At 46.1% G+C, this 71,864-nt stretch overlaps 1 protein-coding gene across 4 annotated transcripts; it reads right to left on the reverse strand.

Moving 5' to 3' along the window:
• Positions 1-10,709: 10,709 nt before the first annotated feature.
• Positions 10,710-59,022, reverse strand: PDGFB (platelet derived growth factor subunit B). 4 transcript variants are annotated; one of them, XM_079994605.1, is made up of 8 exons: positions 58,999-59,022; positions 53,970-54,023; positions 27,124-27,220; positions 20,110-20,199; positions 18,548-18,753; positions 16,006-16,141; positions 15,693-15,864; positions 10,710-13,989 (listed from the first exon to the last, which is right to left on the reverse strand). In XM_079994605.1, the coding sequence occupies exons 2-7, from the start codon at positions 53,970-53,972 to the stop codon at positions 15,725-15,727; spliced, it is 672 nt and encodes a 223-aa protein (XP_079850731.1). In that variant the 5' UTR covers positions 53,973-54,023; positions 58,999-59,022; the 3' UTR covers positions 10,710-13,989; positions 15,693-15,724. The 4 variants fall into 4 exon arrangements, with proteins under 4 accessions (XP_079850731.1, XP_079850730.1, XP_079850729.1 ...); XM_079994604.1 differs by lacking the exon at positions 58,999-59,022 and adding an exon at positions 42,776-43,802 and having other exon boundaries at positions 15,693-15,825; positions 53,970-54,077; XM_079994603.1 differs by lacking the exon at positions 58,999-59,022 and adding an exon at positions 42,776-43,802 and having other exon boundaries at positions 15,693-15,861; positions 53,970-54,077.
• Positions 59,023-71,864: the final 12,842 nt, after the last annotated feature.

Consider the following 71,864-nt stretch of genomic DNA (forward strand, 5'->3'; position numbering starts at 1 on the left):
TGTGACACCATTAAAATAGGGGGAGGGGAAGAGAGACAGCTGGAAGCCTTTGCAGTCTGAACTTGGGTGCAGATGGGGCAGAGAAGGGAGAGCTTTTAGCTGGAGTTAGCAAAACCCAAACTATCCTTGGGGTGTAGATACTCAATTTTGGAATCCAAGGCAGCATTAGTGGTTGTTTATTTGGTCCCAAAGCACACTGCTTGTATACTTGTAAATAAACAAATATGGCAAATTCCAGAGGGATGCCAACCGTGTAAGTCTGTTGCATGAAATATTAACTGATACATTATTGCATAAACTTTTATGGAGTCCACTGCATCAGAAGCCTTGAAGCTTGAAGTAACATGAGAAACAGCTCTGAGGTTCTCAGGCATTCACATTCTCGGTCAGGCCCTGGATTCCATATAGTGTTTGAACAGATGGACTACGCTGGATGGAATTTACTCTACTGTATCGTATTGACAGTATTGGATGGAATGTTGTCTGGCCAAAGTAGCATGTCTAATCTAATGTATGGAAAGATGTGTGGATTCATTTAGCACAATGTCTTGAGGATGGCTGGTGCTGAATTGGAAGGTGCAAAGTTGTAAAAAGCTTTTTATACATAGCATTGCCCAAGTGAGAGTTTGATTCACCCTTTTGAAACTGAACATTAGCCAGGTGTAGAAATAAGAAAACATATGCAGTCGTGTTTATAGTGAATGTCGCAAAAGCATTTAAATAAATACATAGGAAGCTATGCTATATGGTTCAACTAGTTCAGTGCTGTCTACGCTGCTGCTCTTCAAATGGTAGATTGCGGCTCACTACTATTGGGTTGCAGACGGACCTAACACAAGTCAAAATGGCAACCCTTCCACCATTTAAGTATGTTTTAAGATTTAAGAAGTACCGTAAGTCTTCTAATTATTATTATTGTTATTTCATTATTTACCGTCAAACCTCGGTCCCCAAACGCCTCTGTTTTGGAATGTTTCGGCTCCCAAATGCCAAAAACCCGGAAATAAATGCTCTGGTTTTTGAACGTTTTTTCAGAAGCCGAAAATCCAATGCGGCTTCCGCTTGAGTACAAGAAACTCCTGCAGCCAATCAGAAGTTGCGCCTCGGTTGTCAAACATTTTGGAAGTGGAACGGGCTTCTGGAACAGATTACGTTCGACAACTGAGGTTTGACTGTATATGCTACCCATCTGACTGGGCTGCCCCAGCCACTCTGAGTGGCTTCTAACAATATATATGTATGCGTGTGCGTATGTATGGGTTATAGGTGGGTGGGTTTCCCTGGGTGGGAAAAAGTTTGAAGATCACTCATCTTCACTGATGGCAGCAGCTCTCCAGGGTTTCAGACAGGAGTCTTTTTCAGAGGTTAGGCTCCATTGTGCATCAGTGTCAGGAGAGACAATGGACCAGAAGCTCAGAAAGTCTGCTTTTTGTCACCTTTTGTGCTCCACTAGTGACTTCCTCCACGGTCTTTGGGGCCGGATGTGCTCTGCTCCACCTCCCTTCCTCCTCCTACATCAGTCTGTTTGTCTGACCACATGGGCGGGCGGGTTCCTAGCCACTCTGAGCCAGAATGGAGAGGCGTGATTTTTGCATCCCCTTGACCCTGCGTTTTTGTTGGGGGCCAACCTAGCCAACCCCTAGGTACACCCGTGGTCTTTTTGCCTGGAGATGGAAGGAATGAAAGCTGTGACCTTTTGCATGCGCAGCCATCTTTCCCTAAGCGGACTAGTTTTTTCTGCTGTAAGCCCAGAAGTGTTGATTAGGAACAGGCTAGGCTCCAATGTCCCCTCTGCTTATTGTGTCCCCATCCAATCCATGGCTTTACATCAGTCCAGCTGAGTTCAATGGCGTTTACTCCCACGAGTATGCATAGGACTGCAGCCTTAAATGAGAATGTAAGAAGAGCCTTCTGGATCAGGCCAGTGGCCCATCTAGTCCAGCATCCTGTTCTCACAGTGGCCAACCAGATGCCTATGGGAAGCCCGCAAGCAGGATCCAAGCACTAGAGCTCTCTCTCTCTCTGCAGTTTCCACAACTGGTTTCCACAAGCATTACTGCTTTCAACCATGGAGGCAGAGCTTAACCATTGTGTCTTCTAGCCATTGATAGCCTTTCCCCCCATGATTTGTTTTATCCTCTTTTAAAGCCATCCACATGCCACACTATCCACAACAGATAGCACTGAGAGAATAATTTTGTTGTTTAATTAAACTGGTTATAAACTTTTGCATGCTTTCCCAAGCTAAAGTGTTCCTCAGCCTTTGCATGAGACGTACAGTGCACAGAATCTACTCACGCAGATTTATGTGTGACATTATTCTCAATGTGACTGTTTCTGTTTATTGCATTTGTTATTTCCAAAAACCAAGTAAACATAATGCTAAAGAAATGCATAAAAGTCTCTACATAAGGAATCCCAGCAGAATGGTGTGACTTAAAGGAGGCGATTTGGCAAAGCCAGAGGAAGAATCTACAGAAAGGTTTTTCACATGTGTTTGTTTGCTTGTGGTGCTACCAGGGTAAATTGGCCACATCCCAGTTTTTTGGAGCAGCCTGGTCAAACATTGGTGTCATTCTGAATTGTCTTTTTTTTAATGCAGCTGCAGCTGTAAAAATGGATTAGGAATACTCCTGCATAGTCCAAATTTCAGCACTGGGTGCTGCAGATGCTTCTGCCAGTCAGGGTGGAGTTGCAAGGGTGGAATTAGCAGGCTGGGCGGGATATCAGGCATGGTTTGCAACAGCTCAAAGTGACTGGTGAATTTTCCCTAGGAAGGTCTGCATCTTTCCACTCACCTCCAGAAGCCTTGAGTCTGTTTGCCTTTCGTTCTGACAAGCATTCCCAAAACCACAGCAGGCACTTGAAATTAAATAGCTGACTGTCAAAGCCATAAACCTTTGTGCTGCCAGCTACCTGCTTTTAATTGCTTCCAAACTGTTTGTTTAACTGTCTTGAGTTCTTTTCCAGCGGGATGTTTACAGGAGGGCAGGCTGCTCCCTCTAGGGTTGCCAGACACCCACATATGGCCTGCTCCAGGTTACCTAGAGCCCAGCATAAGCTTTGTCTTGGACCTTCAGAGCCCAGAATTAAATCACTGTACAGTGCCATGTAGGGACGTGGGTGGTGTTGTGGTCTAAACCACTGAGCCTAGGACTTGCCGATCAGAAGGTTGGCGGTTCGAATCCCCGCGACGGGGTGAGCTCCCATTGCTCAGTCCCTGCTCCTGCCAACCTAGCAGTTCGAAAGCACCAAAGCACAAGTAGATAAATAGGTACTGCTCCTGCAGGAAGGTAAACGGTGTTTCCATGCACTGCTCTGGTTTCGCCAGAAGCGGCTTAGTCATGCTGGCCACGTGACCCGGAAAAACTGTCTGTGGACAAACGCCGGCTCCCTCGGCCAGTAAAGTGAGATGAGCGCCACAACCCCAGAGTTGTTCATGACTGGACCTAACGAACAGGGGTCCCTTTACCTTCAGAGTTGAGAAGGACCACAAGGGTCTTCTAGTCTAGCCCCTAGCAATGCAGGAATCTTTTGCCCAATGTGGGGCTCATACCCTGTCTCTATTCCTTGGGAGGAGAACAGTACCCTTGCGAGGAGATGGAAAGGGCTGTTCCGCTGCCGCCACTGCAGCTCCTCCTGCACCTCTGCACCTTGCCTCTCTCCTCCTCTTCTCAGGCCAACAGGAAGAGGCGGGAGAAGGAGCTGCATCAGTGCGGTGGTCAGGTCAGATCGCACCTGCACACCTCGGGCTCATGTGCAGCACCTGTAATGTTGGCGGCAGCACATGCATGGCCAGATGCTATATTTTGGCTGTCTGCATTGCCAGTGCCCAGGTCCACCTGAACTGTACAGGTAGAGTAGGCAGCTGCCTTTGGTGGAAAAATTAAAGGGACACACTGTCCTGCCAGCCAGGAAGTCATACTTGAGTCCCTGATGTTGAACTGCTTCTAGTATGCTCAGCTCAGCTCTGCACAAAAACCAAACTTGTGAGAGCTTGGAGACCTGGATTTTGAACCTCCCTGGTCCTCGTCTGATGTTCTCTGACCACTGCACCCGGGGTTCCCAAGCTGTGGTCCGCAGACCCCCATCACTCCATGAGATTCATTCAGATAGTCTGTGGTATGCCCGCAGTAAATATTCAGATTGTATTTTTAATTAAGACTACTTAATGATTTTCCTGCCCATTGGAGCCACTGTAATGTGCTGTGCTTGATGCCAGATTTTTTAAAATTTGTATTTATATTGCTTCTTTTAGTTCTTCTATTGCATTTCACAGAATTCAAATTAGGATACAGTAAAATGCAATAGAAGAACTAAAAGAAGCAATATAAATACAAATTTTAAAATATCTGGCATCAAGCACAGCACATTACAGTGGCTCCAATGGGCAGGAAAATCATTAAGCAGTCTGCCCGGAACCTCCACAATTTTCAAGTGGTCCATGAAGAAAGAGGTTTCGGAACTGCTGCATTATAATAGTTTTTTGGGGGGGAGAGTGATAGGGAGAGGAAGCACAGGTGATTAGCTCCCTTTCCCCCAACTGTGCATGCGATGCTTTAAAAGTCCCCCCTCCCACCCCAGCCCCTGTTTTGCAGTGGTCCAAGGGGTGTCCTGATCCATTCCTAGCACAGAGCTCTGCTGCTCTCTCAGCTCGACCCCAAGACGCGATTTAAAAACCAGGACATATTTGCAGCTGTTCACTCCTTATCCTCACACAACCCACAGGCAAAATTGATTGCTTTCTTGAGCACTGCCCCTAATCTTCCCATGACTAAGTGGACATAGCTTATGGCCTTAGCGTTTCCCTTCTTTTAAAGAACTGTCTATGGTCATCAGCAATCTTCAGATTTCACATTTCAGGGTAGAAACTAATCCATCCTCTAGACTAGAATGTGGAGTGGGGTGAAACCCACTCACTCAGTGAAAAGTGAAGCTCCGGCAGCTGGCCTGTACTTTATTGCCAAACAGCTGGCAAACTACTTTAACACATCTAGGGTAGCATAGCAGCTGAGCTATGAACCCTAGAGCCCTTGTTCAAATCTCACCTCTGCCTTGAATTGATCTACGTTGAATTGACCTACGTTGAAGGGTTGTTTGATTCCAGATAGATAGATAGATAGATAGATATGGATAGTATTTTTATATTGTGAACCGCCCTGAGATCTTTTGATGAAGAGCAGTATATAAATCTAATAAACAGAAGAATAATAACAGAATAATAAAGTGTGTGTGTAGGCCTCTTTCCCACTCAAAGACCTTCAAAAGTGCCCTATGAAGTAAAAGATGACCACAACATTAAAACATGAAATATAAATTAACACCACACAAAGCAGCCACAGCAGAAGAGAACAGATGGTGCCCTCGTTCCATGTACAAAAGCCAGCCGACCTGGGAGCTGAATATTTCTTCAATACAGGCAATGAGATTGTGTCCTCCACTGCATTTTAGGGCAGCAGACTTAGCTTTGGGTCACAGGGCATGGCAGGCCTTGTGGCACACAGCTCTGTCCTCCAACAACTCACTGCTACTCCCAGCGTTCTTCACCAGAGTTGACTGCCGCACTCTTGCCCAGCAAGAGGGTCAGTAGCCACCCTAGTGCTGCAGAGGTGAGAAATTCTGCATGTGCTGAAATTCCAAAATCTCCTACTCAACTGTTCAGGCACCTGAGCTCTCTCCTCCATTACATCTGGTCACCCAAAGAGATACATTATGCTTTGCTCCGCAGTGAGTTTGGGTTATTTTCCTGGTTGCAAATAAGACAGTGGTGGGCCATTAGCATTGGTAAAGTCCATTGCCTTCACCTGTTTGCTTCTGAGAGACTCTCAAAGACAGGATGGTTAAGGAGAACAATGCAATGCAGCTCCAGACAATATTTCAAGCTCACTGACAAAGCACTTCATTCAGGTGTATATTCATTATGATTTTAAACAGTTATTCCTGGTGTTCTGTGGGTTATTTTGCCAAGGGTGACTTTAGCAACTGGGCTCCTCCCTACCAGGAATGCATGAAAGGTCAGGATATTAAATTCCTTTGATATGAGGGGCAGAAGCAAAAATAGCAGCGATTGTGGCCTGATGATCCCATTAGCTCCAAAGGCTACTGACAGATTTCATCAGTGTTCTCTCCGCCACAGTGACTGTTGATATGACTGATTGGGAAAACAAAATATTGGTAGACTTTGCAGAATGGAAAACCCAGCCCTGGGTATTCCCTTGCTAGCTAGCTGGAATTAAGCTGTAATAAGAATAACAAGGCAGGTGTGTGTATTTGTGCTTCTTCCACATGCTGAAAGTGCTTCTAACATTCACCCTCCCTCCCCAATAATCTTTACAACAACCCTCTAAAATATGCCCAATGAAGATAATGGTTGCCTAAGGCAGGGAACCTGGTTTTGTTGTTGTTGAGGTTTTCATTCCATCAGCCGTGATCTGTTGGGAGGCCACATGGGCAGACAAAGCTCTCGCACACTGCAGGGCTGTCCAGCTCCAACGGCCCGAGACCCTCCCATTCCTCCTCTGGATCTACCCATCCATCCCATGACATCTCCACAGGACTCATGGCAGCTAGGAGACATGTTCTATGGAAGACAGGACACTGCGCAAGAATAGCACACTCATCTTTAACAATTGTTTATGACAAGATTGTTTTACAAAATGTGGATTTACGCAATGATCTATGTCACCCATGCACCATTTCCTAGAACTCTCTTACTGGGCATTTGAATTGCTCGTAGATGCACAGAGTTACATAGTTGTTGTTGTTTTTAATTTAACTTCAATTTTAGTTCGATCGGTATACACATCTTTTAAAAAGAAAGAAACAAAAATACACAACAGATCCCACAGCAGCTCTTGGTATTTTGCCAGGTGTGGGAAAAACTTTGGCCCTCAAAATGTTTCTGAACCACAGTTCCCATCAGCCCCAGCAACATCTGAAGAGCCAAACATTCCCTAGATGGTGGCAGGTGAATGAACTACTTGTAAATTATGCTTAATGTTACTGGGGTTTGGCAGGGGAACTGTGAGCGCAACCAGTGCCATTTTTCTAGAAAAGGAGGTGCCAGAACTCACCGTGAACACCTCCCTCGTTCTCTTAGAATCGTGCCCACCTGAGAGATGCCAGAACTGAGTTCTGGTGAGTTCCAGCTGGGGGGAAAAAACCCTGGGTGCAACTTACATTTATTTTGTCATTAATAATGTTTCTATGTGGAATTTTTATTGCATTTCTATATCTGATTTTTATTTGTACTGTTTTCTCTTTTTTAATGTTTAAGAGTACATTTGGTTTTCCTGTTAATTATGCTGATTTATACATGGTTCATTATTGTCTCAGATTCTTATTTGGAAAGTTTTAGTTTGATATTCTGTAATCTTCTCTTTGCTTATTGGAAATGCAAAGGGGTATAGAAATGATTTAAATTGCATTACAATAAATGGATAGTTGGTCCTTTTATAGGGAGAAAAGGAGATTCCGGCAACTACTGGTTAAATAGGCAAGTTGCAGAAGACATTGTTTATACCCATCCATGCCCTAACTGCATTGTGGCATTGGCTGGCATGCAGGTGCCAGTGTGTGCAACCACTTCCCTTACTCATAGGAAGGAAAACAATGTGCCCTTCTGAACTCTGAGCTGCAGCTGTCTAGACAATGACTAAGGGAGGAATACGTTCGCTTTTGCAAAGCTTTGAAGGGTGTAAAGAGCGAAGGGGGAGAGGAATTTTCGGAACGGTACGAAGTGCATTAAAATTAAGGGCAAGATGAAAATGTTGTCCTCTGGGAATGCTAGACTGAGATCTGAGATGAGAAAGAATTTGCCAGCAGTGACATTTTGATTAGACTGAGAAATCCCCATGACTTATTCACAGTGCGTTCCAGGTAATCTTGTGGTTCCTTGCAAATTTATCAGGGGTTCCTAGATTAAATGTTTAGGGACAGGAGACAAATTCCCCTAAAATACAATATGCACATCAGTGACTGGTGCTCCTCTTTGACACACAGTTGATGTGTTTTAGGGCAGACACAGTTTGTGAAGGCTTGTAGTGAAGCTCCTAGCGGCAGTGCTGTTTGAAAAACTATGATTTGCATTAGATTAGGAAGGGTTCCCAACTCCCACTTGTTTAATAATAACAGCAGCATGGCTTTCCTCACATATTAGGCTGTTGAAATGAAGAAAACTAACCAGGTGTAGACTTCTGTGAGATAGACCTGTGGGCTCAGTTCGCTTCTACAACTGAAAACATATTCCTAGGCTCAGACTAAACTTGATGGTTATGTTCTTTCTACCTCTGCTGTTGAAGGCAGTGTGTTTCTGAATAACAGTTGCTAGAAATTGTAAGAGAGGAGAGTCCTGTTGCGCTCATGATCATAGAATTATAGAGTTGGAGGGGACCATAAGAGTCATCAAGTCCAACCCCCTTCAATATAGAAATCTTTTGCCCAGCGTGGGGCTTGAAGCCACAGCTGAGATGCTTTACCAATTGAGCTTCCCACAGGCATGTTTGGCCACTGTGAGCACTGGATGCTTGGACCATATGGGCCACTGGCCTGATCCAGCAGGCTCTTCTTATGCTTTATGATTGTGCTCAGAGGCATCTTGTTCTTTTTCATTCCATATCTGTAATTTGCCATTTGCACCTGCCTCTGGTTTGTTAGGGACGCAGGTGGCGCTGTGGGTTAAAGCCTCAGCGCCTAGGACTTGCCGATCGAAAGGTCGGCGTTTCGAATCCCTGCGGCGGGGTGCACTCCCGCTGCTCGGTCCCAGCGCCTGCCAACCTAGCAGTTCAAAAGCACCTCCGGGTGCAAGTAGATAAATAGGGACCGCTTACCAGCGGGAAGGTAAACAGCATTTCCGTGTGCGGCTCTGGCTCGCCAGAGCAGCGATGTCACGCTGGCCACGTGACCCGGAAGTGTCTCCGGACAGCGCTGGCCCCTGGCCTCTTAAGTGAGATGGGCGCACAACCCCAGAGTCTGTCAAGACTGGCCCGTACTGGAAGGGGTACCTTTACCTTTACCTTACCTGGTTTGTTGGGTCTTGAGGTTCTAATAAAGAAATTGAATTGGACCTGAGAAGTCTGCCCACCTGTGATTTAAGTCTTAATCAGCAGCTTTCGCCTTGTTCCCGGGACTGTGAATTGCAGTTCTGAGGATTTCACCTTCCTCCACCAAAGTTATTTATAGACAAAAGGTTTGCAGAGCCACTGGTCTAGATTGCTGTAAGCCTAGGAATAACCATGGTTTGCTGGCTCTCATCATCCTTGTGAGCAGTGGTTGGTACAAAGTGAGGATATTTTACTCTGGAGTAATGAAGACTATACATTCCCTGAGAGGGAGCCGCATTAGTCTATTACAACAAAAACTAAAAGACTACAGGACTGTTTGAAAAACTATAAATGTATGATCTCAATTTATGTTAGGGTAAATACCTTGGATAATAAAGCAGTTTGCTGCCTACAGTAAGCACAATCTCAGTGCCACATCCATAAAACAGAACAATTATCCTACTTCCTAGAGACACTGCAATTTTAACAGTGACTGCAAAGCACATAAAGGTCCAGTTCATGGGTAACTCCAAACCAAACCATGGCTAAGTGTGAATGTGCAAGCTTTAGGGTACTCACAGAAAATATTGTGGCCACTTCACTTCTCCCCAGTCATCCTGCCACTGCGCTATTTGGAACTAAGTAATGGTTTGCCTTAGCATTAGGTTTATCTGCTTCAAACAAACCACAAGCGGTTAGGCAAGAACAAACCACATGCTGCAGCAGTGGTTTGTTCTTAGCTTACTTCTTTTGGTTTGTCTGGGGGAGACCATTCATGAGCCCAGGTATGGATGTAACATGAAACTCAACCATAGTCTAGCTCTGGGTAGGGTGGCAATAGGACAAGCACAGGGGAACGAAGATAAGTGGCTGTGATCTTTATTGTGAGTACTCACACTTAGCCATGGTTTGGCTTGTTGTGAACTGAGCTTCTACATGCTTCGAAACCACTATTAACACTATGTAGTCCTTACAAAGTAGGAAGATCATTGTTATTACTTCCGTTTTATGGACGTGGCACTGAGAGTGTGCGTTTAACAACAGAGTTTGAGATTTACCTTTCCTGTCTACTAATAACAAGGCTGAGATGCTGCCCGCTGGGCTGTACCAGTTTTAACAAGATGCCAGGCCCTGAACACTCAAGAGCAAATTGCCATTCCACCCACCACGATAGGATGTTGTTGCCTTTGCTCATGAAACCTTTGGGGCACACAGCAAACAGTGAGTCATCCCAGTTACAAGCGGAGTGACTCATCTTGTCTGAGCAAAGCTTGTCTACATTAAGCTGTGCGATGTACCTGTTTTAAATAGGGCAATGCTTAAGTTCTCATAATGCATCTAGAATTTGAGTTTTATATAACATTACTAGCCATAACCATGTCTTACATGAGATCACTAACCATATCTGTCTGGTACAATATTATCTGGCATTTCTGCTCTCGGAATGTTGTTGGGCAATCCCTGCATTTTGAACATGTGATTACTTTGGGGGAATGGGTGAGAATAAATACAGGCAAATTTATTACGTCTGGATTTATGACCTCTAAAAAGTGTTTCTTTCTTCCAGGTTGTAGAGTCGGCCTTTTGGAAACTCCTCTCCCCAGCCCTGTCAAATTCCCGCCACCCTGCTTTTAGCTGCTTTAAAACAAGAAACACAAAACCGCAGAATTTTTGAATTTAAGGTTTTTTTAAAACAACTTTAAATACAGTACTGAGTATAAATTAATTTTTACATAAAATGGGTGTGGAGAGAGAGACCGTGCCCTCCTTACAAATGAAAAAGATGCAGGAAAACAAATGGTCTTTTAAAGACAACGAGAAGTAAGATTGAATAGCAAGAAGTGTTCTTTAATGTCAGAGAGCAAGCTTTGGGTATAAGGCAGGTAGGCAGGCAGGAAATCTGTGTTGTTTCCATCAGCCTTAAAAATAATAATCCTGCTACTGGCCTCCTCCATGAAACTATATTGAGAGACCACAGCCGTTACTGTAAGCTTACTTCTTTTATTCGCCAGTAGTGCCTGACCATACTGCCAACTGATCGTTTGCCAGTTTTGCAAGGTTTGATCGGCCCATAGTCTTGGTTTGCAAGGAGAAAAGTTGGCCTACCCAATACAACAAATCAGGGAGGAGAAAACCCATGGCCCTCCAGATGGCTTTGGGCTACAGCTCCTATGTTCCCTAACCATTGGCCATGTTGGCTGAACTGGTGGGAACTGGAGTGCCAAACATCGCCTGGAAGGTGGCATAGTGTTTCCCATTCCAGCATCAGGCAGTACAGGAACCTGCCTCTAGCACCTGAATCCAAGTACTCCATACAAATGCAATTCAAGGGGGAAACAGTCCCCCACCCCCTTGGACCCTTTGGATAACAGGATCTGAGGTATGGGGGCAATTGTGTGAGCCACAAGTTTTCTCTCTTCCTCCCCCCACCTCCTACAACTGAAGAGAGTGGAAGTACCAGACCCAGTTTGTCCCATGAGTTTGCAGTCAGTGTGCCCACCTTCCTACCAGCCTCCTGGTTTGTAGCCATTTCCTCTTGTTCCGTACAAATGAATGGAGCAAAACAGCTTAAGCCAGCCTTGCAGGAAAAGGAGGAAAACCTGGATTTTCAATCCAACCTGGTCATCAGGCAAATGTTGCGCTTCACATGCTTCCTATAAAAGTGACTCCAGGGACAGGTTATTCCTTCTCTTTCCTTGCGCCAAACATTTGCACAGATACATCTTTTAGGTAGAGTTGTGTGATGTGCCTGTCTCTTTCTAACAAACGCACATGACTGCCATGCTTCAACTCTTCATCTAGTCTACCAGAGACATGGCAGGAAATCTTTCCAAGCATTAAGGTCTATCCAAGGTGCCTTTTGCTGGGCTTAAACCAGCACAAAGACCAGAGAAATGGCAGAGGCAGAGAGCAGGGGAGAAGGAGGGACTTACCTTGCAAAATTTTATTCAAACTCTATCCCAGCCTTTGCCAACCTGATGCCCTCCAGACGGGGCTGATGGGAGTTATAGTCCAACACATCTGGAGGGCACCAGGTTGGCAAAGGCAGCTCTACCCATTTCTCCACTCATTATGTGTGTTTTTGGCCTTCTTCTTTTGCAACAGAGACTGAAAGAGGTAGGTGGAAAGTATAAGTTATGAAGTCTTGTCTGTGCAATCCTTCTTTACTCTTTCCTCCAACACTTTAAAAGATAAACAGGTGAGTGATCCTTTCTCTGACTTGGGTAAAGGGAATGTCTTTCCTTCTTATTTTACCTTCCCACAGGCCCCTGCAATCGTTCCTGAAGATAGGCCACTCTCTCTCTCACACAAAACCTTCAGCGGTTATTATTCTTTGGTGATCTGGAATGGCTTGTGAACCTTTAAAGAGATAACCGTTCCCAGCTTTGAAGAGACAAAATATAGGACAGCTGAGAAAAACAGAGAAGATTAAAAATAGCCAGTGGTTAAAGAGGGCCAGTTATCTCTATTCAGCTTCTTTGCCTCCCCCAGATACATCGGATGCTACTGACTGGCTCCTTGTCCAGGGACTCTGGTTGGACAGCACTGGAAACCGAGGGTGAGGTGCAAAGCACCACTTGGCACACAGGCGCAACTACGCAACGAATCGTGCGATCTTTTATGGCTGTTGCAAGGCTTGGCACAGCTCCGTTTCCATCCGATCAGATGATGTTCACCTGAGGTTATTAAGACAAGTTAGCATCTGCATATTCGTTGCTGTATCATATAGGAGGGATGGTAATAACAGTGCCTTGGAAATAAAGTCGCCCACAAGGGACCTGTGATATGGGCTGGGCTGGTGGTAATCACAGAGTCATACCAATGATCTGCGCAACCCGTTGCTGTTTGACCCCTGATGAGCAGCAGCTCTCCAAAATACCAAGCAAAGGTCTCTTTCTCGGTCTACACTGCTACTTGAGATCGTTTAAACAGAGGTGGCATTGATTGTCATTCGAAGAACATGCTCTAATACGGTTATTATGATTAACCTACCCACCCCATCCTATTAAAATATAAAGCCTCTGAAATGGGGACTGCAGGTTGGGTTGGGGCTCCAGTTTATCCAGTGGTGGTAATCCTCACTTTACTGAATGCAAAGCCATTAAGAAAACCTCATAGCGAGTTATTAAAAAAAGGGGGGGTTTCAAATTCCAGCTGCAATAGGAGAGTAGCAACAGGATAAGTCAAGCCCTCCATAATCATGTGCAAAGAAGGCTTCTTTAACCCAAGCAGCTCCCTGGATGGGTGTGGGGAGGACCAGCAGTCCCCTATAGTACAGCTGCTCCGTTCCTGTTCACTGTCCCCACCCCCAGCTGGCAGCAGAAAGTGTCGTTGGACAAATGAATTTTGCTTTCATTGTTTCCATTCCCAGAGCATGGCATGTTTTAGTGGTTTTAAAAAATAAAACATATATATATATATATATACACACACACACACACATACACACACACATTAAAGATATCTAGTCAGACATCACGATAGAAGTCCTTAGTGCATTTGCTGTCACTGGTTGCCACTCTGACTGCCTTGACTTGCATCTGTTGCGCTGTAAGCTGCCTGAGCCCAGCTAACAGTCTGGGTGGGAGCAAGGAGGAAGAAAGAGGGTGGTGGGTGGGAAATCAAGCGTCCTCCTTCAAAAGGAGATCGGGGCCACAAGTCTTTGCCCGTTTCCAGTGCTTTTGCTCCAGCAGGCAGTATATTGTCCATCCAAATGGCTGTGTTTTCTTTCTTCCGTTTATTTCCCACCCCGGTTTCTTCCTTTCGGGACAATGCTGAAATGCAATTAGGTGAGAAGTCGAAGGGCAAACTTTGGTGGGAGAACGTCCAGCGAGCAAGGGATCAGGAAGCACCATTGGCCGTCCAAAAGCAGCATTGAGGCGGATGGACGGAGAGAAACTCTGAGGACCCCATGGGGGCAATACAGCAAATATATTAAATAATAAACCTGGAAGAAAAGCAAACAGAAAAAGTAGGCTTAAGAGTCCATCATGTGCTCAGTTCATCCTAGTTATTCTTTATGATGATGTGCTATGCCCTGCCTACAAGAAGGTTCATAGCTGACAGGCTGCTACTCTATACAAACGTACTTATCATCCAGTTTGCTTACTTTAAAAGGTAAAGGTAAAGGTACCCCTGCCCGTACGGGCCAGTCTTGACAGACTCTGGGGTTGTGCGCCCATCTCACTTAAGAGGCCAGGGGCCAGCGCTGTCCGGAGACACTTCCGGGTCACGTGGCCAGCGTGACATCGCTGCTCTGGCGAGCCAGAGCCGCACACGGAAACGCCGTTTACTTTTGCTTACTTTAATCTCAGTCTAAAGTTTTGGTTTCTATAGAATTGGGGGTTTTTTGCTTTTTGTGGGGGGAAACAGTGTGGTGGTAGGAAGAGTAGCTAGGGGCGGTGGATGGAGTGCCATAGAATCATATAACTGTAGAGTTGGAATGGACCCAAGGGCCATATCTAGTCCCACCCCTGCAATGCAGTAACCTCAGTTAAAGCATCCATAACAGATGGCCACCCAACCTCTGCTTAAAAACCTCCAAGGAAGGAGAGTCCACAACCTCCCTAGGGAGACTGTTCTAGGCACAAATGGGCATGCTCTTATTACGCTCTATTTAATCTCGGAAAAGCCATTTTTGCTACACTTAAAGCCATTTTTCTGTTCAGTCTTTCTCAACCTGGTGTCCTCCAGATAATTTGCACAACAACTCTCTCATCAGTCTCAGTCGGCATGGCCAATGGAAACACCTGGAGGGCAGTCGATTCAGGAAGTGGTCTATCCCATCTCAAGAAGCAAGCTGCCAGCCTGACAGACCAGTCTGTTTGTTCCTTGCCTTTGATTAGGTCTTCCCAATCAGCAGAACTATGCGTCTGCTACACCTATTACGCCTTCCTTCCTGGACAGGTGACAGAGCACTAAGCCTAATCAAAGCTGTGCACAGTCACAGTGCTCCTTGATAAGACAAATCCCAGTGGAGGAAATATTTATTCCTTGTCTCTTCCTCTCATTCTTTGGCTTCCTAACATGAATGGCAAAATAAGTTTGATTTCCATGTGACTCACAATGGAACAACGTTTTTAATGATTCTGAGCTACATGGGCTTGATGAGCCCAACCGTCTCCAACTGCTTGACAACGTTTGTTGTAAGAGGCAGATTTGCAAAGCTACTTGGGCACCTTCCATTGGTAAACATGCTGCCTGCTGGATAGTCTCACACTGAGACTACCACACTGTGCGCCTGATTGAAACTTACGCAGCAAAGTGGGTGGGTGAGTAAGCAGCGACAGGCATAGAAGCTGCAAGGAGGAAACTTCCAATGGGTACATTAGCTGAAGTAAGCTTCCTCATGAGTAAACATTGTAGAAGGAGCTTTGCTACGGGACACGCAGGAAGTTGCCTTATACTAAGTCAGACCATTGACTCAGTTGTCAACACTGTCTATTGGCTCTTCAGGATCTTTGGCCTACAAAGATGCGCTCTGTTGCTGTGCCACGGCCTCCCCTTGTGACAGAGCACAACTAATTTCTGTGTGAAACTGTCATTTTAATTCTGCTTCCAGCCGATTGCCTGTGCAAAAGCACAAGTGGTGTTCTTGCGATAGAGGTTCCTGTGCATTCACAACATGGCAGCTGTGTTTGTCGCAGTTACCTGACATTTGCACTTTTGCCCGCCGGCATCTTCTATGCTGGGAAGATTTCTTTCAGGGCCTTCTTATCGTGCACATGCTTGAACTTCCGATGCTTCCTCTTTTGTGGTGGCAACCGGTGCGCTCGTGCCCTTGCTGGAAGAGAAGCCCGAGTGCTCAGTGGCGGCCCACCTGCTAGGAAAGGAAGGCGCATGAAATACACACTGGCAGGCAGCAGCTCATGGAGATTGCTAATCAAATTCTTCTCTTCCCAAACGCCTTCCCTGACGTTACTTGTGACTCTTCCCCACCCATCCAACCCTCTGCAATGCTCACCTCTATGCTCTCGTGAGTTTGGCCGGCTGAACACTCTGGGTGATACTGCTTCACATCGACATTCCAGGTGGTCTTCCAAGGCCACAATGGCTTTATTAAAGACTGGTTTCTTTCGGACAATTTCAATCTTATTTACCTATTGGAAGAGATTAAAAACAACACAAATCTGTCATGTGTGTATATATAAAATATTAACTTCAGATCAACCAGCACCATTGATGTTATATATTTATATACATTTTGAAGCCCTTTGCAGCTTATGTGAAATACGGATACGGCAAAGTTCTTAATAAGTACCAAAATCACTTTCTTGGGCCTTCAGGATCATTTTTCTGAAACCAACCCAGTAATCATGAAAGTGCAATGTGAGATGCACCATGATCTAGGAATTGTCAAGCTTGCCATGTCGGATCCTATAATCGGGATAAGTTGGGTCCACAGGAATGGAAGAGACGGAGAGTGCATTCAGTCCAACCTCTTTGAAACAACGGTCACCCATCTGTGCCTGCCCACCTGCCACATTGTGTTTCACAAGTGCAGAGCAGGTGCGTTGCAAAATGATATCTGCACAGCGAATAGGTCCATGTCACTCCAGATAGCTGTAGCATTGCTGCTGCTTGCTAGGAGCAGAATGGGGCAGGGCAACAGCAGTGTGCACAAGTGCAGCGGCATTTACAGCTGCAGCCGGCAACAGGATACTTCCCTGCCCTCGCTGCCCCTCTGCAGCGCTTCATCACAGTCCTGGTGCATGGCAGCACCACTGCAGACAGGAAGGTGGCACAGTGGTGGTAATCGTACTTTTTTTTCTAGAAAAATAGGTGCCGGTACTCACCATGAAAGTAAGTGCCAAACTTTTAAACAACAACAACAAAAGAGGTGCCGGTACTGCATGCCCTTGAGTGCCCCCTAAAAAACACCCAAGCACTGGTGGCACTCAATTCATGTGCCACAACTGATTATAGGACCAGGGGGTCAAAGTAATAACTGCTGCTTACATCTGGAAGAGATGGTAACTCTGCTGAAGGCAATTGGAAGTTACCACTGAGCATAGAGCTGTTTCCTGCCTGAAGGCTTCACCACGACCATTTTTTCTCTTAATGCACCGCTCTGCACACGTCAGGACCCATGCTTCTGGCTAGACAAACATTTCCAATCAAACAATGCAGGCACCTCTATTTTCAGAGGAAGCATTTCCAGGTCACATTTTCTTGGCTGCCCTTTGACCTCTTGTTTGCTTTTTTTTCCACGAAAACAACTCCCTCTGCTGCTTTCTTCTCCCTCCCCGCGGCCCCATTTTATTCTCTCTATTCAGTGTGACTTTCTAGAGAAAGGAATTTCCTGGCAAATGTATGGTGTAATATCTTCCGACCCCCGTGCCTTCTTACTATGGAAGACCCCTGGAATCCTCCCTCATGCATAGGTCAACCAAGGGGATCTGCATTGTATTTTTAAATGATTTTTAAAGTCATTTGTCTGGGAGGAAGTGCAGAGATCACTTATCGGCTGGGTATTTAGCAGGATCAGAATGAGAGGTCAGCTGGCAGGTATCCGCTTACAGCACATCCAGACAAGAGAATGAGGAGGAGCTGCTGGCTTAATGGAGTATTTGCTGGAAGAGCAAGTGCACTGGCATGGTAAAGAAGAACAGGTCAGCATCTTCAGATCTCCCGGTACTACCCTTAAAGGGTAAAGGTAAAGGGACCCCTGACCATTAGGTCCAGTCGTGACCGACTCTGGGGTTGCGGCGCTCATCTCGCTTTACTGGCCGAGGGAGCAGGCGTACAGATTCCGGGTCATGTGGCCAGCATGACTAAGCCACTTTTGGCGAACCAGAGCAGTGCACGGAAACACTGTTTACCTTCCCGCCAGAGCGGTACCTATTTATCTACTTGCACTTTGACGTGCTTTTGAACTGCTAGGTGGGCAGGAGCAGGGGCCAAGCAATGGAAGCTCACCCCATCACAGGGATTCGAACCGCTGACCTTCTGATTGGCAAGTCCTAGGCTCTGTGGTTTAACCAACAGTGCCACCCATGTCCCAGTGCTACCCTTAGCTGTGAGTTTTAAGGTTTTTTTCAATAGTCCTGTTAAGTCATTCCCCCTCACGTGTATCAAATGCTTAAAAACAAAGGCATGCACTGCAATTCTACGTGTGCTGCTTACTTGGTAGGTAAGTTCCACTTACTAACTCACAAAGTAAGTTCCATTGTGTCAAATGGTACCTTCTCCCTAGTAAGTGTGCTCTAAGGTGGCAGCCTTAAAATCTACACTTCTGCCTTGATATAAAGGCCGCAGGAAGGAGCCTTTTGCATTATTACAAAGATGCATCATGTTACACATTTTCCCGTCTTCATGGGATGAAAAGTTCCAGGGCCAGTGCTACTGGATTTAGTTTCCTTTAGCACTGGAGACTCACTTTGGTAAGAAATATGCAAGAAGCGCATAATGAAAGTACAAAGACAACACTTTCAGCAGGCTGTTGCTTCCCCATATAAACTTCACCCCCCCCCCGCCTCCCAAAGCTGGCCTTTGTCTTTGTCTACCTGGATGTGGCGCTCACGGACCCGCGTGGCGCGGCACTGCATGTTTCGGGTATTGCAGCAGCCTGTGCACCGCTGCACTTCCACGCATGGCGGCCACACCAGGAAGTTGGCGTTGGTGGGATCCACCATGGTCCGGGAGATTTCAAAGACTTCTGTCCGTGTCTTGCACTCTGCAATTACTGCTGGCTCCACAGGTTCTCCTCCAACTGGAAAGATCCAATAAGAAAAGCTATTGGCTTAATCGACAAGGACTATATTCTTCCCTATTCCATTCAACTGCCTGTCCAGTTTTAATGGGTATCTCATATTACCCACATCATCATCTGCGGAATCAAGAGCACTGTTGCACTGACATATTGGCCTTGTATGAGATGGCAGGGCTATAGACAGGCGAAAGTACAAACTCATGTTTATGGAGAAAGGTGTGGGGAAACGGGGGGTAATTTCTCACACATCCTTAGAAGCTACTAGGAGCCTTGGAAAGTCTCTTGCAATTGTCAAAGAGTGGAGGTTATTTCAGGCAACACAGAACTGCGTCGTTCTTCAAGCCCCTGATATTTGCCCCTCTGCACTGAACACCTGGATAGCTCAGTTGGTTAGAGCATGGTGCTAATAACACCAAGGTTGCAAGTTCAATCCCCATATGGGACAGCTGCATATTCCTGCATTGCAGGGGGTTAGACTAGATGATCCTCGGGGCCCTTTCCAACTTTACAATTCTATGAAAACTCCTTAAAAACACAATCACCAGTACCCTGTTTCTGTTTCATTCCAACTGCAGAACTTCAGGTTTTCCCATTGCAGAATCTGAGTGTTGAGCTTTCTTTTAAGGAATTAGAATCTCAGGGGTTGTATCCAACTTAGCTGCACTCAGAGCAGACACATTGAAATTACTAGACCTAAGTTCATAATGCCCATTATTTATTATATTTCTTTCCTGCACTGCCTCCCAAAGCAGTTCAGAGCAACAAACAATGTGTCTTCTCTGAGTGTGATGAATGCTGGATACCACCCCATATCTCTCAGCTAAATTCCCAAGGTCAGAGAAACAGGGTGGTAGTCAACTAAAGTTTTACTCAGAGTAGACACATGGAAATGAATGGACCTAACCCGGCCATGTCCATCAATTTCAATGGGTCTACTCTGAGTAAAGCTTTGTTGGCCCTCACCCACAACTTTAGGAGTTGACCTCAAGCATGTAGCCTTACGTCTCTGGAAATGCAACACCAAATGAATACTATCCCGTGTAAAAGGTATCTGTTTTATCTAACCACATTTGTAACCCTGTCCTTCTTCACAACAACCTTGTGAAGTAGGTGAGGCAGAAACAGACTGAGAAGGGACTGGGACTCAAAACTTTTCCAGCTCCTAGTGCAACATAATCTACTACACCAAGCTGGCTTTGATGGGATGGCACCTAAAGTTATAAGAAAGCTCACAAAGCTGTCATATTACCTGAAGAGAAAGACACAGTGATACACATTTGGTTCATGGTCTCTACAGTGCCAGCCTTGTGCTTCAATTCCCTCACATAGATTAGATATGTCATGCCTGCAACTTACCTAGACTTCGTCTCCCTCGGAGAAAAGAAACAGGATTTTGACCAGGATGTATTCTGTTAGTATTCAGGTATGAAGTGGAGTTATCTTCTTCTGCAAAAGAGAACACGCACACATAAACTGTAATTGACAGTAATGCAGTGGAAAGGTTACATTATCAAAGTATGTACATGGAGATAAACATAATTTAAAAGGAGGAGACAGGAGAGACGCTAGTTCAGGTAAATTACTACTGTGTCTCCTTAGGGTAATCATTAGGAAGGTCAATGAGGGTTAATTGCAATGAGTGTAGTTCTGGGAGTGTGTAAGATAGTTCATACGCTTTCCAGTAAAACCTCCATAAACTGCAGCCTCTCTCCCAACCAAAAGATTGCAGGGGGTTGGGCTGGATCATCATCATAGTGCCTTCCAACTCTACAATTCTGTGATTCTGTTATTCTATTAGGAATCCACATTTTGTACCAGATGCCAACTTTCACAAAATTGGGATTGTGGCAAATAAACAGCTTTAAGCGTATGCATATCTCAGCAGCATACCCTTGAATGGTTGAAATGGAAAATGCTACTCATTTCATGTGAACATGGTGTAATTCACAGAGCAGCAGTGAGCAAGCCCCGAGCCACTTCCATGGAATTAAGTAACAAGCAGTGTGCCAAAGATGTTAACTTTAAAATATATTTCTCTACATTCCAGGAAACATGTTTTTAAAATATTTGGAGATGTTATCGGCTAGCAGAATTTTAATGTTACACCATATCTACCTCCTAAATTACTAAGATTTTTTTCCTCCAGCATTCCAAAATACCTTGCATGTTACTTGTTTTGTAAATCGTTCTACAGCAATTCCCCCAGTCTTTCTCTGCCTGGGAGAAAAGACTTTTGCGCAAAATGGAAAGTGGAGAGTAGCTGGAGAGCAACCTGCAGACTGAATCGCAACAAAGACCAGTCAAAGATTGCAGCCTCTAAATAAGGGAGCACCTATTGTGCCATCCGAAAGAGCAACACAGAAACTTCAACAAACCTGTACATATAGTGGAAAAACCATATTCCGCACCTACTGTACAGGTGCAGCCGGGACTATGCAAAGTATAGCACAACCCAGAATTGGGTTGACTGGCAGCAACTCTCAAACTCTTAGGCACTGGTGCAGATCTTTTACATCATCTGTTATTTTATTCTTTTGAGTGGAGGGGCTAGGGACTGAACCTGGGATCCTTTGCATGCTAAGCATGTGCTCCACAAATGAGGTATGCAGTTTCTCCCATCTCAATGGCTCACAGGGTAAGAAAACCATATGTTAGTTTTTTTTATCAAAAAAATATTCACAAAATATAGAACTGAAGAATAAAAGAAAAAAATGAAAGAAACAGAAGAATAAAAGGGGGGGGGAGGATAGATACATTACATCCATCCATAATTCTATTCCATCAATTTCCTGTCCGTCCTTCCATGACTCCCTAAAGTTTCCCATTCCTGCTGCATATTTTTCCTAACTATTTAAACATTCAAATTCTTCTCATTATAAACTATAACTGCTGAGTTTACTCCAGACTGACTAAAGTTCTAACATTTTCACAATGTTTTTAAGGTAGTCTACAAATGGCTTCCATTCCTCTTTAAAACTTTTCTCTTCCTGCTCTCTAATTTTGGTGGTTAAGCTTGCTAATTCTGGATATTCCATTCATTTCATCTGCTACTCCTTCTTTGTAGGTACTAATCTCTTTGTGCGTATAGGATTCTCATTGCTGTAGTGGTATACATGAATAAACTTACTAGTTTACTTGGTACCTCGGACCTCATTATTCCTAACACAAGCATATGCTAAATTTTAGGCACTGAGGGTAGCCTGCAAGAGATGGAAAGGCCTGCCAGCTTTCAATTCAGTTCCCTATGAGCACACCCATGTGTTTTCCCATAGGAAATGCTGGATAGAGCAATTCCCGTCACACCTCCTAGACTTTCCCTGGAGCTACCAGTCCCCCTAGAGTCTAAAACAATGGCAATTTTTGATGATAGATCCTGCTCAGCTGCAGGTCTTTCCTTGTTTGAACTACTCACTTTGTAAGGGGAAGCAGGACAGGTGCCAATATTATGGGATTCATGTGGATTGTGAGGCTCAGGGAACTGATGGCCTGTGTTTGTCTATGGAACACAGAATGAAAACAAGCTTTCCACACACACACACCACCAGCAGACATCTTTATGGCCAAATGAACCACAGCCACAAATTTTCTACATGGTATTCAACATCACTATCCCAGGGGATGGCGTGAAGGGGCGTGAGATTAACCACCTTGCGGAAGCTAAGCAGGTCAGGGTCTGGTGAGTGCTTGAATGAGAAACCTCCTGGGAACTACATGCATACGGCTTTGGGTTATGTGACGTAAGAAAGGCAGGGGATATAAATAAAACAAATATTTCTCTCCCTCTTTCGCAACACTAGAACTTGAGGACAGCCAATGAAATTAAATGTTGGGAGATGCAGGCAGACAAAAGAAAGTACTTTCACACAGCACATCCTTAAACTATGGAACTCGCTCCCACAAGAAATTTGGATGACTTTAAAAGAGGGTTATAGGGACGCGGGTGGCGCTGTGGGTTAAACCACAGAGCCTAGGACTTGCCGGTCAGAAGGACGGCGGTTCGAATCCCCGCGACAGGGTGAGCTCCCGTTGCTCAGTCCCTGCTCCTGCCAACCTAGCAGTTTGAAAGCACATCGAAGTGCAAGTAGATAAATAGGTACCACTCTGGCGGGAAGGTAAACGGCGTTTCCGTGCGCTGCTCTGGTTCACCAGAAGCGGCTTAGTCATGCAGGCCACATGACCCGGAAGCTGTACGCCGGCTCCCTTGGCCAATAAAGCGAGATGAGTGCCGCAACCCCAGAGTCGGCCACAAATGGACCTAATGGTCAGGGGTCCCTTTAAAAGAGGGTTGGACAAATGCATGAAGGAGACAAATGCATAGGTTCTACTGCACTGTCAGAGGCAGTGCGAATCACAAGTGGGGCAAGTGCTGATGTGCTTTCGGGCTTCCCACAGGCAACACCCCACGTACCAAGGGAATGTGAAAGATTAGTCACTGGAACAAAACTGTATCTCTTATTCATGTGTTAGGGCCTGCTAGGCTCTTCCTTGACCCTCTTTCATCCCCCGTTCTCTGGAATTTTATCAGGCTAGGGTGGGGGTTGCATTTGCGCAAAGGTTAAGCAGACAAGGAAAAAATAGCCGCGCTGTTGACTTGAAACAAATCTTCTATTGAAAAACAGAGTTCTCCCCTCGACCCCACCCCCTTTTCCCCCAAGGGTACCCTTCGCCTCAGTATATGGGCAGTGCAGCTACTACTGACGGGGAGAGCACACCCAGCCTTGGAAAAGCCAGTGCTGCTAATTTTGGAAGCCATGCTATTGTACGGCTTTGTGGAATCCAAGGGGGGAGGGGGAGAGACTAGCCGCTTTTCTCTAAGGGAAACAATAGCAGAGCACAGCTGGTGCCCTCCCTCTGCCTTTCCCTCCTCCACTCTCGGGCATTTTTGAAAGGGAGCGGGAATGCTTTTGAGAGCGCGCCAGTGGTCCGACTGGCATAGGAAACAAAAGCAGGAAATTCTGTTCCCCCGTAGATAGTGTCTCGGCAAAGATTACAAAGCTACAAACAGTCAAACACAAGAGAGAAGGCCGGGGGCTGGGAGGGGGGCAGGTGGCGGGCAGGGAGGACAGGCGGGAGCAAAAAGGCTATAGTAGAATGGAATTCACTCTGAAGAAAACGTTTATAAATACATTCCAGGGCCAACCCGGTGGCCATGACGTGTGCTCACATTCCTGCACGTGCCAAAAACCTCCTCGGTCCAGCCGCTGCTGGGTGACCTCAGTCATGTGGGCAGGTATCCCCAGAGCCCCACCACAAAGCCAGAAAAAAATCCATTATCCAGGCACCATGATAAAGCAGCAAATCTGCTCCCCTCCAGCTGCTTTATGTTGCTCATTTCTTCCTTTCCACAGGGGAGAAAAGAGCAGGATTCTATAAATGAGACAGGGCAGCTCTAACTGCACTATGAATCATGGAAGGCTATAGGTTTTTCTAGTACAGAAACTGATGCAGTTCCCAGACTCCTGGAGACCTTTGCCCTAATCTAAAAGAAACACAGTGTGGGGTTTGTTTCTGTGTGTGTTGTTGTTTTTAAGTGCTAATAATAATTCTGGAGGGAAAGGAGAAATCTTGTTAAAAATAAAACAGAGCTATTCCTTAGCTAGCTGAGCCTTGAGGGCATTTCTTAATGTTCCTTTGCACCTCCTGTATCCACTTCACGCCTGCCACACCCTTGCAGTCACATCCCAGCTTGCGTGTGAGTCCAGGTTTAAACTACGGTAGCCTTAAATGCATTTTGACCTAAGAGCGGTGCCTACTTATGCAGAATTGAAAGTAATCATAATGCATGTGGAGCTATACTAACCACGTCTACTCAGACTTAACAGAATTCAATGGGACTTGCTCCCAGATAAGTGAGGTTAAGACAACAAACTTATTCAGAAGTGAATGCCTCCGAGTTCAGTAGGGCTCTCCCCTCCACATAAGAGTGCTTAGAACTGCAGCCTTCTCTGCCTGTATGCAAGATAGCACTTCATTAATCCTAGCAGTTACCTTTTGTAGAAGCCCAGCTTTATAATTCACAGATTACTGATTAGAAAAGTGAGGCAGGTCACATCCGCACCATGCATATAAAACACATGGCTTCCCCCAAAGAATCATGGGAACTGTAGTTTGTTGGGGTGCTGGGAATTGCAGCTGTGCGAGGGGTACACTACAGTTCCCAGGGTTCTTTGAGGGAAGCCACTTGCTTTAAATGTGTGGTATGGATATGATCATGATCAGGAGCAGTTGCTGGAAACTGAAGGAGTGGGTGAGGGCTCTTGCACTTGGCTCTTGTTTGTGGGCTTCCCACAGGTTGGCCACTGTGAGAACAGGTTGCTAGACTAGATGGGTCAGTGACCTGATCCAGTAGGCTCTTCTTACGTTCTGCTAAATACTTGGGTTTCCTAAGGCCCTTCTAGCAAGTCCACAGCTGAGGCTAATTTTAAATTTAAGGTTTCTTGGCTCACAGCTCATGCTCTTGGCCGCTCTCCTACAGCAGCTATGAAGGCATGGAAGAGGAAGAGACAGGCAATGAAAAGAAAGAAAAAAGAAAGAGAGAGAGAGAGAGAGAGAGAGAGAGAGAGCATGCCGGGTGGAGGTGGCATCTGTGTGGCATTTGTTCAAAGGAGCCATATAGCAACAGCTATATTTGTTAAGTCTGCATGAGCCATATTTTATTCAATAGGTTACATGTTAAGCTGTGTTTCAAAATGTTTATCTCTAAGAGAGGTATGTTTTATTACACTTGCCGCCCTATTAAACGTTTCCTTCATCTAGATTTGCCTTTGGCAATTCCTAGTGAATACCGTTGAGCTAAAGTTTCTCAGAAAACAGAAGGAGGGGGGAGGAAGAGAAGAGTTCAGCAGCTAGGAGCCAGGACTCCTCTGCTGTTACATGCCACAATATTTCCATGTATACAGTCATCATGCAAAGTAAGTTCCCAGAGGATTTTTCTTTCTTTCTTTCCTTTTTTATTTTTTGCAACTGTGCTAATCCTTTAGCAAAGGGCAGCTTCAAACATTACATAATTTACAGGTATGCTGCATTGGCACCATACATATGTGAGAGCTTCATGCATTTTTACTGCCAAGCGCACATGTGGGAGGGAGCTGTGATGGGTCCCCACTCCCCACCTCTCATACACTGGGAGTACCTTGGGCAGGTAGCCATCTCACATGAGGTACATGAGGTATAATGGGCTGAAAAGGGCATATATCCCATAGCGCCCTAGGTCCGGTTCCACCTCCTGCTCAGACTTGTCTGCCAGCAGTGGAGCTGTCTCCTCTTCTGCTTTCCATATAGATTGTGCTGTAACTAGCATAATCTCCCTAGAGTTCCCAGGCTTCTTGCAGGACTTCCAGCTGGTAGAATTACATTCCTGCCACTATGGCAAGGGGGCTGCAGCTCATCCTCACTTGTGGCTCTGGACTGGAGGAATGCATGGCTCTATGAAAGGGCCACACATGTATTCCTGTTTGATTTCTTTAACCACTTGAGATGATGGACAAGCAGGATGAGGAAGCAGTGTCTGGATCAGTTGCATGGAAGGTAAGACTATGATCCCAGACATTTATTTGCCCATAAACTCAACCTTTCCAATTTTTGGCCCATGAACCCAACCTTAGGGGAAGGGCCAGTGGTAGAGAACATGCCTTGCATGCAGAAGCTCCCAAATTCAATCCCCAGCAACTCCAAATAGGAGATCCTCCTATTATATAATATATTATATTATATGTGGAGCTAATAAATGCATATGCATGCCACAAGTTATCTTATCAACCTTCTGTGAGATTTCACTGAGCCCAAACAGAAACAAAACGACCTGAGTCATAAGCCAGCTTCCTATGTCCCCCATTTTTGTTGTTTCCATCATGCACATTACCTAGGAGATCCACTGGGCATAGACCAGATGCCCAGGGCAGAGATGTTAGCAGGGTACATGACTGTCCTGTGGATAAGTTGCCACACCCTCATTTTGTGAGCTGTGTGGAAAGGGATTCAGCAACCCAGATGGAGTTAGCAGTCTTAAATTAAGGTAGTGTAAATGACCTACAGACACACTGGGGAAAAAATGTGAGCAGGAATTGGGAAGATGCATGGGATAGTCTTGTCCTCCCGTTCACCAACACATTTTGCAGTCTATTCACCCTCACACATTTGGTGGGAATGGAAGGGGCTCGGACTGTGGCCACAACAGATGTGAGCAGGATGGCTTGATCTGAATGCCCTTATTTGTACACAAAACAATATTCTACAACACAACGTATTTCTTATCTGGAGTGAGTGCCCGCAGTGGCACCTTGTTGGGTGATATATACATTTGTTCTTGTCTTACTGTTGTTTTTGACTGGGGTTTAAGGAAGAGAAGCATTCAGTGTTGAGGAGATTTACCTACGGAGTCTATCCGAAGGGCCTGCTGAAGGTCTCTGATGGAGCGCAATGAGCTGTCACTCAGCAATTCATATATCTCTTCAGGGATGGGGTCTCCCTGCCAAACAATAAAGAGAAAGAGAGAGAATAACTGTTAGGGTACTATAGGTGCCATGTGCTAGTTTTGTACCAGCTACTTCACATGTATCACAGAGAGAGGGATGACAAGACAAAATGTGCACAAGATTGTTCTAAACGGTGGAATCAGAAACCTCAGAGGGTCCAGCATCCATGAAAAAAATCCCTCTCTTTCTACAGTGTGATACTTGATGACTTGTACAATCACATGCCAGTGAATTCTGAGCAGTCTGTTAACAGGCAAATCATCTGGAAAAGCTTTTTGCAGTGCCATCCTATGCATGTACATGAAAGTCCAATTGTGTTCAGGGGAGCTTACTCTCTTGTAAGTAAGATCCATTTTCCAGCCTTAATGTACACCTTTTCTAGTGTCTTTCAAAGGAAAAACCTTATTACGCCCCACTTGCTATCAAGTTAACTGTCTGAAGATGTTCTCCAGGTGCTTTTTTTCAACCCTTGCTGATTTTATAGTGTTGACCCAGTATATGGAGGCTATGAGAACTGTTAAAACTTAAAGCGCAGAAACGGATGTTGACTTTTCTTTGACAGCTTGATTTCTTCTTTTTGCTTCAAACAAACCATGAGTTTATAAACAAGGTTTGCTCTTGGTTTGCCACTCATTGTTTGCCTGGGAGGAACAAAACACATGCCCAGGTTTGTAACACCAAATGAAACCATAGCTCAATGTAGCACGGGAGGAGTGCGGTCGCCATAGTCTTTGACCTTGAAACTTGCATTTTGTTTGTTCATGCGAAGCCATAGTTTGGTTTAGCATTACATATGAACTGGGCGATTATTCTCACATGCAACAGCCTATGAGAGTTTCTACATATTGGATCTGCATATAGAACAGATATGTTCTGTAGAACAAATGTTATGTGTGGGGCAGACACCAATCAGCATATGGGTCACATTCACAACTTGAGATAATTCACATAGCACAAAACGGAAATCCCCATGAGGCCAACATGAGATATGCTAATTTTGTACTTTGTGTATTCAGTAACTTTGCAGCAGGCATTAGGCAAGAAGGAGATTAAGCAGGGGATGGACACGGGCAATTGATCTAGGTTTTCAAGGAGAGATTACCTACATTGATCCAATATTCAGTTACAATTGCGCCAAGTGTTTGCCAAGATGTTGTTACACACACATACACACACAAAAATCTCCAGGGCAGACTTTTGGAATCCATGAGTTGAAACACAAGTAAAGTTATGATGAATGGGGGGCAATTCAGCCCCTTCCCCCCAATATTTGTGTGTACATGTAGCCTCTTCAAATACACTGGACACAATTCACCATGAGGTTCTCCTGCACAAGCTTAAACTGAAATGAACAGGAGCTATGCAAGAACATGGAAGTGCTTTTCACTGGGTCCCATTAATTTCAGTTAGGGCTTGTATTGGTGGATTGTGGCCATTGTGAAATAAAACACTCTGGGTTGTATCTGATTTAAGCCATATTCAGAATGGACCCATTGAAATGAATAGATTTTTTGTTATGACTAGCTTATTCCAGTGTTTCTACTCTGAGTATCATTCAGTCAGATATAACTCTCTGTATCCATAGAAACTTGCCAGACCATTAATCACTCAGGTCTGTACATTAACTGGCAGCAGCTATCCAAAGTTTCAGACAGCTGTCTTTTTGGGAATTGATCCCAAGACCTTTTGCATGAGATGCCTGTGCTTTTCCATTGAACTGCACTCTTTTCTTTTCGCTATCAAAGTAACAGTTTTTCATTACAATATGCAGTAAATTAATTGCAAACCTTTATTAAATGATAGGGTCATCCAGGCTCCCCCTCCCCGCTTTTCAATATATAATCCCCCTAAAGTTAAAAGCCCAACCCAGGCTGCCTAATATTGCATCAGCTCTAGTTAAAGCCTAACTGCAGAAACAATAAGGAAAAATACTGCTCCATAAATGTTTTTTCATGGCTCATTGTGCTCCCTATTGTCTTTTGTGACCGGGGGGGGGGGGAGGGTTTGTGCTACAACTGTTGAACTGGGATGTGAAGTGCAAGGTTTTGTTGCTGCAGCCTGGAGGGACATACCATGTGGATTAAACAGATTTTGCACAGTACTTTGCGGTTCAAAATTGAACTCCACAGAATCATGAACTACAACAATTATATGGTGTTTATTTGGATACATCCATATTCCCAGCCCAAGACTACCGGTACTTTCCCATGGCTTGCCTGTATGATCAGGGATACATATAACATCAAGTTTGGAAGAGAACAGAAATCAGGTATATCAGGCATGATCCTTCACAGACCTATTCCAACTTCACAGAGACCAGAAGTATTCCAAATAACAATCCTGGATCAACAAACACTTGTTTGCATGTGCAAAGTACCCCAGGGTCTTTCACCAACATTGAACTTTACACTTCTCTATGCTACACAAGTATGCGCACATGCACACACACAACTTCTGACCACATTCAAGTCATGGTTGGATTGCCAACCATTTGAGACTGCATATTCTTCTGTGTACCAGAGTTATGCAGACGGCACTATTATGCAGCTTTAAGGTGCAACAGAAGTATGTTAAGGGGTTCACATTAACTGGAAGGGTGGGTGGGAGGTTTCCCTCTTTTCAGTGCGATCAGGGGTCTTTTGGTCAACAGTGACAGCAGACGCTCCAGAAAAGGGAACTTTTTAAAAAAGCAATGAGTTTGAAAAAGGATCAGGTACTATTGAGATACTATCAAAACCGGTGTGGTGTAGCAGTTTGAAAGCACACCAGTGCAAGTAGATAAATAGGTACTGTTGCATCAGGAAGGTAAACGACGCTTCCGTGCGCTCACGTTTCTGCTGCAGTGTCCCATTGCACCAGAAGCGGTTTAGTCATGCTGGCCACATGACCCAGAAAGCTGTCTGTGGACAAACACCAGCTCCCTCGGACTGAAAAGCAATATGAGCTTTTCATAGTCGCCTTTGACTGGACTTAACCGTCCAAGGGTCACTTACCTTTTATTTACCTAGCAGAGTGTTGAACTAGGGCCTGGGAGATCAGGGATCAAATCCCCACACAACCATGAAAAATGACACCACACACACACACACACACACACAAAACAACAAGTATATGGCAGGCTGACACACAAGGTTATGGGGGACGACCACTGCCTGAACAACTTAGGAGATATTTTGACCCTAGGACTAGGAAGCTTTGTAATGATGAAGAGATAATGAACATGTATATATTTTTTGGATTATGCTAGTAAGTTGGACAATTTGCAGCATATTTGTGGGTTTGTTTGTGTTATCTATATCTGCAGGAGGATCATGGTAATGAAGTACCAGCCCTCACCCAGGGAGTAAGGTACTGAGAATTTTCTGTAGGAAATCTCTGGTCCTGTGGAAAAGCCCACAGTTCCTAAGATTCCCCAGGGGAAAGGGAATAACTGTTAAGCCAGTTGGCAGTGGGGCAGATATGTCCAGAGAACACACATCTCCCTCCAGAATCAGTAGCTGGGGGAAATAGCATGAGTGATGTCGTGTGAAATACTGCACATCCTGCTCTCGACACCCCAAGAACTGTACTGGTGTGCTTAACCAGGGAAAAGAGATAAACAGAAACATGTAGAAAGTGTTGCACCTGCCAGGAAAAGCAGTTGTGACTTAATAGAGCAATTACTTGGATGACTCTGGCGCTTCCTGATACTTAATACATGGAATATAGAACTTTATTTTAAACTCAGGAACCTCCGAGACATGAGCAAATGCTGAAGGGCTACTGAGAAGTGCAATATGCTCCTGTGAGAACAGGGGAGGAAGGAAAATTGGATGGATGTTTATGGATCAAAGCTCTACTGGAGGAATTGCAAAAGAAGATCATGAGAGGCCAACATGCAAAAGAACTGATTACATGAATTAGAGCTCCACTCCCTGTTCAGAGAGGTGGGTTTAGGTGCCAAGTTTTTCTTGTCAGAGATGTTATCAGTAGGACCAAAGCATGTCAACACACCCAGCTTGTAAAGTACATTATCCTCTGTCTCACAGAGGGGCTTGGGCCACAAAGACTCTTTATTCTCTCTTTGGATCAGTTCTGAAGGCTGAAGCTCTATGAACACTTGTTTAGCAAAAAGTACCATTGAGCTCAGGGACGCAGGTGGCGCTGTGGGTTAAAGCCTCAGCGCCTAGGACTTGCCGATGGAAAGGTCGGCGGTTCGAATCCCTGCGGCGGGGTGCGTTCCCGCTGCTCTGTCCCAGCGCCTGCCAACCTAGCAGTTCGAAAGCACCTCCGGGTGCAAGTAGATAAATAGGGACCGCTTACCAGCGGGAAGGTAAACGGCGTTTCCGTGTGCGGCTCTGGCTCGCCAGAGCAGCGATGTCACGCTGGCCACGTGACCCGGAAGTGTCTCCGGACAGCGCTGGCCCCTGGCCTCTTAAGTGAGATGGGCGCACAACCCCAGAGTCTGTCAAGACTGGCCCGTACGGGCAGGGGTACCTTTACCTTTACCTACCATTGAGCTCAGGTGTACTCTCCCAGGAAACATGATTCGGGTTGGGCTGCAAGAGTGTGCGTCTGCACAGAAGGGCTCCACGTGTGAATTAAGGTGCTTCTTTTACTGCTTTCTACACTTATCAACAGGAAACTGGTTTATTTCAAACTGTCCCAGTAAGCTGATGTCACAGAGCTGTTTAGAAGAGGCGCTGTGGGCAGGCAATTATACATACAGGTTCCAGACTAGCAGACATTCATAAGCCTGATAAGGAAAGGTGCCCAGTGCAAACAATGAACAATCCACTCATGCACATGAGTCTGTGAATTAGCTAGGAGAAAGGTGGAATGGCAACAAGGAGGCAGAGCCTGTCCATGAGCCAATCAGGATAGCTGGAGTTACCTTTCTTCTCTGCTTTTGGAAAGGTATATGCCCAGAACAGGTTAATGATCTCCTTTTAACTGCTCTGTGGATCAAAGAAGACTCTTGCCTGGCTGGCTATCAAGTGCCCCAGGGCTGGCCTTGCATTGCTGCAAGGCTGCAAATTCCTAGCCCAGCGATTTTTATATCTCTTTGTCTGCCTTGCCTTCCCTTCTTACGGTTTCCCCAGTGGACAGTATGTACTGGCAGGCACAGCCTTATTATGGTCGCTAGTCACAAGGCAGCAGCCACACAGCCAGTACAAGAGCGCGCACACACACTTTTTCAACAGCGGCTCATGGACTTTGCTTGTGAGGGCTGGGCTGGACAGAAGACAATGCCAGGAACCAGATGCGGAGCGTGTGTTCTACAACCCAAGGTAGTCCCTGCAGTAAACTTCTTGATCTGAGCATTTGAGCCAGGGATGAAGTCTTGAAAGAGGGTTTCTGTTCTGCTGCCCTGGTTAGAGCATCAGGCAGTGCTGGTCCAAGCCATTCTGCTGTCTGAAGCAAAGCCCACACGCCCCCAAGCCATGCTGAAGGCAACACTTTGAAAAGTCTTACTGCACCATTTGGACACCAGTTCCCGCCTTCATCTATCTCTCCTTTCTCCCTCTCCCTTCCACCACAGTGCTTGGCTTCCCTAAGCCACCCCCTAACAACACTCCAAATTCAGACTTTAAAATATTATAAAGTCTGCATTGGGGGTGTTGTCAGTGGGTGGCTCAGGGAGGCTGAGCACTGGGTCTTTTGGATCTGGACCCCAGCTTTTCTGCCTCTTTCCTTCCCTTAAAAAACAACAACCATGGGCCTGCCTAGAATTATGCTGCCTATACTTTCACCGGCCCACATCTTCTATTCACTGCTCCCTCCCAAAGCATATCTGTCTCCCTTGAAGCTTGCCAGAGACACTGGCCAGCACTGATGCCTGCCATTCTGCTTTCCCATTGCCAGCACCATTCATCAGCCTCCTTAAATTCAGCAACCATGTGCCTGCTGCTGCCTGCATCACCTCACCTAGCAAAAGAGAACAGTGGCACAGGAAGTTTTAGGAGTGCATCTGAAGTGTTTTTCCTGGTCCTACCTGGAGATGTTTGGGACCTTAGACCTTCTGCATGCAAAACAAATGCTGTACCACTGAGCTGCCTCTGCAACCCTTGACAATGGTGCTTACCAGAAGTAGATCACTTCACCCTCCTTCATGGCAAGACCGGCCCTTACAGCAGGCCAGACTCTTAGTATTGATCTTTATCCAGGCCAATCCCAAAGTTTGCAATGTCTGCCAATCACAGGGGACACATTGCATATTCCCTTCTGTTTCTCAAGAGGACTCTGGAGCCATGCACTTTTGGACTGCTTAGCAGCTAAGTTCCAAATTTGGACAATTTTCCTTCCCTCTTTGTTGCCAACTAATCTGTGCAATTCAGTCCTATCTAAAATCATAATCAGAGATTATCTTGGTTTCCCAAGTTCTAAAAGAGTCACATAGTTTTGGATTATTTCAACCACTTCTGTTCTACAACGTCTACTGGCCTTTTAGCCTTAAGAGTAGTTCTCCCCCCCCCCCCAAGGTGACTAGTACCCAAGGCCACCCAAAATATTTTGGCACTCAAGGCAAAAAATCTTCCAAGCATCTCCCTTCCTGTCAGTAAAATACAACAATAATACATTAAATTTGCTGCCTTTTCATGACATCCGAAATCAGCTGCCCAAGGCAGCTGCTTCATTCCGTCAAATAGTAGGGCCAGCACAGAATCACTTCCCCCCCCATCTTTGACATTTTTAGTGTCATGGACCATATATAATGAAGTCTGTGAAGGTAGGAATGGAGCAGGCAGCCAGTTTAGTACCCTGCAGGCATGATATAATAGACTGTGATCAAGGGAAGGTTTAGGAGCCACACCTTTTTTCCAAATCCATATGAATGTGGGAGTGCTGCAAAGTCCTGGGAAGTTCCCATGAAAAAAGGCAGGCATGAGCTATGCAGCTCTACAACGTTCCCCATAGCAGCCCCATTACAGCTCAGTAGTTCCTCGTGGTTATTCTGAGGTTCCGGCCGGAAATATATTTCATCCTGACATCATGGCCCCAAGGAAACAAAGATTGTGAAACTGGAGTCTGGGGGTGGTAGCAGAAGGAAGAACTTCTCAAGGCTCAGAGAGGAACACCAAGTACATTTCTGCGTTCTGTTTTATTTGAAAAGTCATTCTGAGTATCTAGAGTGTCAGGCCAGTGTCATGGAAGATGAGATTGAAAAGGACGCCTTCTGGTTTGCAAACTGCAGGGAAAAGCTCTAACACCTTCCCTTGCTCCCAGTTTGTTTCTTTTGTTCCATGAAATAAGAGCAATTCAAGGAACTCCTCCTGGCCCACCTCATTAAGGAACTGAAAGAGAGACAAAAGCCATACATGCCCTCTTGGCATTGGCTCCTCTCCTTCCTTAAGGCAGTTTAGTTCACCTCTAAACAGATCCAAGCTCCCAGCTTTGTAGTTCAACCTGTCCCTTGAGCTACTATATCTTCCTGCTATATTTTGGAAAGGAGTGGATTCTGTTTAAGCCAAAACATTTCCTTTCCTCATAGGAAACAAAATGATAGCGTGAAGTGAGTGGGAGGGGGAACCCTAAACTGACAATCTGGAAAATGTGATCCAGACAATGCCAGGTTGATACCCTCACTTTTGCCAACCTGACAGCCCACCCACAAGGTCCCAGCCGAGCTTTTGGAAACCTGTGCCTTACAAGTGATTAACTGCTGCAGCTCTGTGCTATACCAGGGTGGGGTGCATTCTGCACACCTGGAGGACTGGAAGAGCAAAGCAGCTTTTTAACTTTTTTTGAAGATGTTATTTCTCAAAATTGTGCTTGGGGTGGTGGTGGGGAAGCACCGTGACATTCCTCAGCATGGAGTAACATCAACGAGTCCCAGCAGAACCTAGCAAGAGATACACAAGATGACTTAACCCCCAAAGGCCATGGCTTCCGCATTTGGGGAAAATGCCTTTTAACCCTTCTGTTGCCACACCCAGCAATGGGTGGTCACCTCTGCGAACCTGGCAAACTATCTCCCTTTCATATGTCAGTGAAATCCTCTCTCTGAAGAAGTCTGTTCTTCATGAATAGAGAAATGCCATTTTAACGATGGCCTTGTAAAATAAGAATTCTTTCGTTTGGATTTTCTTTCTCTCTTGGTTCACCTTTGACATTTTAACCCTCGGTCCTCACCAACCAAGATAACCAGAGGACCTTTACTCCCAGCTATCCTTCATACAATGGCAGGTCTTCAGATAAATGCAAACTGGAGGGATTTCCCCCATCAGCATGATGCACTTTTGGTGAGTCCTAGAAACGTCATTCTCTCCTAGTCCCACACATCAGCTGATGGAGAGGAAGACAGAGGAAGACACACGTACACTCTGCTTTGCTGTTTCGGGTGCCGCCTCATCTGAGCAACCTTCACACACTCTTAATTGCTCTGGTACTTTGTCTGCTCCTCTAGCATACAGGGATTTCCTAGCAGGCAGGTGCTGTCCTCTGCAAGGGGATACATGTCTTGTCAGGGGATGGAATTTCTGCAACCTAATCCCAGATCCAAGTGACAATGCGTATGTGCGAGCATGTGCCTGTACGTGCCGGGGGATGAGTGCGCCAAGTAGGATTGGGCCAAATGGCACGGGGACACGTTTCCTTTCAATCCTAGATTACATGATCCATCAAGGAAAGACAAATGTTTACTGCTTTGGGAAGAAATACAACCGGCTGCGTCTATACAACCGCAGTGCAGCCCACATCTCCAACCGCTTCCCTTTATGGCCCGGATAACAATGGGACAGCTAGGGGAAGGAAGGCTTCACACCCACTCACTCCCTTTCCATCACATGGGGGCTGACTCTAATGAAGAAGGAGGATTTGTATCAGTTTGGTGGGAGTTTTAAAGAGAGGGGCTTTCCCACATCCACTACCTCACTTGAATCTATCCCAACAGACTCCTACTGAGGAGTCACTGGGTAAATTCTAAAGATTTTTGCATCCCCTCCTATCTTTGTAGGATTGTCAGTTGCTGTTTGTGCCATAGATGCAAAAACAGGGTGTGTTCTTAGGATTTATTGAGCCCAGTGCAAGGGAGTGGAGGAAAACATCCAAAACTGAACAACACTGAGCTGGCACAGACCTAGTCCCAGTACACCAGGGGTGGGGAACCTCGGGTCTGGGGTCAACTGCAGCCCTCCAGGCCACACCTTTCACTAGCCTTTCACTGCATGTTCCTCCAGTTCTTTTGCTTGGCTGGAATGTGTCTTTGAACTGTAATCATGCCCCTTGCTTGCCTGGATGAGGAGTTATACATGCAGATACCTCTGACTTTTGCATGACTGGATTGTAGCCTACTGTACAGAGCTAAGAGTCACAGGAAACTAGGCAGAGGGCCTTCTCAGTAGTGGCACCCAACCCGGGCAATGCCCTCACATCAAATGCAAACAGATAAACAACTACACAACTCTCCAAAGTCATTTCTATATGGGGAAGTTTTTAATGTTCAACATTTTACTGTGTTTTTATTATGTTCGAAGCTGCCCAGAGTGGCTGGGGCAGCCCAGGCAGATGGGCAGGCTAATAATAATAATTTGTTGCCACAGCCACCACTAACATGCACCTCCAAGAAGGTTGCCCATGAGAAAATGTGGCCTTCAGGCTGAAAAATGTTCTCTACCTATTCCCTGCAGAGCACTGAGTCAAATAAAAAAGTAGGGAATGTGGATGGCTAAGGTGTCACAGAAATAATTGGCTGATGAGTGAATGGATGGGAATTGGGCTACATTGGGAAAGGAGAGGTGCCGTGTTGGGGCTCTACAACCAATGTGCTGCCCCAGGATAGCTTGCAAAAGAAGTGTGGTAGATTGCAGGACATGCAGAGAAGCTGAAATAATGTAAAGTTGTTCTGTGATAGTAACGCTCCAGATGAGGACAGCAACGGAATGGGGCCTGCAGCATGCACTTGGTTCAGTGCAAGTTCACTTCATGGACTTCTCCAAGTAAGTCTATGATGCAGCAACCCAACTTTACCTTGTAGATGGAGCTAACCTGGTGCCCTACATATTTTGTTGGACTCCTGTTCTCATAATCCCTAGAGAGCATGGCAAAGGTCAGGGATAATGGGAGTCATTGTCCAACAACTTAGAGGACACCAAGTTGCGGAAGGCTGCCATTTGTTTAATTTAGAGGACAGCTTTTGAGTCATTCAGATATGGTGGTGGTCAAACCAATCCTAAATCATGTATATATAAATTGTGCATTTGGAAATAATGTGAAACAGATCTGAACATATTTGAGCTCTTGTCACATGATTGAAGCAACTGTGGCTATCTCTGCTCCAAGAAGCTGACTTGTGTACAAATTGTTTTATTATATTTATATCCCACATCTTCCTCTAAAGGAGACCACAATTTGTGTGTCTGAGCAAATGTGTTCTCCCTGAAGATTACCTGCAGGCATGTCTATGGGTTGCTCAGAGATCCATGTCTCGCCTTAATTTAGGTGAACCCTTGAAGTGAGTGGGCATCACACTATGCAAGCTTACAGTGTCAATGGTGTACTGATGATGTCTCAAAGACTTATTCTGCTCCATAGCAGACCCCATTCTGTTGGTGTATTCATTGCTATACCATGTTTCAATGACAACTGTATGCTCCTCAGGGGCAGAGACTGTGCCTTTACTTGCCTTCATTAACCATCCTGCATACTTTTGGATGCTTAAAGACAATATATTCATGGTGTTCACTTGCAGGTGTTTTGTCAGTTCATACATGTTTGCTTGAATAGGACAGGAATAGCCATGAAGCTTAATGAATGGTTCACACAGTGATTGTAAACAATAGTAGTATATGTATTGGCATAAAAAGGGGAGGCAACATTTTAAAGGTTTATTCTTCCCATTACTCTTTAGCCACAGTGGGACAAATTATCTCTTGCCATTAACTAACCTGGACATTTTTACTTAGATACCAACCTATAAAGCAAATAAATGAATAGCACTTATTATGTTTGTATTCAGATACAGAACTCTTTGGAATATATGCAATAGGAACTGGCCTCTGCTCACATTTTTTAAAGGAGAATTTATATCCACCATAGTTCACTGATAATGCAACATGTACATGTCATGCACTTTGATATCTATAACCTGAGATGAAAGTAGACTGCAAGAAGTAGCCTGGTTTACAGCAGACTATTCCCAAGCCAGAGAAGCAGATCTCTGCATGGTTTGAGAAAAAAAGTATAAAGGCAACTCTACATTTACGCAGGAGTTACGTTCCAAGGCACCGCATGTTTAAGTGAAATTGGTATATTTGAAACACCACAGGGGGAAACTTGCAAGCACCCTCTAAACTTCTAGAAACCCTTGAAAACCCCTTTTAAAAAACAGTAGCACTTATCAGACACCAAATTTCACCACAATCGCTCCCTCCAAACCTCCTTGCTGAAACACCAACTCTCCCCAGGTCTCAACAACTGGTGCAAGGGCTCCTGGGGTGGTATTGCTAGGTGCTGTTTTCGTGCCCTTTTGGGACTCTTTTAGGGCCATTTTTAAAGTCACTTCCAGGTTCGGGTGCATAAATTGGTTGTTGCCTGTACTATAGAATTGTCTAAATTACATCATCTCTTCATCGGTAGGATACAAAGGCAAGCTAACATTCTAACGAAGAAAATAAGGTAGCTTAAAACCCAATCCTATTCCATGGAACCCAATGGAGCTCTTCCTTTCTAAGTGTGGTCAGAATTGCAATTTTGGTGTAGTATATTATATCATTTTAAAAAATGTAATTACAACAAAATAAAATATACTGCACTAAACAAATGTTTATGATGGGTGTACAAAGAGATGCTGTAGGTTGGGGCTGTAAACTTGAAGCTACTCTTATTGCAGGGATACTGCAATACTGAAGCGGACACGGAGCAATGGTTCCAAACTACAAGAAAGAAGATTCCACCTAAACATTAGGAAGAACTTCCTGACAGTAAGAGCTGTTCAACAGTGGAATTTGCTGCCAAGGAGTGTGGTGGAGTCTCCTTCTTTGGAGGTCTTTAAGCAGAGGCTTGACAACCATATGTCAGGAGTGCTCTGATGGTGTTTCCTGCTTGGCAGGGGGTTGGACTCGATGGCCCTTGTGGTCTCTTCCAACTCTATGATTCTATGACTTCCCTGGAGTTACAGGTATAACTATACCAGTGCAATAATGCTGAAGCACTGTGTAGGTGTGTGAAGATTGACTTATTAATATACCATCCTTCCTCACTGGAGTTCAAGCCAGGATACATGGAGTTCACCCTTGCTGCTACTTTGTGACGAGGATAAATACTGACTAGCCCAAGGTCACTTAAAAGAACATCATGGCTCAAAGGGAACTTAACTTAGACCTTCTCAAATTTGAGCTCAAACCTTCTCAAATCCAAACCCAACTCTCTCCAGTACTGGCCTCCATTTATTTTTGCAGATACACCACAGGCAAAACCATCTTGCCAGGTAGAACCTTTTCCTACCCCCACACTTTCAAGCTGAGAAAAGCTTCACAAGTTGAATTTCTTCCATGACACTGTTGGAGTGCTGGAGCTTCTTTGGTGGGGTAGGGAACGAACTAAAAACCACCCAGATCGGCCTGAAAAGCAAAAATGAACACACCCACAAGCAGCAGGAGAGCAAGGAGAGGGAGGCTCACCCCTACCATTCCACAGAGGACTCTACCTTTTCGGTGTCATGAAAAGGAAGGAAATACCGGTAGTTAGTTATTATTGCTTGCTTGCTTTATCCTAAGAAATGCTGTTGGGGCATTTCCCCTTCTTGAGTATAATACGGGTGCCTATTTGTGTCACTTTGCTGTGCCACCTCAGGCAATTCCACACGTAAACCCCCCAGAAAATGCTAACTGCAATGTCACAAGGAGATGTCAAAATAGAAAAGTCAGATATTATTCGCAACTTATAAGATGCAAACCAAAATGTATAAAACCGTGCACCTCCGAAGGTCAATACTGAGCTCCTGTGAGGTATGTGCAAAAGGCCTAGCTGGACTCAGGATAGCACCAGCCCCATTGGCCTCAGGCAACAAAACGCCTTCGAGCCGAGGACAGCGGGAGAGCAAGGAGCGTGCAGGACACACGGGCGGGCCGCCCCGGCTACCGTTGCTTTGCGAAGACCTCCCCGTGCAGGGAAAGCCCTTCCCCTCCCGCGGCGTGTTGCTTTGGGTCGGGAAAGCGAAGAGGAGCCTGGCGTAGCAGGAGCGGGGCGCGCGCCGCCCTCCTCAGACAAAGGTGAGCTGCCGGCGCGCGCTCCTGATCCCCCCTCTTCTCGCGACCCCCTCGGGGCGGGATTGGCAGGCCCGGACGGCGGGGGGCGGGGGGGAGCGCGTGACGCGCCTCCTCCTCCTCCTCCCTCCCTCCCTCGCGCGCTCTCCCAGAGAGAACAAAAGGAGAATTCTTCGCGCAGGTTTGTGGGCACAACAACCTGAGGCTTGGCTGCTTCCCAAGCCTTGGCTCCCAAACGCCACACTCCTCCCCACCCCCTCCAGAGGAGCAGGCACTTAATGTTATTTACTTAAAATATAAAATGAGCGGCGCTGATAAGCCAAGCCCATCTGGGGTTGGGAAGCTGAGGCTGCAGCCCTGAAACGAAGAGGCGCGCCGTGGTGGCTTGGGAGGGAAGGCAACTCTGCCCATGCTCAGAGCTGCTTTTGTTTTCTGGTGTTTTGTTTTTTTCCGGAAGCTCTCAGGCGCTGCTTTCCTCAGCTGGTGAGCCTTGGCACAAGTTAAGCCCTGGTATGACCCCCCCTAACCCTTTTGACCCCCCCCTTTCCTGCTTCCTATTTGGAAAGGGCGGCATGGAACCGCGTCGAGTTTGCTGATGCTTGCCTGTGCCATGCTCCGGCTTCCTCTGCAAATACCATGACTGCAGGATTAGGACGCCCCCTGCTCCGAGTTCCTGCTGTTTTCCTTCTCCGGCTCCAGATCGAAGCAGTCCTGCCTCCCGGCAAGCGATGCATTCCCTTAACAACCTGCTGCGTGTTTCCAGGCCCCTCTGGATATATTACTCTGCACATGCTCGCTAAAACAAGGACCTTAAGTTACCTCGGTAGGTTGACTAACGAGCGCATGCTTGAGATCACAACAGCCTTGTGCCCTGCATTAATTAACCTGGAATATTTTACCGCGCTGGGTTCTTTTGTATTCACAACCGGAAACCTCACTTTGCCATTTATCCCGGAGGGTGAAACTGTTGAGAAAATCGAAGCCCATTTCTCTCTTGAGCTGTCCGGGTTCTGAGAGTGCTAAATGAGCCATACACCATCTCCAGGTGGTGGCCCTCAAAACAAAGCACTTGGGGTCCCACCTGGTGTAAAGCTGGTGTTTGTTCTGCATTGTCCAATGCATGGAATGTAGATCTGGTAGGCGTCTCTTCAAAGTGAAAATGAAATAAAGCAGCACTGGCCCTTTAAGAACCGCTCCCTAGCTCAAGTCTCTGCATTCCCTCTCTTTCCTCTTGGGCATTTCTTTGGAACTGATACAGGATCCCTCCTGCGGCAGTTTCCAACTTGGAACAGCTGGAAAACCGTGCCCTCCGCTAGTAAACCCCAGTTGGAATTCAGCTGCCAGCCAAAACTGCAATATCCAACTCCCTTTGGTCTGACCTCTTATCCTGGGAGAGAGAGAAATTCTCTGCGCTTTCCAATTCAGTCTGACTCCCCCAGGCAGTATGATAATATTCTGCAGACTCCTATAAACTACCAGAGACTTTCCCACCCTCATTGCAGCAGCAGGTACCTGGGCAGAATTCCCAGGTAGAAATGCCTGATTTCATCAAAGGCCTATCTCACTGATCCTCTGGGGCAATCTGATATGGTTTCTTTGTGGAAGAGCTGCTTTACCTTTGAGGAGCCTGTAAAAATCCCTAAGATGCCAATTCATGAGCCACCAAGGCAGAGGGGCTGGTACAGTGCACTGCAAATAAGAACTCTTACTTCCTAAAACTATTGGAGGGACTATCAAAACATTGGAACGATGATAAGTATTTATAGATGTGTGTTATCTTACATGGTAATATCAGTGATGGGACATAGAATGAACGGGATACTCTGAAGATTTGGTCTGCATAATCAGGGCTCTACAAAACCTAAACACCAGAGGGAAGGCAGTGAAGAGCAAGTTAGCTTTTCAAGCAGGTTGCTCAAGTAATTAAAAGTTTGCATGGAATGAAACCCACAAGCCTCCTTCAATAATACACTTTCTGTTTGTCTACTGATTAGATTAAGGCTGCAATTTAATTCACATCTGCTGAGGCATATATCAAACTGAATTTGTGGGAACTTTCAGGTAAACAGGCATAGGATTGTGCTGCAATGCTGTAATCCTAAACATTGCTTTCAACAAAGTATTTCTTAGCAAATAGGATTTCTTCCAATGAGGCTTTCTTTCAAGTAAAAGGAAGTTAGTTTCCTTGATCTTGGGGGGGACGGACCCCTCCATGCATTAAACACTTTTGTACACATACATTGCTGATAATCACCTATGCAGAGTGTTCTCCCTCATTTGCTTTCACACACTTATCACAAGTCTGAAGTTCACCAGGTAGGTGTTCCTTTCTCATTTCTTAAGGAAATACAATAAATTACTCACCTCGCTGCTGACAAGTGGCAGGTAGCAGAAACACACGAAGAGCACTCCGAAATTCATGCCGACTCCAATTCCCAGAAGTTCCAGACACATTGAAGGAGAGGTGGGTTATTTTTTAAGAAAAGAAAAGAAATAAGGTTCCTAGAGTTCAGGCACAGAGGTGAGAAAGGGATACAGTCTGTGGTATCATACACAGGGGGTCCTGCGCTTTCTCATTTCTCCTGTGCAAACGTTTGTTCTCCAAAAAAATAACATGCACTCTTACTTAGGTAAGATATCTCTGAAGGGCTCTGAGGAAAAAAATAATTACTTGTTACCTTTCTGCCGCCTCCTTAGGGGAGAGAAAGCATAGGTATGAACGTAGAAGGAATAAAATGGGGGAAATGTCCCCATCAAAACTTGCGCTTCCAGAGTTGGTCTCTTGCATACCCCATAACTTTTCTACGAGAAGTCTCTCAACATTTCCCTTGATTTGGCAGTCTGCATGAAATCAGGGTCTTTTTTTAAGGACAAAAGTGTCTGCTGGCAAAAGCAAAATTATTTGCAGTATTCCTTCAAAATCTTCTAAGCTTCGAAAGGTTAAAAACTTCCCTCATTCTTTCTTGTTTGACTTCTTGAAACAGTTCCCGCTCCCTTCGGTTTGAATCTCCTTTTTGCTGTTAAATTTCTGCTGGAGGCTTCTTTCCAAAGAGCACTGGTAGCTTTGGTCTGGTGAGAGTTTGAGGCTTGAGTTGTTATGTTTGCAGACAGGTGAAGAAATAGCTCTGGAGAAGCAGCCTCTCTCTGTGTGTTAAGTCTTGCTAAGTCTCCAGACTGGAATTGCTCCTGCTGATCTCTTGTATTCTTGTTGCAGCAAGAAAGAAAAAGGTAAGCTCTGGTGGGAGGAGAGACAGCACCAGGGAGAGAGCTAGCATGAATCTGGATTTTAGCCTGTGAGAAAATAAGGTGCTAGCAGTTCAGTTGTTCCTTCTTTTATAAGAGAAGAGCAAGAAAGGGGTGGAGACGGGTCTTGCAGGAACTCCTCTCTTGGCTGTGAATCAAAGAGAGAGGGGTGTGGAAATTCAGCACTCCAGATTTTTAAAAGATCTTCAATAACAAACACAGCAAATGTAGAACACCGTTGTTTTCAAAGAGGTGAATCTGACCTGGGAAAATTGTGATTAAGAGAGGGTGGGTAGCTCTCATCAGAACATGGTTGTGTTAAATGCTCTTGGCACCTAGTATTCTCTCTTGAAGCTGCTACTTTTTTTAAAAAAAGACAAGATTAATTTGTGTTCTTTCAGCCCTGCCACCTCAGTGGTTCTGAAGGAAGAGAGAATTTTTAATATCTTTGATCTGCATACTAATGGAGAAGAGAGCCAAAGAAATCTTTAAAAGTTGTTACAACAAGATCCCTGCAAAGGTTGGCACTTGGCATTACTTTCAGTGCTGGAAGGCAGTTTGTTGCATAGTAATTTCCACAATGTAATAAACATCCAAGCTTTGGAAAGTTGAGCCAGCAGATATTTGCTGAGGGAAGTAGGGGCAATTAGTTAATAGGTGAGAGCAAGACAGAGTCATCATTTTATTTTGAAATAATAACACCATTTCCCCCACTTAAACCAGGGCATGTTTAATGTTATATTTTCTCTACTCTAGTTGTGCATCCATGTATAGAAAAGTCGTACCAGTCACATCTCTTTAAATCTATACCCCATTTGGCAAAGCTTCAAGACCCTGCTCTGCTAATTCTGCGTCTCAGGCAAATGAAGTTGCCTTTTTACTGAGTCAGACCATTGGTCCATCTAGCTGAGCATTCTGTGCTCTGATTGGCAGTTGCTTCTCAAGCAAAGGTCTTTCCTAGCCCTACTGTTTAGAATCCTTGCCCACAGGAAAGGCTGAAGTGATGGTATTTGTGAGCACACAAGAAAGAGATTATGGGGCAGGTCTGGTCCTTTCCACCAAGAGATGACCCCACAAGGAAATGCAGCCCCCAACAGGTTGCCTAAAGTGCTCGTCTAGATTTTTCCACCCAGACATGCCTTTGATTGAACTGGGACCTTCCACATACCAAGTGTAGGGGCCCCATTGAGCTGTGGCCCCACCGCATGTGAGACCTAGAGTGGTGATGGCTATTTTCTGACACCTGTTTGAAAACAGTTGTTTTCAGAGCAGACCTCATCTACACATAACTTCCATGATTACAGTGTAATGCCTACATTAGGTGATCAAGGTAGGAATTCAAAGTGGGAAGGTCAAAGGCTGATTAAGGTCAAGGAGAGTAAGGACATTGGAGAGACAGAAGAAGAATATGCAGTGGCAAAATCAGATGTTTATCACCCACAGTCAGAGGCACTAGTCTGAACACTTTCTGTATGTTCAGCCACCCCCGGCTCAGCACACTTGAGCAAATGCAATCACATAGCTTCTGACTGAGCCAGGGGTTTCCTGCAGGTTATTGCCATTTCAGGGGTGGTCTAGTGCACGTCCCATATGTGGAATTTGCACTATGTTGTGCATGCATAAACATAAACACAAACACACAAAGGATCCTGCAGCTGGGGAGGGGCACAGTGTCAGTGCTGCAGGGGATCAGTTGGAAGCCACATGCATCTGTGGTGGTTGCTGCCAGCCACTTCATTTCTCTTTTAAAGCAGAATCATTCCTTGTCCTGCCATTCCCCCCCTTCTGAGGACCACCTCTTGAGTCTTTAACATGCCTTGCCTTGCAGAAGTTTTCTAGGCTTTGCACAAATGGCCCATGAGACTGAGTGATGGGGAACCTGTGGTGCTCCAGATGTTTGACCACAACACCCCTCACTCCTGGCCACAATTTCTCCATTCTTGATGTAAAGCCACCTTGTGGCTCTTTGGGGCGATCCTTTGCCCTGGTGTTGAGTTGTGTACACATTACTGGCTCAAAACACAGTGAAGTCATTACCCCTGCCCTCCGTGCTTCAAATCACATTTCCACATCATCATATGGAACAGTACGATTGGATGAGTTTCCAAGTCGCTGTCTGTGCACACCAGTGAGTAGAGGAGGGGGGTGGATGTCTACAAATGGCTTATGTTTTCAAACTGAATCAAAGCTGGGGGGGGGGGGTACATCAGAAAGCAGTATTTCTCAAGACACTACAGGATTGATGTGGATTGGGGCTCAAGTCTGTGCACATGGCTTCAGAAACCAGCAACTGGAGTGCACTGGGTGCAGAGTAATCAGGAGTGTGTGCACAGCCTTAGTGTTTGAGTGCTTTTTTGCAGAAAAAGTTGGGTAAGATGCTATCTTGACACAGGTGCAGGAGACAAGGGGTCATGATTACAGCTGCCCTTGCTTTGAGGAAACCTCACTGTAAGCGTAGGGGGTTGCTCCCACACTTCCCTTTGTCCCTTGAGTCATTTCACTGCTATCATTTCTTCACCCCTGTTGGGGTTGATGTAATCAAGGATTCAACAAGGAAGTATTTTTTGCTGGGAGGAAATGGGTTATGTGGTGGTTGCAGGGAGGGTTGGGGGGGGGGGAGTTTAGTCCAAGAGTGCCTCCTCAGTTCGGTTTTAAATAAAAGCACCATAAAGCTATATAGATGTACCAACATCCTCTTAGCCAGAAAAGCCCACACGTACCCTATCCAGACAGCTCACACATGTTATAGAATGACACAGCTACCTCATTCTCTTTTTCTGTCACAGAGATATAGTCAGACACATGTTGGATTATAGAGCATGGTCTAATTTCAGCTTTATACCTCTGGGATTTAGAAATACTTTACAGTGCAAAAATTAAGCAGAGCACAGACATCTCATGCTAAAGCTGACAGCCTGCCTCTGTATCAGCTGTGACAGGCACTCAACCACCAAGACCAGAATTTCATTACAGTCAGAACATTGAGTCTGCTATCTGTGTGGTGCCCCAAGACCCATCAAGGCATCCCCTGAGGCTCTGCCATTGTCTGGCAGACTGGCTTAGCCATTCATTTCCTTGAAGGCTCCATTGTGATTCCACGTAATCCAGTACAGCCTCAGGATTCAAAGATTTACATTACCATGCCTAGCTGAACTGGATACATGCATCCCCAGGCCCTCTTTTATATGGATTATCTAACAGAGCCATGGCTCAGCAGTGCAGCACTTGCTGTTGCATGAAGAAGGTCCCAGGTTCAATACCCAGGGAGACCTAGAGAGACTCCTGCCTGAAACCCTGGAGAACTACTGCCAGCCGATGTAGACAAATGCTCGGCTCAATGGTCCAATGATGTGACTCAGTGCAAGGTCGCTTCCTGTGTTCCTAGTCGTGCTGGAGAACTATGTCACAAGAAAATGCAGAAGTGACAGGAGACAGTGATGGACTTAAAAGAGGGTTGGCCAAATTCATGGAGGAGAGGGCTATTTATGGCTACTAGCCTTCAAGGCTATGTTCTGCCTCCACAGTTGGAGGCAGCAATGCTACTGAATACCAGTTGTGGGAAACCACAGGCAGGAAGAGGGCTCTTGTGCCTAAATCTTGCTTGCTGGTTCCCCACTGGACTAGATGGGCCATTGGCCTGATCAGCAGGCTCTTCTTGTGTTCTTAGATGCTTGGGAAAGGCTAGAGGGGATAAGGGTTGATGAGTGCTTTTTCCTTGAACACATGAAGCCAACTTTCATGGAGTCAGACCACTGGTCCATCCCACCCAGTGCTGCCTATTCTGACTAGCTGTGGCTCTCCAAGGCCTTGATAAGTCTTAACCCTGCTGTCATTAAGATCCCCCAGCTGGGTTCTTGAAGAGGTACCTAATCCACCAAGTCCTCTTGTGGGAAAAGACCATCCAGCTCTTGATTCTATCATTCTGTCCTGCTCATTGTCACCTTTTGACAAGTTAACCCAGCTTGGGAGAGGAGGATTGCTAGGGAATCGTTAGCTGCAGTCCTTAGCATACTTGTTAGGAAAGAAATCTCAATCGAACTTTCCTAACAGGTTCTGAAGGCCAAACTACACAGATTGCAGCCCTCCAGGCCCCTCTAGACGACCTGTTTGTTCAGCATTCATCCCAATATATTTGCAGAAAGCTTATGTGCAAGTTAGGTTATGTCTGGTCTTTGTTTTTTTAAGATCATCATTATATTTTATTTTCCAAATAAATCATAATCCATAGAATTTACATAAATCATGAATTGCCAGAATAAATGTCTCTGGAGCCGGTTATATCCCAAATTCATGTGGCAATGATTTACAAAAGATGTATATCTCTCACCAAAATTTGCATTATAGCCAGTTATATTATATCCAGTCTTTATTGAGCATTTGTTCTTATTTGTTTGTAAGTCAGGTTTACGACAATGAACATTCTTCTGTAAGAACACAAGTTCTCACAGTGGCCAACCAAATGCCTGTGGACAGTCTGCAAGCTGGACATTAGTGCAACAGTACTCTACCCACCAGATATGCCTCTGACATAGGTGTCCTGATCTGCTTGTCACTTACCATTACAGTAGTACCTTGGTTCTCGAATTTAATCCGTTCTGGGAGTCCGTTCGACTCCCGAAACCATTTGAAAACCAAGGCACAACTTCCGATTGGCTGCAGGAGCTTCCTGCACTCAATCTGAAGTCGCGTTGCACATTCGGCTTCTGAAAAATGTTTGCAAACTGGAACACTTGCTTCTGGGTTTGCGGCATTCGGGAGCCAATTTATTCGACAACTAAACCCTTCGGGAACCAAGGTACCACTGAATTCATTCACCCCACACTTTTCAATTCATTTCCCCATAATTTCCAAAACTCAAAAAGCCTGTGTGTTGTTTAAAAAAGTGGTTTTGTTTCACTAGGGAAATGGAGCACCTTAATCCACTTTAAATGTGGAAACTTAAATTTTGAATACATGCGTGAATTCCTCCAGCAAAATACTGATAGTCTGAAGAAGCTTTTATGTATCTTTTAACTGGTATAACAGGGTCTCTGGATCTGAAACATACTTTACAGATTAGAGCTGAGAAGAAACATTATTAAATTTGAATGCCTGTTGGAGCAACTATGGTAGGTGTTTTCTTTTTGGAGATTTTAGTAATGCTGTTTGTATTGTATTGTTTTATTACATGTTTACTGGCTGGTTTTCTGTAAGCAGTGTTGATTATATATTTTACAGAAAAGGCATGATAAAATTAAATTACAGTTTTGAGGAATGTAAAAATGAGTGTACACGCCAATTCTTTTTATATGGACTTTGAAAAATAAACCTGTGGACTTTGATGTTTTTATTATAGATTTTATTTTTTATTATTACCGTAAACTGGTATACTGCTTTGTGCATTCTGAAGGAAACGTAGTATATTGTGCAGTGCTTTTTTTCTAAAAAAATGTTTAGGGGTACTCTCATTTTGACTCAAGAAAATCACCATTTTATAGTTCACAATGGGAAAAATGAATACAGTAAATGTACAAAAGTACAAAGATTCACTAATTATCTAGGGGTATGAGTACCCCTGCATACCCCCAGAAAAATAGCACTGATATTGTATATATTTTAATAATCCACTGTGTGATTCCTTGGACGTTCCATTGACGCATGTAGCTGAAAGTCAAGGCAATATGCCTTTCACATGTATGTACAATTGGTATATTTTGTTCATTTGGTAATTTGGGGGGCCAAATCATAGTGTCTACATTACTTGTACTGTAAAAGGTGCTAATAGCCCTACCAGGACAAATTTAAAAGTGGCACTTGTGACACAAGAATATAGGAAATCTCAGGTTACGTTTTTGAGCCCTTGGCACACTGTCTTCTCCAAATCCGGTTTAATTACGTGGGAGCTGAGATGGGAAGAAGGTTATTTATTTATACGTGGATGATGCTGAGAGGAATTTTTAGAAGCATGGCTGTAGAGAAGCTGATTCTTACTGATTTTTCAGACAATGAGGAAAAGGATGTTTGGAAACAAGACTATCCACCTATAGCACTGGATGAGGCCAGAAGTAAATAATATTCAAAGGCTTTTAAGGATTTCAGTAACTATTTATTTAACATGGGAAGGGAATGGATTGTCTTTCCCTGAGAAATCTTTAGAAGGGTTCCAGACCAGATTTGGACAAGGTTGCTCAGCTGCCATCTCATTGGGTGTCCTTAGGCAGGTCAGTGCCTTTCACCATCTCCTATTTTGCAGGGTTATTGAGACCAAAACATCAACTTGAGTTGTTCTTAAGTGTGCAAATGACATGGATAGACACTATGCAAGGAGGTTCCCAGACCTCCCCACTCACATACATTATCCTCACCGAACCAGGAGAATTGGCACCAAACCACTGGACACTCGCCTGGTTCTTCCCCATCATCATTCTCCAACTAAGGTTGGTTTTCATTGACACCTTAAAATGTTCTTGCATGCTTGTTTTGACCTATTTTTTCTCCAAACTAAAAGTGAATACTTCAAGCTGCTTGAACTTGTGTGCAGAGCGTGTTTCCTACCAGAGCAGAGCATTTACTGTACTTAGTGTGTGTGTTTCTAATGCTGCTGCTTTACATTCAGTGCCTCAGTAATCCTTACAATGGGGGTGGGGAACCTGGGGCTCTCTAGATGCGGTTGGACTGCGACTCCATCTCCTCAGGCCATTGGCCCTGTTGACTGGGGCTACTGGGAGCTGGGGTCCAGGGCTATATCCCTGTATTGCAGATTGAGAGATGAGGTGGAGAAAGAGGAGCTTGCTTGAGCATGAATGGCTGTTTGAGTACCTTGCTATAAAGCCAGTTCTTATGAATGCAGTCCTACTGCATCCTCTTCTCACAGTGGCCAACCAGATGCCCATGGGAAACCTGCAAGCAGGACATCAGCACAACAGCACAACAGCACACTGCCTACCTGTGATTCCCAGCAGCTGGGATTCAGAGACATACCAGCTCTGAAGGTGGAGGTAGAACATAGCCATTGTGTGGCTTGTTGATATCCTTATCCTCCTTGAATTTGTCTTCTCTTTTAAAGCCATCCATTTTAAAGCCTAATCCTCTTTTTGAAGCTAATGGCACCATAAGCTGCAGTGGCTTCCTCTGCCTTTCAATTAGGAGAGAACCACAGCTCCTCTGCCAGAAAGTAAAATTTAAGAAATCCATAGAAGTTGGCTTGCATGCTTTGTTTGAGCTACTTGATGTCTCATAAGGCATCAAGGGAGCGACTGGAGGTCAGTGGTTTGAACACTGTGTGAAACAGGATGCTAGACTAGGTTATGGTTACCTGATGTACCCGTTTTCCGGGGACAGGCCCTGGATTCACAAATCTGTCCCCAGACAAATTCCGTCCCCGGAATGTCCCCAGATTTCATTTAATGTCCCCGGATTTATATTTTAAGTGTTGTGGATTTATTAGTAGGGAATGCATGTTGTGTGATTGGTTCAACAGCACAAGACACATCATATGGGGACTTCTGGCGAGGCAAAATGGCGGGTGCCATGGCAATGAGCAGCTCCTGAAGCCAGCCAGAGCCAACTGCACTACCAGGCTGGCTACGGGCTGCTGAGACTGCCGCCTCCACTGCCGAGGGGGAACCGGGGACGCCCGGAGCGTCAACTGGGGGAACTGCTGACACACACACCTGTGACCTAAATCGAGCTGGGAGCAAGAGCGCCCGGCCACCCAGCCGACTGCCCAGCAGCTCTCCAGGGCCAGGAAAACCCCGGAGCCAACGTAGGGAGAAGGAGGAGAGGAGGAGGAGAAGGAACAGAGAGAAAGAGGAAGGAGAAAAAAGAGGGGAGCCCTGACCTTGCCATGCTGCTGCCGCTGCTCAGGAAGAGAGGTAGGAGAGCACTGGGAGGGCAAGGACACGTGGCCAAGCCCAGGCCCGACCCGAGCCTACTCCACGGTGGCTAGTGCTCCAAGAGAGCAGGCTGGGCACAGAGGAAGGCTGTGCGACAGAGGAGACCACAGAATAGAAAATATTACTTCTTAATATTTTTTAAAATAACTTTTTTCCCTCTTTTTTTAAAAAAAGTGTCCCCAGATAGGTAGGCCTTTGGCTTAGTCTAGGTGGGTTCTTCCAGTGGCTTTGGGAGCAAGTCCTATGGTTCCACATCTATGGCTCATAGAGTGCCATTATAGCAGAGTGGCTAAGAGACTGATCTACAAATCAGGAAGATCCTGCTGTTTTGAATCTCCCTTCTGTAATAAACTCATTAAGTGGCTGTATAGGCAAGCCAATCTCTTACAGCTTCAGCTCCCACCTCCCTTTGCAACATATGAAGAATTGCAGGATTGTTGCAAGAATTATACCCAAATGATGCATGGCAAACCATTTTTCATGGAAATGATTGCTCCATTAGCCTAGGCCAGGGTGACCGTGTTTGGGAAATTGTAGCCCAAAGGCAGCATTTTAGGCATAAAGCAGGGGCGTGTTGACATAGTGGATTAGAGAATTAAAGGGTGCTTTGCATTTGAATAGACTATGCTGAATTCTAGGAACTGGAAGCATAAAAAAGACTTTTGAGCTCAGTCTTTACAGGTATCAAAGGATTATAAAGCTACTGAGCAAGATGCCACCTAGGTGGAGATTTGCTGCAGAAGAACATGGGAAGAGCCCTGGCCAGTGACCTATCTAGCCCAGCTTCCTGTTATCAGTGGCTGACCAGATGCCTATGGAAAGCCCAAAAGCAGGACCTGAGTGCATGACATGCCACCAGCAGAGTTGGCACACCTCCGAACTCTGCATTTATTGACCTAGAAATACCACCCTCTGGTTGCATACAGTAACTAAAGTGGATGAGAATCCCTGCTTTATCATTGGAATGCATTGGAAGTAATGAAAAGGTGCACTCTTTAGCAGCTTTGATTACTAGACCCCTTGGATGGCTGAAGAGTTCTCTAAGGAGCACCTGATCCATGATGGGTCAACTTGACTCTTCTGCCTTACTATGCAGTCTTATGAATAGCTGCTCAGAGGTAAGCCCTATTAAGTCTATTGAGACTTCCAGATAGGTGTGTATAGCGTTGCAACCTAAGGACATAATATTCAAGTTATTCCAGCTGGGGGGGGGGACACGGGACATCAGGTTAGGTGACAGCCCTGTGACTCCTGCAGAACTGCCAGCAGCACAACAGATAAAGCCTGTAGGTTTGCCTATCACTCTGGCAGAATGATCAAAACAGGATATGTTGACCCCAACCTGCAAAGCCAGACTCCAAAATTAAATCGGGTAGGAATTTTTGAAAGTTTCTTTTTTTTAAAAAAAAACAACCCAAAACTTCTAAATATCATAGGAAAACAAAGTACAGCTTTACAATCCAAAGCAAAAATAGAAATGTGGTCAAAACAGATAAAATTACAAAGATGATACAAGAAAAAAAATTGACTTGTTATTTGAATCAAAGCCTGAACAAAATAATTATATGACAACAGATAACAAAATGTGTTGAAGACCACATGCGTTTCAACCCAATTGGTCGTCTTCAGTGGTCGGAAGATCATTATGGAGGTGACAGAGTGGGGGCATTGTTCTGTGATGCCATGACGTGCAGGGGGTGTGTCCCCTTGGCCTGATGGCGGGCTTTGGCAGTGTTCCAAGGTGGGGGTGCCTGCTCTTTCTGTGCCCTGGGGGGGGGGGGATAGTGGTGCATTTCCCCCTTCTTTTCCAAGCTTTTCCATGCATAGGAGATGGCGGTCATTCCAACGGGCAAAACCGTAACATATTTCCCCACCCCCCTTTGACAAAACTGGAACGCAGGATTGCTTCCTAAGTGAAAGCATAGGGGAAATTAAGGCTGTCACTGGAGGGGTGTGGGGTGAGCTGATGTGCACTGATGCCTGTGTATTTTTATGAGCTGGGGATTAAAAACCCTTCCCCTATACGAAGACACACATGCACATCATTCCATTCATTTCTCTCTCTCTCTGGCTTCAGGACATTATGGAACTCTTTTCCTGCGCCGGGAGGAGCATTTGATGATGGGTACACCCCCCCTTCTCCCCCCTCCATACCTCTTTCCTGTTTTGATGGGGGGGTGTCCTGTTTTCCTTCTTTATTTTTCCAAAGTACCAAATAGCACTGGAAAAGGAATATCTCCCCCTACCCTCTTCCATGCTACCACCAATATAACAATATATATGTCTATTTATGACATATAACACATCACACCCTGTTCTTTGAGGATAATAAACATATCCCCCCCTAATTTGAGGAGGGTGGGAAACACCTTCAGCTCCCCCTCCTTTCCACCCACCACCCAACCCCATCTCTTATAACCTGCCTGTTTCCCCCAACTCACCATTCTCCTGTCCTTCACCTCTTCACGCAGCAGCCGCTGAGGAAAGGAAGCCTGCTGAACAAGAGTAAAAATAGACCCGGCAGTTACTCAGCGCCTGAGAACATGATGACATGACTCATGAGGTAAAATAAAGAGATGTGAAAATCAAAAGCCCGTTGCATTCCCACCACCATCCATCCATCCTTGCACGTAGCGAACCCCACTTCACTCCAGGCCTGTCTTGCATCTCGGATCTAAGGAAGGGGGGGAAATAAATTGCTCTTGAATTTTGGAAATCGCCAAGCACTCAGGTAAATACTCAGGTAAAAGGGAACTAACAGGCTGCCTCCCCCCAAGCAGATTTTTGACCAGGCCCCAGTTTGCATACAACATCTGATGGGGTCACTTTCCAGGGTTCTTCTCCCCCCCCCCACTTTTCAGGGGGTTCTTCAGGGTTTTCACCACCGGCTCGCAGGGATGCCTGTGCATTTGCTGGGGGCCCAGGATCGTTCATGGGCCTCACTTAGCCAGCACTGCGTTCTGTGTTTCTGTTCTCCAGTGGGCAGGGGGATGTCAGAAGAAGAAGAGTTTGGATTTGATATCCCGCTTTATCACTACCCTAAGCAGTCTCAAAGTAGCTAACAATCTCCTTTCCCTTCCTCCCCCACAGCAAACACTCTGTGATGTGATTGAGGGTGAGAGACTTCAGAGAAGTGTGACTGGCCCAAGGTCACCCAGCAGCTGCATGTGGAGGAGCAGAGACGCGAACCTGGTTCACCAGATTACGAGTCTACCGCTCTTAACCACTATACCACACCAGCAACATGTACGGCCTCTGGTCCACGAAGGCTTTGCACTGCCTTTGTGTGCACTTCTGCAGGCTGAAGCACTCTCAGTTTGCACATCCCATGCCACACCACATGTGGCTCATGCTGTAACAAGCCTTTTAGTGCTTCAAGTGTCACAACATGATTGATCTTGCTCCTTTCACTTTTAGCTCTCGCCACGTACTGGGGGTCAGCGTTGAATCATTTAGGGCCAGTTTTATACATCATCATTGCCACCATTAAACCAAGGTAGTTTCAGCAGGGGGACTGGCCATCAAGTGAGCCATTCATCTATATCAAACTGGGTGATTTTCAGCATCTCGTTATGAGCATACATTGGGCCACGGGGGAAATCATCTAATTCATGTAATGAGCCATTGCACATCAACAGCTTGCTACGTAGAGCAGTTTCATGTGATTTTCATGTGGTGGTCATAATGTGTAAGGTAAAAGGTAAAGGACCCCTGGATGATTAAGTCCAGTCAAAGGCGACTATGGGGTGTGGTGCTCATCTCGCTTTTCAGGCCGAGGGAGCCGGCATTTGCCACAGTCAGCTTTCTGGATCCTGTGGCCAGCATGACTAAACTGCTTGTGGTGCAACAGGACACCATGACAGAAACCAGATAGCATGGAAACACTTTCCCACAGCAGCGATACCTAATTATCTACTTGCACTGGTGTGCTTTCAAACTGCTAGGTCGGCAGGAGCTGGGACAGAGCAACAGGAGCTCACCCAGTCGTGGGGATTTGAACCGCCAAGCTTCTGATCACCAAGCCCAAGAGGCTCAGTGGTTTAGACTACAGCAGCACATGCATCCCACATAATGTCTAAACCTGTGGTAAGAGGGAGGCTGGGGCACGGGGTGGGGTGTCAGGCAGCAAAGGAAGAGCCCAGTTTGAGAGTGTTTGAACCGAGCTACACAGAACGGTGTGGTGCAGCTCTTGCTGAACTTTACCAGTATGGACTCAGTTGGGGATTGTTTGAATGCTTCTCCATATTTTAAAACTGGCAGGGAAGTATCCTTCCTGCAACAAATCAGTGTGATAGAAGGGGAAAGGTGCCCTCCCACAAATAAATAAGGGCTCTTCATTTAAAGATATGGCCCCCTCACATCCTGGCAAATGAACCTCCAAAAGATGCATCCCATGGTTGTCTTGATCTTGCAGCTTGTCTGTTATAAGAGCAAAATCTGCTGCTCACCCACCAGGAAAGATGGTTTGCAAGTTTGTATGGGTCAGGCCAGATGCAGATTCAGCACTTTCTACCATTGCAATAATTTCCCCTCTGTTTCCTATCGTGAGAAGTCAGGTAAGAACTGCACTGGGTATTCTCCAGTGTTGGTATAATAGTTGCATATAAACTGGAGGGTGGTATATGCTGAAATTATGCTTGGCCGTATACTCTGTATTGGCGAGCCATGTCTTTTACCAGCCTGGCATTAAAGTCCTCATACTTTGATAAGGTCTTTTTGGGAGAGTGGCTCTGCGTGCAGTTAGCCCAATATCGTCACTGCTCTGTATAATAGCATGGGGCAGGGGGTTGGAGTGGAGAATGGCTATTGACTTCTCAGGATTTAGCCCTGCCTACAAATCCTGAAGCTGGAATGATACCCTCAAATCCCTCTGCACCAGCTTATTGAGTGCTACACAGGTGCGCACTATGCTCTTGCAATACACACCACTCTCCCACAATCCCTACTCCAACCATGCGCCTGAAATCTATATGGGCAAACAGAGAAAGGAGTCAGGCAAGCTGTCACAATGACTTGTACCCATTGAGAGCCATGTGGCTCCAGCTATGAAGTGGGCCTCTCTTTCTCTGGAAGCAGGGTAGCCTCTTCATCAACCTGGTGCCCTCCATCTATTTTGGACTACAATTTCCTGGTTGGGGCTGATGGGAATTGCAGTCTAAAACAGCTGGACGGCACTAGGCTGATGAAAGCTGTGCTGGGGCATTTGTGGTTTTCCACTGACCCTTCTCAGCACCATTTTCTGTGCAGCCTTTTGCTCCGTTCCCTTCAGTTGAGGGAGATCCTGTTGCTCCTCCATCTCTTTTTCATGGTGTTTAAATTTTCCAGCTTGCTTTTTGCATGCTGTGAGCTGAGGTGGCCACTGGCCACACAGTTCCTGTGGCTTTTCCTGAGAGTCCCCCCATTTCCCCCATCTTTTAAAGACATGCTTTTTATTTGAGGGCATTTTGGCCCCATATAACCTATGTTGCAACGATTATTTTACATGGTTGAATGAGCCGTCATAGGCTGCATCTCCTGGAGCAAAATATTAAATGAATAAATAAACATCCAATTAAGAATTGTCTAGTGGCAATGGGCATAGCGCCTACAAATCGGTCCACGAGATAACATTTTTGCTGTGAGATATTGCATGCGGGTGGCGCTGTGGATTAAACCACAGAGCCTATGGCTTGCCGATCAGAAGGTCGGCGGTTCAAATCCTCGTGATGGGGTGAGCTCCTGTTGTTCGGTCCCTGCTTCTGCCAACCTAGCAGTTTGAAAGCACAATAAAGTGCAAGTAGATAAATAGGTACCACTCCGGCGGGAAGGTAAACGGTGTTTCAGTACGCTGCTCTGGTTCACCAGAAGCGGCTTAGTCATGCTGACCACATGACCCGGAAGCTGTCTACAGACAAACACTGGCTTCCTCAGCCAGTAAAGCGAGATGAGCGCCGTAACCCCAGAGTCGTCCGCGACTGGACCTAATGGCCAGGGGTCCCTTTACCTTTACCTATTGCCTGTGGAAAACCCCAGTGACTGGGAATTTTCTTCTACTTGATTCCAGACATCCTTGCACAATGCCATAACTCCAGCAGCATTTGTCATGCTGTATTCAGCCTACAGCTGAACACCTCTGCTGATGCCCCCCCCCCCCCGCTGAAAGGTAATAACAATTAACCTTAGCCATATAAGTGACAGGAGGTGGTTCTTAATTGATTCCGCACTTGAAAATGGAGAGCAGTGTGTCAGCTGTCTCCAGACAGGTACCGCATCACCATCACCCACGCAATATTCCTCTGCCCCTCCGGCACCCAGACTAGGGCATCTTCTCTAACAAAACAAAACAAAAGCTCCTGCGTCTGAGCAGGTTAACAAGTCCCCCCCCCCCGCCCCCCCTCAACGGACCCAGACAAAGTGGCATCTCTGAAGACAAAGGGTTTCAATAGCGCTCCTGCCCTCTGCCCTCTCCTAAACAATGTGAAATCAAGGAATATTGTCCTCAGCTGAATAAAAGCCTCTAAATATAGTGCGTCTGATGTGTTCTTGGTTTCCTGCCCGTCATTCCCCTCCCCTCCCCCTCCGCAGGCCCACTTTGCCACTAATCCAACACATTAACACAAAAGAGGGTGAGATCACACTAGGAAGACCACCTCCTCCCCACATGATGAGGCAGAGGGGATTTCCAGTGTTTTGTGCCTCTTGTTTGCCAGCTAGAGGTGGGCTGGCTTGGAGGGGGTGGGTAAATGTCAGGAGGCACCAGTGCTGCATGTGGGGTAGGTTGCTGTCAAACAAACAGAGAGCCTTTCACTCCAGCTTCCGCCTGCGCCCACTTCTAATTCTGGACCATGCGCATGACCCTGCCAGTGCACACGAGCCTCTAATATCACAGTCCTGGGTTGCTGCTCCAATCTGTGAAGCTATCTTTGCCCCTGTGCATTTCTAGACATTGGCTTTTTGCATGATGCAAGTGCATCAGACTTGCATGACCGATGCATTGAACTGCTCCCGCAACATTGTTTCCCCCCAGGACCAAAGCAGGGTCTTCTGTGTGTGGTATCAGATGGTGGACCACCTTTGCAGTGATGAAGGGGGATGGAGCAACTTCTCTATGGGGAAAAGTGGCGGCATTAAGGACCTTTTAGTATAGAGAAAGGGCAAGTCAAAGGTGACATGACAGAGATGTGCAAAACATTGCATGTTATGGAGAAAGCAGGTGGAGAGAGGTTTGTCTCCCTCCCTTATAGTATTTGAACTCTGGGATGTACAGTAATTTACTATCTGGTCTCATTTTGGCATCACTCTTCTTGCTGCAAATTGTGAATTCCACTCAGACCTTCCTCTTGAAGGATTGAAATAAGAATTCTTTAATTAGGGACACTTCTCCAGGTTCATATTTCCTCCTTGGCTATGAAAATAAATTACAGGTCAATTAAAGAACCTGTCAATTAAAGGACCTGCGACCTCTATAAGCAAATCCCCAAGTGAAGATACCTTGTGTGAAGCTATGCAATGGCTGGGAGTTTCTCAGCAGCCCAGGTTCCTCCCTGAAAAGTAAAAAAAGCAAGTCCACTAACTCAGAGATTTGGCAAAGGGCAACTGAGACCACTTTTAACTGAGACCACCACATTCCTTCTTCCTCTTCCCTTCTATTTCATTTTTAATGTTGTGGCCAAGTAAGTTTTCCTATGCCTTCTTGTGTCCTTTCTTTAATATTCTTTATTTTAATTCAATTGATTCCATATTTTTTGGGCCAGTTATCTGGGGGCAGCTTCTGCGGAATGCTGTCTTTATTTGCCATGGCTGATGTGCCAAAAGTGGCAGAGGCGTGGGGGGAAAACACCGGATCCCCACAAGGAGCGGGGGAGGAAGCAGGAGAACAGCAGCTACAATCTGAATCACAGACAGAGAAGCAAGAAGAGTGAGGAGAAGTGGGGAGGAGGGTGCTTTCTCTCTCTCTCTCTCTCTCTCTCTCTCTCTCTCTCTCAAGTCACAAAAAGTCTTTGTCAGCAGGTAAGAGATGAAGGGTGAACTGTGGAAGCCTCTTGTCCTGTGAGTCACTTGCTTCTAATCTCATCCCAGACAGGGAGGGATGGGGTTGCCCAGGAAAGCAGCGATGGGGAATGACTGATGGCACAGTGATGGATAATAAAACAATTGTTTTCTAAAGTGTGGTAGGTCTCCAAGAGGGGAGCCAGCATCGTACCAGAGATGAACAGCATCCCAAGGCAGGGTGGTATCTTCCACTCATACCAGCAAGCGTTACTTGCTGGCATGGGACGTCACTGATTCACACTGGATTTGTGGGCATGGCTGAACCCGTGGTGCTCCATCATCCCAATCATATGGATCAATAATGGCAAGGAAACCTGCTTCACTCCACTGTGACATGGTTGGAATGGCCTCACACGCAATGCGGTAATGCCAGTGTTGCTTGTTACGCCATTCTGCGAAGACTCCAAACTCACCATCAGGACAAAGCACACGGAATAAAGCATCCCAATTCATTGCAGAGTCAACACATTCTTGCTGTGCACAATCCCTACCATTAAAGCACATTTAAAGCACTTGACTTCCCCAAGGAATCCTGGGCACCATAGTTCACTGCCACAGACTTACAGTTCCCAGCACCATTAAGTACAGTTCCCAGAATTCTTTGCGGCAAGCCATATGCTTAAACATGTTTTGAATGCATGGTGCCTAGACAGCCATGCATACATAAATATATTTTGCATACAGTTTGCGTGCAGAGTATGGACCTTCTGGAGCACCCCTCTTCCCTACATTTACATGGTTTGATTGGTCACACCCACACCATACATTTAAAGCACTCTTAATGGCCATGGTTTCCCCCCAAGAGCCCTGGGAACTGTAGTTTGTTAAAGGGCGCTGGGAATTACAGCTCTGTGAGAGGTGCCCTAAGCACTCTCAGCACCCTTAGCAAACTACGGTTCCCCAGGATTCTTTGGGGGAAGCCAAGGCCATTGAAGTGGTCTAAGAGTGCTTTGAACTTTGAATGTGCTGTGTGGGTGTCTGCTCTGTCTTGCCAGCAAAGTGCCTGCTCAGTTTTTTGAGAACTGGAAATGAAAATGCAGGAATGCAAAGACCCAGCTATGAACATGTACTTGAATTAGCTGCTTTCTTGCCATGCTTTCCTACCTCTTAGCAGGATGCTGGGCTGCCTCCACCTCCCAGACCCCATGCCAAGAAGCCTTTATTTTTAAAATCGCAAACAATGAATGAGCAGCTGTTATGATCCTGGAGGAAAATTATATATACATTTTAATTAGCTGCTTTGAGTCAATTTCCCTTCCCATCATTCATTAGCAAGGGCAGGTGCCAAAATGACCCCCTAACCCCTTATCTATAGGGTGGAGAACCTTATTTATTCCCTGGCACACCTGGCATTTATTTTTGGTATTGACTATTTAGGGTGCCCAAGCCTACCCTCTAAAACAGACCCCACCCCTTTGGCCTTGCTGTGATCCTGCACATCGGTATAAACACATCAGGGATTTGATATGTGTGTGTGTCCGAGGAACACAATCCCAACACCATACTTGTGACATGTCCTCTTTTGGATGCATGTGCTATTTCTTCGGGCACATCTACACTACAGATTGGAACTGGCTTACTTGTCATTCTCTTCTTGGGAAGATTAACTGAGGTTAATTGGGCATGGCTACTGATACATAGGAGAATGTTTCCACCCTCATTGTTATATAATCCCCATGATTCTTTTGGAGGAAGACATGGGAGTTAAAATGGTATAAGAATGATATTGGAAATATTGTTGCATGTAGATATGCCACTTGGTTTTCCCCAACTAACGGAGTTAAAAAGAGCTACAGCGGTACCTTGGGTAGACGCTTCAGGTTACAGACGCTTCAGGTTACAGACTCCGCTAACCCAGAAATAGTACCTCGGGTTAAGAACTTTGCTTCAGGATGAGAACAGAAATCGCGTGGTGGTAGCGGGAGGCCCCATTAGCTAATGTGGTCTTCAGGTTAAGAACAGTTTCAGGTTAAGAACGGACCTCCAGACTGAATTAAGTTCTTAACCCGAGGTACCACTGTAATGACACATGCTGGCCAGGTACAAAAGAAAGTCCAACCTTTAGTAGTTGTCTTTGAAGAGGGAATTTCAGCAAATCCCCTCCTCTACAGAACTATGAAAGGTGCAGCAGCCCAGCCCCCTTTTGCAGCTGGCCACCTTACACAGAAGAGGCAAGGGGAGACACACCAGGTACTAGGAATGCACAACAACACGGTGTATAGACAGATCTGTAGACTTGAAATGGGATGCTGGGTTGTGACAGACGTCCTTCCATCCACCCCACCTTGGAATCCATGATCCTTCAGTTTCCCTGTTGATTAACATAAGAAGATCCTGCTGGATCAGCCAATGGCCCATTCGGCCCAGCATCCTGTTCTCACAGTGGCCAACCAGAGGCCTGTGGGAAACCTACAAGCAGGATCCAAGCACAAGACCCCTCTCCCCTCATGCAGTTTCCCACAACTGGTATTCAGAAGCATAGCTGTCTCCAACTGTGGAAGCAGAATATAATTATCATGGTTGCACATGCTGGAGTCAGCTTTGCCGAGGATTTGATGCCCTATGGCAGCAGCAACTTTTCAGGTGTTGTGATTGCATGTGGAAAGCTGGCCCATCTGCATTTCAGTGCATGGTGCAGGTGTAATCAACACCTGCTATGTTCATGGTACAGTGGTACCTCGGGTTACAGACGCTTCAAGTTACAGATTCCGCTCACCCAGAAATAGTACCTCAAGTTAAGAACTTTGCTTCAGGATGAGAACAGAAATTGCGTGGCAGCAGCGGGAGGCCCCATTAACTAAAGTGGTGCTTCAGGTTAAGAACAGTTTCAGGTTGAGAACAGACCTCCAGAACGAATTAAGTTCTTAACCCGAGGTACCACTGTATTCTATGCACAACACATGCTAAAGAGTCAAGTCTCATGCAAAGCGATATTTTTGCTAAATTGCAGGACATGGATAAAGAACTGCTGCTCATACTTTGCTCTGGAGGGCTCCAGATTACCAAGCCTGGAGGACTCCAAAGTCAAACCAGCAGTGAATGTTGTCTGGCACACAAGGAGGCCAACAGGCTTGCAAGGGTTTGCTGCCAACTGGCCTGGTTGCTCCTTTGCTTCCATTCTGCAGGAAGCTCCAGGACATGTACTGAAACTAAACAGAGCAGTGTGTCCACCCTGAAACTTCCACAGAGAAAGCTGGATCAGATTGATTCATCCTGTTAACCATCATGAGCACAAATCATCACGAATTCACAATTTTTTATATTAAAAGTTGTCAGGGGGGTGTCCCTTTGAGAGAGGTTATGGGGAGCTGTTGTGGGAAAGGCTGGATCACTGCACTCCATCGTCTGCTAGCGTCACCAAGCTACAATGGAAGGTCAAGTCAGACGCAAAGTTTCGGCTGCTGCCTCAGCTATGGAGCGAGCGAGAATAGGTCTCCCTTATCTCAAGAAAACACTGCCATAGCCAAGGCATGGCGTCTGGCCCCCTGTGCCCCCAGCTTGCCAGCCCTTCCAGCCTTCCTCTCCGCCTGTACTCTTGGAGGTTCCCTTCTCCTGCAGCTCTTGCCACGTTGCCAAGCCCACTGGAATGTCAGCAATGCCACTGAGATGAAACATTTCCACGTCCCTCAGAGTCTGGCCTCTGCCACTCAGAGGCACGGGGAAGTTTGGCTCTCCAAGGGTCCCCTTAGCAAAAGTTCTTCCACTCCCACCCCTGTGTTGCCATTTGGGACAAGGGTGGAAGGCTAGCTGATGAGGTAATGCAAATGAACGTGCTTTTGCACCCCTGTTGAGCAAACATGTATACACTGTAGGCATGTTAGGACCTTCCTGTGATTGTCTGGCTCTGCATTCCTGCCAGTGCCCTTGTGAGGATGTTCTTCCTAACTGTGTGTCTGCGTTTGCTGTTATTGTTCATCTTGTTTATTTCAGCTACCTCTTCTCCAGGGGCGGCAGGGAGGGAGAGGTACTCATTAACACTGCATGTTAATTTTTTTTTTTGAACCTATGCAAGCCTTCAAACCTCCACCCTGTCAGAAACAAACAAAATCCAGGTAAATAAGGGCCAGCCAAGGGAGGGCAGCAGTGATGTGTTTCCCAAAACTCTTCTGTGACTGTGGATAGAAGGTTTTGATTGTAGTTTTCTTAGAACAGGGACTATACCCATTGCTTCTTTGGTAAAGCGCCATGTCTGTTAATGGTACTGTGCTGCTGCTACCAGTAGTAATGGTACTCATCCTATATTTTTCAAGGCTTTGTAATGTTTTGTCAGTACTACATGCTTATGCCTGCCACTGTCGCCAACCTTACGCATTTAGCTCCACTGGATAGGAGTCTGGTTCTAAACCTGCATGGTCTGCGCATCTGCTCTTATTTTCACATGGTGAGCCTGATGTAAAGTAAAGGTAAAGGGACCCCTGACGGTTAGGTCCAGTCACAGATGACTCTGGGGTTGCGGCGCTCATCTCGCTTTATTGGCCAAGGGAGCCGACGTACAGCTTCCGGGTCATGTGGCCAGCATGACTAAGCCGCTTCTGGCGAACCAGAGCTGCGCACGGAAACGCCATTCACCTGCCCACTGGAGCGGTACCTATTTATCTACTTGCACTTTGATGTGCTTTCAGACTGCTAGGTTGGCAGGAGCAGGGAGCAAGCAACTAGAGCTCACCCCGTTGCGGGGATTCAAACCGCCAACCTTTTGATTGGCAAGCCCTAGGCTCAGTGGTTTAGACCACAGCGCCACCCGCGTCCCTCCTGAGCCTGATGTAGCAGACCAGAAATTCGTCTACTTGAGCATCCTGCTTCTCACAGTTGCCATCCACATGCCTCTGGAAAGTGCACAAACCAAATAAGATCCCCAGCAACTGGTCTTCTCCAGTACAATCCTACTATGCACGTCTACTCAGAAATAAGTCTGGATTTAGTCAAAATGGACTTACTCGTTGTTACTTGGATATGAGATTGCAGCCTTACGGTGCAATCCTAAGGCTGGGAGACTGCAAGAGGAAACTAAGGTAGTTTAAGTACCAACCCAACATAGGTTAAAAAGGTAAAGGACCCCTGGACGGTTAAGTCCAGCCAAAGGCGACTATGGGGTGTGGCGCTCATCTCGCTTTCAGGCCAAGGGAGCCAGTGTTTGTCCACAGACAGCTTTCCGGGTCATGTGGCCAGCATGACTAAACCGCTTCTGGTGCAACAGAACACTGTGACAGAAACCAGAGCACACAGAAATGTCGTTTAACTTCCCGGCGCAGTGGTACCTACTTATCTACTTGCACTAGCGTGCTTTCGAACTGCTAGTTGGCAGGTGCTGGGACAGAGCAACGGGAGCTCACCCCGTCGCAGGGATTTGAACCACCGACCTTCTGATCAGCAAGTCAAAGAGGCTCAGTGGTTTAGACCACAGTGCCACCCGCATCCCAGCATATTGCTGGGATCACAACAGCAAAGTGGAAGCAAGATCAGAGGAGTGCCCTTAAACTCCTGCACCCTTTTAACATGTTTTTCCAAAAGACTTTTCCTCCCATTGAAAACAATGTGAGGGAAATTAATGGGAGGCCAGCTGCTGAAATAGTTTGAATCACAGAATCATAGAGTTGGAAGGGACCTTGAGGGGCCACTGGTCCAACCCACTTCAATGCAGGAAATCTCTCACTGGTTTGGGGGCTGAGGAGGATACAATTCCTTCAGCTCCATGCGCTTTCCGGATCCGCCCTCAGCATGCGGCTGACATGCCAAATAGCTGGTGTCAGTAAGGCCAGGGCCACAGAAATTGCATCAACAGTGTTGACAAATACTGAGGCAGCCCGGGAGACACTGGGTAGCTTTAGGGCTCCCTGGATTCCACCATCCCAGAGGTACAGCTCCTGCAGAGAAAGGAGGATTAGGCAACAGGTATCCCTCTAGGCCAGCACAGAGCAATGAAGGGGTGGCAGGGAGAAGAGGAGATAAAGAGATAGGTCATTGACTTCTTAATGGGTGACAGCTTTCCCACATTGCATGCAAAAGGCATTCCCTGCATTCCAGGGCTAGTGACCCCCCAGACTAGCCAAGCTTTTATAGTTCACTGGCATGCTGCAGGGTGGTCTCTCTGTCTGCCTCTGCAGAAGCCCTTGAACACTGGGAAGAAATGCATCTCTCTCCCAATGAGAGCCTTTTGCTTAATTGCTCCTCAAGCTGTAGCTGGCGGGCCACCTGCTGCCAGCAGAGCCTTTTGATGTGGTTACCAGACTCTTAGATTAAGAGGAGTCAGGGCTCAGAGGAGACCAGCAGTGTATGAAGGAACTTTCACCCGCCTCCCCTGAGCTCCGGCTGGAAAGGGCAGCGCTGCTTCTCCTGCAGGAAGTGGTGCACTGGAGGCTGGAGTGGGCAATCCTGCAATCCTTTGCACGCTTATAGCACAATTCCATACATCATGCCTATTCAGAAGACCAATGCAACTCCCACTGAGTTCAATGGGGCTCACTCCTGGATAAGGGTATAGGATAAGGGTTTAGGCACAGGAATTTCATGCAGGGTGTGCTTCCTAAAATCTTCTGTTCACAACTTGTGAAGGTGCAGGAGCCCAGCTCTCTACATGTATGTGAAGTGATTTGAACACTTGAACCACGCTTTAATACCCAGACCCATCATTTCGTTTCTGAGATACGCATTTTTGGTTCCCATCAGTTTGATGGGACTTTCAAAGAACAGTGCTGCCTTCAAGAAGTTACATGGGGGCTGCTTGGCAGCACAATCCTATGCATTTTTACTCAGAAATTAGGCTGCGATCCTAACCCCCACTTACCTGGGAGTATGCCCCATTGAATTCAAGAGGACTTCTGCGTAGTCATGGTTTGGTAACTGTGTAATGCATGTCAGAATGCCAAGACATCCATCCTTGCTATGGCTAACTATCCATGCGGAGAGCTGCTAAATATTTACTGGATGCGATATGTACTCTTGTGAATCCCTTGGCACAATGAAGCTTGGCCCTGAGATGGCGGACTCCAGAGGAAGAGGAAGAGGCTGGGACAGATGGGAGCCCCCCACCCCTCATTCTGTCAGCTTCTGTTGTGGATATAGGACTTCTAGCTTCTAGCTCACATCACAGCAAACTCTAAAACTCAGTATAGGCCCCACCCATTTTTCATTTCATACAAAAAAAGTACCATTCCTTTGTTCCCTTAATGGCCCATCGCCCAGGCAATCGCCTGGCTCATCTTTGGCTCATCTTTTGTTCAGTGGGTTTCTTAAAAAAAACTCTCAACAATTCTGAGGTCTTCCTTAAAAAATCTCAATAACTTTTGGGGTGTCCTGGTTTTCACTTTTTGAAACCCTAAGTACCGGTAGATCCAAAACAAAATATCACACTCACATACTTGCTTATCTCTTTAGCTGCTGCACGACAGAGAAATTTTCCCCGGCGCTATCTCTTAAAGCATAGGAATAGCAGAACCTGCTTACTTTCTGCCCATTGTGGAGAATTGTAAAATGCACAGGTGTATTCCGGAAAATGAGATGGCAGGCTAGAGGGTTTTTCAAAATAATTGTGTTGCTTAACTCCTGCTGCCATTGAGTTCCCTTTTCTTTCCTTAACTTCTTAGTGCATCTTTGCCTCCCACCTTTCTTTCATCCTCTGCTGTTTCCAAGCAACTAACACACATGCCCACCCCAAACACAGCAACAGGCAAAGAAGCTGTGTACACTATAGGAAGGCAAACTAAGGCCTGGGGCCAGATGCAGCCCATTCGCCTTCTAAATCCGGCCTGTGAACGGTCCGGGAATCAGCGTGTTATTACATGAGTAGAATGTGTCCTTTTATTTAAAATGCATCCCATGGGTTATTTGAAGGGCCTGCCTGGTGTTTTGACATGGGTAGAATGTGTGCTTTTATTTAAAATGTATCTCTGGGTTATTTGTGGGGCACAGGAATTCGTTCATTTCCCCCCAAAATATAGTCCGGCTCCCCACAAGGTCTGAGCGACAGTGGACCAGCCCCCTGCTGAAAAAGTTTGCTGACCCCTGGTGTAGACACTGCCAGCTTAAAACACACTGTAGGTCTTTTCCAACTCTTGATTCAGGTCAAAGCTGATGGGGGCGGAAATGCATCAAAATGCAGTATTTCTTAAGAAACAACAGGATAGGCATGGATTGTAGCATTGCATGTACACATTGCATGTACACCATTTCCCAAACCAGCAGTGGGAGCACATTTAATGCAGAGTAAATGAGTGTCTGGTCACCTTAAAGGTAAAGGTAAAGGTACCCCTGACCATTAGGTCCAGACTACTCTGGGGTTGCATCGCTCATCTCACTTTTCTGGCCGAGGGAGCAGGCATTTGTCCGCAGACAGCTTCCAGGTCATGTAGCCAGCATGACTAAGCTGCTTCTGGTGAACCAGAGCAGTGCACGGAAACGCCGTTTACCTTCCCACCGGAGTGGTACCTACCGGTATTTACCTACTTGCACTTGACGTGCTTTCAAACTGCTAGGTTGGCAGGAGCTGGGACTGAGCAACAGGAGCTCATCCTGTCGCAGGGATTCGAATCACCGACCTTCTGATCGGCAAGCCCTAGGCTCTGTGGTTTAGACTTACCTGCACAAAATTAGTCTGATGACCATAGGTGACTGCTTTACTGTCCTGCTTTTGACCTCCAGGGATAACCTTCAGTTATTACTAATGACTAGTGTTACTGCTAACATACAGTGTCAGAGCATGGGTCCCGAAATTGGTATTCCCCCTACTCTGTCCCATGACTGCTTAGTCCTGCTGAGTCACGGACGGGCAGGGCTCCAAAGAGTGTGTTGTACAGGCAGGGGACCAGAGAAGGGACCCAGGAGAGGGACCAGTGATTTATGGGATGCCACACCACCCACAAGACAGGAGCCAGGGGAGAAGGGAGAGTCAGGGCAGTCTGAGGCAGAGGAAGAAGGTCCGGTTCAGGTGAGGGATGGGTCAGTAGATTCCCCACTTTTTCCTGCCCCACTGTCTTGTAGGACCAGGAGAGGCATGAAAAGGGAAGAACAGCCAAGCCTTCTGTGCTATAGAAGTCTCAGTTTGCGGTCACACCACCCATCAGAGGTGGGTATATATAAGCCAGAGGAGGGGAGGGCCCCCACTGTTGCTGCAACTGCACCCTAGGGCCCAGACCCATGGACAGCTGCCTAGAGGCTAGAAGCATGTGAACATGTGTATCTGGAGCACCGTGGAAGCTGCCGTGAGTGTTTCTCTTGCCCATCAAGAGTTAAATATCAGATGTGTGCCTTCCTTATCCGGGACAGGCTGTGACATGCTGCTTCTTAAGTTCCCATTTTACACATTCATATTGTTTATTTAAGAGAAGAGACTGGTTCTCTGCTTTTTGAGGAACTCCTCCACGAAGTGGCGAACAATATTTTGAAATACAAATCCATTCCATAAAGCCTTTTAAAACACATAGATGGAAACAATAACAACATTGAAATCGTCAGCGTAAAGCAATATTAACTTAACCATTCCCCCGTTGGCTGCCCTCATTCATAATCCCCACCAAAAGTTTTTAAGAAAATGGGGCTTGTGAAGCGAGAAAGCTCTGTTACAGGGGTTGCCAGCCTTTTTGAGTCACTAGGCACATCTGGAATTTTGAGAAAGTGTTTGACAGCTGGAAAATGGCTGCTGCGAGGGCAAGGCATATCACAAAAGGGTTGTCGTGGTGTCATAGAATAACACAAAATGGCTGCCCTAAGAGGGTGAGACATAATGGCTGCCACTTCTAGAAGAGCAGAATGAGCCACAGGGCCACAAAACGATGCAGGTATACTTTCCATCAATGGGGATAAGTCGCTTATATCATCCATTGCCACACTGAGAAGCCCTTTGCATCTTTACTCTGCTCAGAATGGAAAGGAGGGAGGGTGTCCAATCCTGGTACTTAATGAAATGTGGGCAGGAGAAGTTGAGCCAGTGCAAAGTGGAACAAAGAGAGGAGATATTCAGTGCAACCATTTGTGGGACCATGGGAGCCGCTGGTGGGCACACTGGCATCCGTGGGCACCACCTTGGCAACCCCTGCTCCATTACATGTGATTGTGAGCCTAATTGTGAGCAGTCTTTACGGTCTGGATAGGACTCTATGGGTGTAGGTGGAGCCTTAAGCAACCGGATCAGAAGCCGTTCAGGGCTTTAATAACCAGCACATTTTGGGTGGGGGGGGGGTGCTGATGTCACATTGGTCTCCTATTGACACTCGTCTTAGAAAGGAAACTAAAGACTCACTCAACCATGGGGGCTGAACTCTCCTCCGACCTCTGAAAGTGGTCCCGCTCCAGCAGAGCAGCTCCAGGGTCACATGTTGTAGAAAGAAGGAAGTCTCCTTGCCCTGTGTCGCAGCCCATGTTGTTATGGATAAACAGCCGACTGGTGCTAAGTTGCTGGGGGAAGGGAGGAAGCAGAACTGAGTGGCGAGACGTCTGTCTGACCCCCAAAAGCCTTTGGCGCTCCAGAGGGAGGAGCAGGGGGGGGGAATTGGGTGCAACTGAAAGGCAAACTGCTGCTTCTCCTTCACCGTCCCGCCAACAGCTCCATCCCCCGCTCCAGCTGTGCCGAGGCAAAGTGGAACCTCTTCGTCTTGACATATCCATATCCGAGACCAATGGCTTTGCCTTGGAAGTCACATTTGGCATTCCCGACCAGTTTCAATAGAGGCCATTGTCCTTAGGAAAGGTCACCACCGCCAGACACTTTGCTGCACCCCAGGCTGCAGAGAGAAAGCCCGCCTGAGGACGTAGGAAGGGAACTGGAAATAAATACGTCAAAACAGATCCATTAACTGCAGATGGTGGAGTCCCGTGTTGCTGGGTTCTTGTTAGACTCACACTGCACACTGGGCCAGATTTAGGTTTGATGAGGCCCTAAGCTACTGAAGGTAATGGGGCCCTTTATATGTCCTGCTGTTCTTTGTCAACAACAAATTGTTGCTGTTTTTTGCATTGAATATATGCTATATGGTAGTGGGACGCAGGTGGCGCTGTGGGTTAAAGCCTCAGCGCCTAGGGCTTGCCGATCGAAAGGTCGGCGGTTCGAATCCCTGCGGCGGGGTGCGCTCCCGCTGCTCGGTCCCAGCGCCTGCCAACCTAGCAGTTCGAAAGCACCTCCGGGTGCAAGTAGATAAATAGGGACCGCTTACCAGCGGGAAGGTAAACAGCGTTTCCGTGTGCAGCTCTGGCTCGCCAGATGCAGCTTTGTCACGCTGGCCACGTGACCCGGAAGTGTCTCCGGACAGCGCTGGCCCCTGGCCTCTTAAGTGAGATGGGCACACAACCCCAGAGTCTGTCAAGACTGGCCCGTACGGGCAGGGGTACCTTTACCTTTTTATATGCTATATGGTAATGTATGGAGCTAATAGGTATCCAAAGCCATTTGCACATAACAAAATATGTATTTTACCAAAGTAATTGTTGAACTGAAATACAATTAAGAAGAAGTATAATAGTGAAATGGGGGGGGGGCGGCAAGGGAGTGGGGCCCTAAGCTATAGCTTGTTTAGCTTATACGTAAATCCAGCACTGACTGCACAAGTTCGTTACACACATTTGCCTCTGGCAGGTGGCTGGGGTCCTGCTGGCATTGCATTTTGCAGCAATGTAAACAGAGTTAAACACAAATTATGGTTAGAGATCTTAGGCCTGCTGCAAAAGATTTTGAGCTAGCCACTCCCTAACAGCACCCCTGCTGGAGCAAAGCACAGAATCTCACCTGGGATTGGCAAGGTCTGTCGACTCGCCTCTGGGATCGTACAGCAGTTAAAGAAACTCTCAGAAGGTTTAGAATTCCTTCAGCCTTTTTCATCTTCATGACTTAGAAATCTGCCTTCATAACAGGAGAGCATAGGGATTGGGGCCTAGCTCACCAGCACAGCATTTAAGAACATAAGGAGAGCCTGCTGGATCAGGAATCCTGGAAGCAGGATTGAAGCGCAAGAGCCCTCTCCTCTGCTGGATCTGATTGTTAATTTTAAAAATGAAGTGAAAAAAAGGAGAAAGGCAAGGTATTTGGGGGCCACATCTAAAGGGGTGCTGCTCAAGACCTCAGGGACACCCTCGAACACTGCCTCCAAATATTTCTATTAAATAAGAAAGAAGTATTCCTGCAGGCTTGCAATCCCTTTCAGAGGTCTGTGTTTTCTCTACTCTGTGCACTCTGTCCAGCGGCGTAGCGTGGGTTGTCAGCAACTGGGGCAAGGCAAGTAATTTGCGCCCCCTAACCCGGGGCAAGGCAAGTAATTTGCGCCCCCTAACCCGGGGCAAGGCAAGTAATTTGCACCCCTAACCCCTAACCTGCCGCCGCT

This window comes from Podarcis cretensis, assembly GCF_951804945.1.
Source record: "Podarcis cretensis genome assembly, chromosome: 10".
Lineage (NCBI taxonomy): Eukaryota > Metazoa > Chordata > Lepidosauria > Squamata > Lacertidae > Podarcis > Podarcis cretensis.

Excerpts from the sequence above, each read along its gene's own strand:
- PDGFB (XM_079994602.1), bottom strand. The coding sequence starts at position 42,865 with ATGTGTCTGGAACTTCTGGGAATTGGAGTCGGCATGAATTTCGGAGTG. Across the intron at positions 27,221-42,775 it reads TGCCACTTGTCAGCAGCGAG|GGAGACCCCATCCCTGAAGA; the intron begins GTGAGTAATTTA and ends ATTGTTTGGCAG. Across the intron at positions 20,200-27,123 it reads CCTTCGGATAGACTCCGTAG|AAGAAGATAACTCCACTTCA; the intron begins GTAAATCTCCTC and ends TCTCTTTTGCAG.